This window comes from Platalea leucorodia, assembly GCF_965183815.1.
Source record: "Platalea leucorodia genome assembly, chromosome: 4".
Taxonomy (NCBI): Eukaryota; Metazoa; Chordata; class Aves; order Pelecaniformes; family Threskiornithidae; genus Platalea; species Platalea leucorodia.
In genome coordinates, this window is record NC_138826.1 from 20,540,828 (window position 1) to 20,612,548 (window position 71,721).

The following is a 71,721-nucleotide window of genomic DNA, read 5'->3' on the forward strand; positions in this document are numbered from 1 at the left end:
CTAGATCATTTTGTCAAGCTAAGCAGCTCCAACCCTAACAGAACGCTACTACACATCAACATTGCAGCTCCACCAAAGCCACCCCAAAGATGAGCGGCTTTACTAGTTAATATGTACTGCTTCCTCCACTTCTTGATTGCTTTTATTGAAGTCCAGGTCCATCCTTCAGAGGGAAACACTGGGCAGGTGTACTGAGCTGTTTGTGGCCATACATTGTCCCCTGCTTCCACACCTTTGAACAGACTGCATGCAAAGAGACAACTATGCCTTTAGGGACCTGTGTCTAGGTCTGGGCTGACACGGTGAGATTACGTGTTGTGCTTCCAGATGATACAGCACATGACTCCCATCCCTGGGAAAGGTTGTGGGACAGTGGCTTTAAACCACCTTTGTACCTTCCCAGCCTCAGCCTACTCCAGGAGCTGGAGAGAACCATGCTGCAGCTGAGGCCAGTTAGGGCAGCTTGGCTAAACATGTCTTCTGGACTAATGCATAGCTCAGAAACTCAGAAACTCCTCAGCATCGTAGACAGAATTTGCACACCAGAATATACCAGTCATCCCCAACCTGAAACCCTCCACAGCAGATCCTGGGAGGCAACAGGTGTCCTGGGAAAGCTCCCACCACTAGGAGTTTTGTTGTCCCACCACTGTGATTCTCTGCATAGGGGTTAGTACAAGAAGAAAGGTCTCACTCAGAGTTACTCCTAGATTGAGCAGATGCTGGGAAATATTAGTATGGACTCCACTATCCTGTAACCTGGCTAAAACTAGTATTATTTAATACGATCTCCCCTCTTCCCCCAAGAGAAGCTTTGCTACCTTATTCCATTGAACTCTCATTAGCTCTTTTGATTAGGAGAAAAGGCCATAAACATTAAGATAGGATAGGCCAAGGACATCTGAGGAATTATCAGTGCTTCGCACTCATTTCTAACATCACCAAACTCATCTGGGAGGTCTCTGTTGCAGGAGCAATGAGTTTTGGGGCTCAGCCTGGCTGTATAAGCAAGAACATAATAGAGCTGTGTGTCTGGTAGGACTTCCTGGGCTAGAAAGTGGCTGGATTCTTGTGAATAGCTGAGGGGACTGTAATGCAGCCTATATGGCATAGGATGAAGGAAGCTGTCAGAATTTGAGCATGTTGGGCCGCACCAGCTTTTCCCTAGCAAGCAAGGGCAGGGGATCAGCAGGATGAAGGCTGAGGGGTGCCCAGGGTTCCCTTAGCCCAGCTCATTTAATTTGTGAACAGGATAGAGACGTTGCTTGGTGAACTGGTGTGTAGAAGGGTCATCATTTTTTTGGTGGTTTTGAGGGACGGACTAATCAGGAGAGAAATTGCTAATAAGAGGCAAAGTCCTGCATTCATGGACAGTTTCAGCTGGTGATGCTGGTAGGTAGTCATTTTATGCCTTTGCATTTTTTCAGCTTTTAACTGATACAGTCACAGTCTGATCCATGTATACGGACACACATTTACATATAGATTAATCATCTCTGCCTATGCAAACTGCATGCCTGATGACTGTGATCTAACATCAGAAAGAAAATGCTATCATGTTCTCATTGCATATTTGCAGAGGAGAAGCTGGTTGCATTACACAGACCTATGGGATCAGACTCCTTGGAACATGAGATGTGTGTGGGTGAACTTAGCCAATGAGGCAGCCAAGAAGACAATTTACTAGCCCACCCCTGAAGTCCCTAATGGGACTCAAGAGGATAGAATTGGGGGCCCATACAAGTACTTAGAGAAGTTATTAACTTTTTTGTATTTCGCTGCTAGAATTTTAAGCCTCATATCTATTATCCTTCAGCAAAGAGTGTTTTACTATGGAAAAACAATTACATGTATAGTGGGAGCTCTCTCAACTCTAAACTGAAGCAGCAAGGGTGTTGAAATTTTAATGAAGACCTTCTTTTCATGCAGGGTTTTGCAGGTGTTGAGTTAAACCACTACTAATAAAAAGTAAACAAAACCAAACACAAATATATGCCAAAACCTAAGTCCACCCTAATTTCAGCATGAGTCTAAAGGTCATTGTCTTCCGATATAATGCCACCAGTTCTGAAATATCCACGACGTTCTAAGATGGAAAAGGGGCAACATTTTCAAAGGTAGTAGAACAGGGATAGCTTTTCTCAAACCAGGCAGGTAACAGTCAAGCTCCTACTCATTGAGTTGTCTTAATCCTCACTTGAACATAGAGGGAGACTGACAGGGCCAAGAGGCAACCTAAGTCAAGTGAAATAAATCACTTTCTAGAGCAGTGCCAGCCTCCATCAACTGCTGCCATGAAGATACAGGCAACTTAGGAAAACATGCTTCTACTGGATGCCTCATTTTTAGACATCTAAGTTTTGACTGGTTGAATCTCAGGCTAAGTGGGGTGTAGGTCTTTCATTCACCAACAGTTAACTTACATTGGAGCTTTGACTCTCATTGTTTTCAGAAGAGTTTAGGAAATGTTGACTGCCCACATTACCTCAGTACCACTCAGGATCTAAGACTGTGGCACTTGCAAAAATGTGCATTAGGCCTTACAGTGTCTAGTGGAGTCTTTCAGCATCTGGGCTGGTGCTCTCTGCTTGCATGGTCTTGAAATTTTTATCCCAAATTCATATTTCTGGTGTACAATCCTGGTCCTCTGGAAGAAAAGAGGGATTTTCCCTTTAGCTCCAGTGAGGTGCGTGTGTCATTCCCTACATAGAAACAAAATGAAGAAATATCTTTTTTTTTTAAGTCAGAAAACCTTTCAGGTCTACTGTATCCATAATAAAGAATCAAAAAAAGAATATAAATCATATGGGTTTTTTTCCTCAGGTTATTCCTAAGCAATGGGATTCATTAGCGTGCTTTAAAGATGTTACCTGCTTCTGATAGAAGAGTTGGGTTCCAGGACACTGAAAGCTGGTGTGCTTTTATCATATACTCTTAGGCATTGGATCATTGAAGTGCCAAGGGAAAGAGCAGCTGCTTTAAAAGGGTAATGCAGAAATAACTCAAGGAAACCAGTGCTGAACTCACACACTTCTGTAGGATTCAAACAAAGCATTTCCCTTTCTGTTTCCTCTCTAATCCTAAATGATGATTCATGTAAAAGTGAGGCTAGGGCTGACGGTGGTATTTGTCAAACAAATCTCTGCACTCTTCTCCAGCCTCTGTGTGCTCAATATTTTTAAGTTTTGCCATACCCAAAGAATATTGGGCCATTAAATCTAATTATGCACCTCTGGGAAATAGTCTATACCTTGAGGCTTTTGAGGAAGGGAAAATTCCACAGTTGCACCTGGTCAAATGGTTACACGTGAAGGAAATGACCCCTTGACCCTTTTAGGTGCTCTGAACATAAAACTTGTTTAACCCTCTCTTACCTGCATGGCTCTAAACAGTATTACTGCTCACAAACCTATGCAGCCCATTTAAAAAAAAAAAAAAAAAAAAAGACAATATTTGACTGACCTTCAGCAGTGGGGAGTCTTCTGGATGGCATGAGAAAGAGCTACAGAAATTAAAATTGTCTTACTCTTGAAAGTCCTACAGGATTAGGAACTGCCTACTCTGTGTGTGGGTGCAGACCTTAGCATAGTAGTACCCAGGTCCGTTCTGGAAGTCTCTGGGGTGAATGCAATGCAAACAGTGCAAAATCAGCAATGCTACAGCCATGCCAGTTGTCATGAGGAGAGGGCTGTCTTACTACTTTTTCCTATATGATGATGCCTTATTGTCAGGATATTTTGTCTTTATGTGACTGAAGGCAGCAAATCAAACGATTATTCTATTTTGAATAATTTCATCAATAGTTTATGGCAGAAGTATAATTATTGCAAAGCCTTTGTATAAGAAAGTATTGTCTTGATTTGTCTATTAGGAAGTTTTACAAAGATATATTGGTAAAGGAAGGTCATAGAGAGAGTTCAGATTTGTATGTGTCACACCTTCCTTCAGGCTCCTGACAGTGCGTGATGTGGGAGACGGTCGCTCCAGACTCTTCCATTATTACTTCCACTTTGACTCCTTCGTATCACCTTTGAATTTGACCTGAATTATCTGTGAAGTTAAGGGTAAGAGTGATATTATTCATAGTTTGGTGTAATTCATCACCTGAATGGCTCAGAGAAGTAAAGAGTAAAAAGAAAAAATAAGAGAAGCATGCAAAAAGATGCCAGTCAGAGACAAGTTTTCTAATTGAAACGATGCTTGTTTTTGTCCTAGGTATATAATTAGAGTGTTTTACATATCTGCCTGGGGCTGTAGATAGGCAATAAGAAAAGTATAAGAAGTCCATCTTACGCTGTCTTGTATGTCAGTCTTTGAATTTGGCCTACAGGAGGAATAGGAACTCTGATCACTGATTACTAGAAAGAAAAAATCGTAAAGAAAAAACTGTATTCTCCCACCCAGCCAAAACATATACCTCAGAATAAACATGAATAATGAGGTATGAAAGGGCAGCAGTCAGGAGAGAAGCTGTGAAGCTGTGTCAGCCCGTCACAACCCATTCGTAAGGCCAGGCACTCGCACATCAGGGTTACAGGTCTGCAGTTTCCCATGAGACATGCCGTGTTCTCATGCTGCAAGGGAAGAGCCCGCCGCTCTGTCCGCATCAGTCCTGCCTGCTAGATGAAGGTGCTGTCACTGTTTCCATTATTTCTATTTCAGGGCACTCTGTCTGCTGAGATGACTTGTCCAGGCACAGAGGATCTTGAGCCAAAGGCAAAACTTCCTTTCTGGGGGAGTCTTTTGTAGAATGGATTTTTAAAGAAAGCAGCATCCATTCCCACTGCAGCTCTCCCCCTCCAACCTGCGGTGACACTGGTTGCCATATCTGAGAAGACCACTGGTGTATATAAAGAGCATCAAAACTGATGGGGACCAAAGTGGCTTTTTTTGAAGGGTCACAGGACTTGCCACAGCAGATGGCCCCTGCTGAGAGCTTGAGGCTCTAGCAGATAATTACCAAATCCCTTTGGTGCTCTCTGCTAGCTGGGTGTGAGTTTGCTGAGTGAATCCAGAGTGGCCACCATGTTACGGGCACAATGACACAGGCTGCTGCTGAGCACCAGGGAGGGTGTGACCTGGCTGATCCTCACCAAGTACAGTCTTCTCAATGCTGTAAAGAGGTATAGCCAGCACTTTTCTTCTTGAATCATCTACATGAATAAGAGCTACTCCCTTGGATACATACCTAGCTTTCAGTTGCATCAGGACACTTCAGACAATGTGTGAGGGAAGATGTGGTAGAAATTGTTGCATCTGTCAGGTGAGAACCAGCACCTTTACCTGTCCCAGGGCTGAACAGCGTCAAATGTTTTTACAAAATCCTTCTGTGCCTTGGCACAACATTAAACATTGTGTAATAAAGTCCATGAAGACAGCCAATTAGCCGGAGAAATCAAGAGCTATGCCATGAAGTGAGTACCTTTATGGAGTGGTAACTTCATGGGTGCCTTCATGGGTCTCCAGTTAGACCAAAGGCTCCCATTCATTACTAGAGGCAGCTGGGGGTCACTGCCAGGGCCGCTTCAACTCACATGCACTATCGGGCAGTGGAGAAATGGTATGAGCTGAATGGACTGTGATGCAGCAACAGTGTTGAGAACCCAGGCTCTGCACAGCCCTCATTCGTACAGCATTTCTAAGTCCAATATTGAAGACTTGGAGTGGTTTGGAAGATTTGGAAGGGTTTGTGAGGTGCTTTCCCAGAATTAATTCCTCACTCACACTCCTGGTGGGAGGGAGGAAGCTTGAACTCTGTCTCCTGTTTGCTGTTATTATACACCTCTTCCCTTTGATATGCAGTTTCAGTTCAGAGGTGAGGGAGTACCTTTCTTGTGATAATAAAAAAGAGCCCAAAAAGAGAGAAAAAGAGAAATCTGAAGATTGGCATTTTGTGCTTAAGTGAGCCCAAAGCATCTCAGCTCTCATACTCTCCTCTCTTAGTGCAAGGAAAACAAAGCAACAGAGTATTATATCCCTCAAACCCATACCAGGTTTTGCTGTCATAAAAGCAAAATTTAAAACCAAACCCTCACATTTTCACCAGGAGACACTAACTATAACAGAGACAAACAGCCAGGCTTCTTCATAGCCCCAGTTCCAGTATCCTCATCTTTTGCTGATCAGGAATCTTTCCCAGCCTGGAACACAGACACACCAGCTGGCTGGACTACCACCGTGAGTAAATGCATTTGGAAATGACTGTGCTATTGCAATGCCTTACGAATACATCAAAGCGTGCTACATGCACAGCTGGGGTTTGTCTTCCTGCCTGCTGCCAGGAGCATGTACAGGTTCCAGATTCTTCCCCTTAGTCTTTTAGTCCATGTATTCTCAGTCCTTCCTCCACCCCTCAAAAACAAGCTAAGTGGTGTATTATTAATCATCTTTTAGTTTAATAGCCATGCTATTACAGAAAGTCTGAAAAGAGATCGTTCCACATGCCAATAATCTGTCCACCAATTCTTCTCTCTTACTGTCAGATGAGCATGCAAAGTATCTTTATTACTATTTCGGTTAAATTTAGTTCTCAGGCAAATAAGAGGCCCTGACTAGAGCTGAGGGATAGTGCTGGCAAGCAAAATGAGAAAGAACAAGGCATTTCAATCCCAAACTTCATACTTAGCAAGTGATATCACCTTGGGCTGCTGGCTATGTTAGGACTGGTCCAGCAGCCAGGCCTGGGGAGCAACAGGATAGCCAAGCACCAGGGGATTCCGTTCTGGACCAGGCATGGAAATTTTCAGGTCTCCTGTAAAAAATATTAACACTACATTGCAGATGACTTCCTCTAATCTTTGTGACAGGGTTTGTGCACCAGGCCCTTGAGAATCTTTATGTCCAAAAAGCTTCCCTTGGTGGATTTCCAGTGATGCAGCTGGGAGGCAAACTGGGTCCATCTCATTTGTAGCAAGGATTATTGCAGTCTCTGTTAATTCTTGTATCCTGTGTTAATGATTTTTTTCCGACAAAGTGCTCCGAGAACTTTTTCTTGCAGTATTAAGGGATAAAAACCCACCCCCCACTGCCTTGGATCTGCTGCCCATTTCTGCTGAGCCAGAGCAAAGATGGAAGTAGGAGGTTTTTGTCATTCTGAGTTTCTTGGACAGTGGTGTTTTTTGTTTTGTTTTGCTTTCGTCCATATAGTTTTTGGATACCTTTTACCCATTTGGAATTCAAGTCTCCCTGTTTCCTATGCTGGTGATCCTGTTACCTCCAGATGGGATTCTGCAACACAAAGTTCTTACAGAATTAAATACTGGAACCAAGAGTCTTTAACTACCTCAAGAAGGATCTTCACCCACTCAGCAGTGTTAGATAAATGCCTGAACTATGGAAGCTGGTGCAAACTGTAGATTTATCTTAGGTGCCCACACAGACCTCCCTGACGCTAATTTTTGGCTGGTTTCAAACTAGTGAGAATGGTTCTCTGCCCTCAGACATCCCGTGTCTGCATTAGCCGTGGAGAATTCTGGTGCAGGCAAGCCCTGGAGTAGAGGAGCATTTCTTAGGAACTGGAGGGGGAAGATCCCCACCTCCCCCAGCATACACAGCTATTTTGACACTCATAAGGAGCATTTGCCATCAATAACTGGGGGCCTTTCTGGCCCAAATCAAGTTATCTTATAAGTTTGATTATAACCACAGTCATTAAGGGAAGTGTTCATATGTTTCCTATCCTGTAACCAAGGCTGGCACCAATGTGAAAGCCCCAGGGCTTCCAGATCAGGGCTGCCTTCAGAGCACTCTGTGAGTAAATAAAGAGATGTCAGCACTGGAAATGCTGCAGTAACTTTTCCGTGGGTTGTTCAGAAACATCGTAAAGTTCATATTTCACAATCATTAGCCTCAGCAGTGCCCATCTGTTAAGCACTGGTAACAACTGAAGTGTTTCATAGCAGATGTTCTCCTCCCTGAACAAGTGCCCGCACAGGGTTTGCTGATTTCCTGGTTCACAACTGTTTATCCCAAATAACTCTACAAATAATTGCCTGAGGTCAGTTCAGAGTGAATGCCCTGTCTTCTGGATTTACACTAGTACGAGCAGTGAGGAATTGCACCCGCTATGCTTTAGCCCTGTTCTCAAACACTGGTACAAATCAAGAGGGGAGTCAGTGGAGTGTAAAACAGATGGAAGTGAGATCAAAATAAATCTTTCCACTTTTTCCTTGTAACACTTCAGATCACAGATGGGAGAGCTAGGATGTAGACAAAATATGACAGGAGGTTACTTGCACATCTGGAGTTCAAACAAATGCTTCTTTATGTGAAATAATGTTTAGTAAAGAATGCCTAGGAAATGTGAAAACTGGACCCAATCCTGGTCCCATGGAAGTCACTGCCAACACTCTTGTTCACGTCAGCAGTCCTGCTCTGATGACATTACAAATGTCGTGTCTGAGCTACATCTGATGGTAAATGGAATTGTAAAAGCTTTCTCTCAATCTTTCTGGTAGAATTGGCTTTGCCAAAAAAAACTTCACAAGGCTATTTCAGGCAAGACCCAAATGACCGGTATTTGGATTCTCTCTTCAAAGCCACAAATATCTATGAGGTGTCCAGCTCCTCATGAGAGCCACTGAGAAACAGGCACTTAATTCTGCTTTGTGCCTCTAGAAATGTCCCATCTGATTTAGATTTTGATGTAGCTGTTAAAATGGCATGGCAATTTAAGATAACAGTGTTGTCCAACCATTTGTCATTGAACCTCTTTCAGTGAGATTATCTCACAACTATCCAGCTGTGAAACAGATTTAGATGAGTGCTCTTCATGTCTTTCAGTGCAATACCAAGCTGCTGCTCAGAGGTGGCATAAGCTAATCTGTCTGGCTTTGCACTGGAGCTGATGAAGAGCGTTCACATGGGCTGTTGTAGCAGTAGCGTAGAAGGGGATGTCACATCTAGCAGAGGCAGCAGTGCAGACCCATGGAGTAAGAATTTCTTAAATCATTGCAGCTTTTCTGCAGTGATTGATGGCAAAATTTTGCTCTACTACTCTAAAACAAAAATGTGTTTCTCCTAGAAACTATTCCTAGGTAATTCTGTGTGTAATGAGATGAATCTAAATGATATGGTTAACTCCCTCATGGGCTCTCAGGGTAAGGACCTTCCTTCCAGTGTGATCATGCCCCTGGATCACAAAAGGCCTGCTTGAGACATAGATCATTTAGCTCAGGCAGTTGATACCTTTGTTTAAGAGCAAGAGGATACAGATTCAACACTTTCTGTCAAAGAACCACTGAGTGCATAGCGTTATTCATGTTCTTATGTTCAAATCCACCATCAGACCTTGAAGGGGCATAAAATAAACTTTTCCATTTTGGCTGGGGCTCAGAATCAAGCCCACTGAATAGTAAAAGTCTCTGTAAGTTATACTGCTGTACTTATCCAGATGAGAACATCTACATGGAGCCTCAAAACCAGCTTCCTTAGGAACTTGATCTTTTCAGTTCAGTTGGGAAAAGATGAGAATAGGATGGGAACAGAAGTTAGTTTGTATACATTTGTTGGAAAGGATGTGATAATAAAGAAGGTCTTTGGATTGCAGAGAAGGAATCTGGAATTCTTGATAGATGATTAGAGTGGACGAGCTCTGCATATCTGAGTGTGTGTTTATGGTTTATATAATGAAGGACAAATAGGCAGCCCAGCCTCTACCCAACTGGAAATCTTTGTGTGATTAAGGAAGGGAGATGTGCTCCCTTCACTACCATTAAGCGGGGTTCTCCCTTGTATCACTGTCATGGACCAGGTCTGATTTAAACCACGTGCTGTAGCCAGTAACCTCAGATAAATCAATGCTTTGTGCCTTTCTAAGGTATTGTCTGCCATTGAAGGACACTTAACAAACTGCCTGTGTGGGAATTGCTTGTTTAATCTAAAGCAGAAATACAACCACCTTGGGGTGGGAAGGCAAAAGCAAGACCAACTGGACTCCTAACAAATATGTGGAAAGTACTAAAGTGGCTGAGACCCTTCACTGCAGGTGGTGTTCTGCATGCACGTGGAGGAGGGAAGTCCTCTGCACTGACGGTCAGATACACAGTGCAGATACACACAGCCAAATAACATCAACTGAGCTCAGTCCTTTCTGCTGGGTAAGCGACATGGTGACAGAGCTTCTTGTAGGTTTACAACACTGTGTGGCACCTTGCTGACCCAGCTGGAAACTGGAGCCTAATCAGAAGAACTACCCCAGTTATGATGCTAGTCATTGCTCTTTTGGGTGCTCTTGGTATGTTAGTAAGACTGTGCTGATCTTGTAGACCTCTCAGGCTTGGGTGGTTGTTTGATCTTTTGGTGGGATTGTTTGGGGGTTTATATACTCAAAATTCACAGTTCTCCTCATTTTGCTGCAGACTTTTAAATGAGGACATTAGATGAGATACAGATGTCAGGCAGCTCTGAATGAACAGTATTCCTAGCTGGAATGCTCATTCAGCTCCTGAGAATGGCAAGGATGGGGAATCAGTATAGAGAACTTATTTTTTTTTTTCTATTGCCTCTTTAAATGTAAAATCCTCAGCTGTGATCTAAAGGGGACTATCTGTTTCATGTTCAGATGCAGCCCAGGGGAGACATGTGCCTGCACCTCAGGTAGTTCCTTGGTTGTTCATTCAGATTCAGATGTAACTGCATCTGTATTTTGCATTTCAGCTGCTGACTATTTAAAGCAACCCAACTTAAATGTGCCAAAGCCAAAGAGAGTGTCACTAGAATAGACATGTTATGTACAGTATGTGCCTGTCGTTAAATGCTGTTAATTGCCTTGGCTGGGCAGCCTGCTGTTCCCTGGTCGGTTTCTGCTGTGATCCCAGCCTTTGTTCCTCTTCTGCAATGGAAACATTTCTCCCTTATTTATTTTTGCGTGAGAAAACATGTTTCCATTCTGAGCCTCTAGATACCACTCAGGTTGCCCCCCTGACCTCTCCTCGTGGGCCCGGCCTATGTAAATGACCAGACGAAGGAATGTGGACGAAGGAAGTGCCATAAAATAGAAATATTGCTGGCTCGTAAATTCCCTCCACCACACCAAGATTTCAAAATAAACAGAGCTACAGTCACATAGGACAGCATAACTCAGCAGTGCAAAATTCATCACCGGCTCTTGCAAAGGAGAGCAGCCTGACATCAAAATGAAACTCCTCCAAGAGTCCCTTCGCCGCACAGTCATCTGCCTCAAAGCCCTGGCAACAGACCTGCATTACGTTTCCATACAGACTTCACCTGGCATTGTTCTCCAGATTATTCCTCTCTTCACAACCCATATCAAACTGAATCCAAGGTGGGAAGCTGAACTACAGTTCTTATTCAAGTCACTGGGATTTGGTGGCCGTCATATCCTCTGGGTGGCTTTTATAAAAATACCCAACTTTTGATTTAACTGTGCTCCTCTAGTGTGCAGCATGAATGTATCTGTGTCTCCAGTATCTGGGAGTCCAACCATGAGTAGTGCTGGCTGCTGGATGCCAGGATTGCTTAGGCAGGTTGAAGCGTCTTCTTGATGTCAGATCTGCTCAGCTGCAGATCAGTCTTGCTTCTGCCTCAGCGATATTTCTGTCTGTTTATAAGGGCTCAAGACCCCTTATTTCTGAAAACAGATTATCCAGACACCAGATAATTCCTAGGTGCTTGAAGAAGAGGCAGGCTTATGCACCATACGGGCTCTCAGCTTCTGGGTGCAATATTCTGCTGTCAGCCATCCGTGAGAAGGGGGAGGCTTCTCCTTGGATTGGGAGCTTTTTGAAGAGAAGGGAGCTTTCTCCTAATGCTGCATGTGCCTGCTCTGACAGGTAATGAGCAAATGGCCATCCAGCATTTTCCCAAAACCCCATATGATGTCAAGAAGCGGATCAAATTGGGATTCCTTGAAACAAAATTTTAACTCTGGAACACAAGTAAAAGCATGTATCTCAACTTTAGACACAGACACAAGTCCCCACTCAGAAGCCTGTCTTACAAGTAAGAGCAATGGAGTGAACAGACTGGCAAGCAGGCACCAATTGTTATTTTTCAACACTTTTTTGGGTTGACATTAGAGATTTTCAGAAGTTGAAATTAAGGAACATTTGATGAGTTTGTACACCTTGTTGAAAAATACTCCATTTTGACACAAAACATACTGCCTTTCCACTGAGACCCAATATCTTCCTGCTCTTCTCCCCTGACTCTGCTGTTCTTATCTAAAAATAATTTGGTTTGTTTACTCAGTGAAAAATTGAATGTTTCCAAGGGCACTGAGCCCTTTTTTTCTCTTCATCAAGAGCTCAAATGTCCACTGAAAAAGCTTTGATGAGAAATTTTCAATCAGATCCAATGAAAAAAGAGAAGAGATGGGGGAGGAAACAATGACTTTTTTTTGTTGAAGCACACAACAGAGTTCCTTAACATCAGTTGTGGGAATGAAGAAAGTGTCTGCCTTTGATCTGAAGGGAATCCTATAGTTTTCCTGAATTCTGCCAGCTGCTCCAATTCTGCACTTCCACTCAGACAAAACCCTACATTATGATTGAGCCTGAAACCAACATAAACAATCCTGTGCCCTTTTACCCCTGCCGTTAGAAGATGGAGTATCCGTGGAGCTGAGAATTTACTCAATACATCTAAATGAAGTGTAACCTTCCAGAGTTAGATGGCACCAGCTAGATAACCCCATTCAAGTGGAAGTAGGTGAAGGATGACACTGAAGATTGCATGGTGGGGCCATAGCTGATAGTCCTGCTTGTGACTTCTGTACTAACTGCACTGGACATACAAACACCAAAAAGTTTGTTGTTACTAAACCTGCAAAAAATCCCAGAAAGAATGGCTAAAAGTTTTATCTGTAAGTGGTGGAGAAGAGATTTTTTTATGCCAGAGACTGTATCATGCAAGAACAAATTAGGGATAAATGGATGAAGAATAAATTCAGGCAACAATTAGAAGAAAGTCCTTAACTATTCAAGCACCCAGACTTTGGAAGAGTCTGCCAGCAGACTGAATGAAAGAAGTGCAGAATCGGAGGATTATTTGTGTGATAACGGAGTCTGCACTCAGCCCAGAAGATCCTTCTCTGGACTGTGTAACCTTAGAGTCCACAAACTTTGATGTACTTTCTAACCTCCGCAGCTTTATAGCTCATATAAATTAAATGTTTTCTAAGAGAGTGTGAGAGAGGAGCTAGATTTGTCTGAAGGCTGTGCAGGGATGCTGAAAGAACTGTCTGATGGCACAGAGACACCCTCATAGAACAGAGGACGTGGACGGCAGATATTTCTCAGCCCTCCTTCCTGAATGCAGGGCCATTGCTCAGGAAGGACCTCATGGGACATTTTGGGCAGCATCTTGTAAGGGTGCAGGTTCTACTTCCAAGGGCAATGCCAATGCTTATACATCTCTAACAGGCCATGTGGGACCCACTCTTTTAGTAGGTGCTTCCAATGGAGAGGAGCACCTGGGAAGGGTAGGCTACAGATGAGAAAAAGGAAAGTAGAAGAGAAGCAGAGCAGGACAATGAAGAGAGAAAAGGAGGGAAAAGGCAGAGAGAAGTGGAAAGCTGAAGGGGAAAAAAAAAAAAAAAAACAAACCAGAAAACAACAGATTATAAATGTGTGAGGCAGGCTAAGGGGAAGGAAGGAGGATGAGAAGATGACAGTGATAAGAAATGGGTAAGAAATGGGGGACACTGGACAGAAAGGCCAGCTGCTGAACATGTCCTAAGCAACTTCTGGCCTTGCAGGCAAAGGAAATTAAGGAAGCTGACATCTCTGAGTCAGGCCCCAATGCAAGTACCAGGTAGCTATTGCTCACCTTTCTGTGCCTCTGCTTCACAGCAGTGTCCTGCCTTGCTGCTCTGGGTTCTTTTCCCTGATGACCATGATGCTCCCCCTTTCTCTTCCAGCTTCACAACCCTGGTAAAGTAAACGTTTGGGAAATTCCTGTTCCTCTTGTTTTGTAGCATCTGGAGTTAGGGCTAAATAAAGCCCTTCAGGCTGGGAGGTTTTGGAAGGAAGCCCCACACTCACTGGGCCCTTCGCCAGCAAGTTAATCCTTTCTGTATTGACCCTTCTAGAGGCAGCAGTTCCAGGCCACCAAGGATCTGATAGCCTTGAACTCTCCATGCCTGGAACTGTGCTTGCTGCTTTTTAGTGCTGATCTCTTCCCAGCAATTTCCTCCTGAGGCCCCAGGCGGCAAAGCAGGGGCAACACAGATCAGCCATATCATTCCTCATTTTCTCAATCAATGCCCCGATGCAACAGTCATTGTGCCCGTCAAGACAGAAGATGCTATGCCATGCACTTCAGCTGCTTTTGTTTATGTTGCTGCTGCCTTGTATATGTACATGCCAGAAACTCTATGCTTCCCCATGGACACCCAAGATACTTTCCCAGGGCCATTGGCTGTAAGCTGCATAGATCATTGCAACATCCCTTACCCACTTGCCCTGAGCATGGAACTAAAACCAAATTGGGCTTAGGCAGAGCTGAAGGTATAGAGCAGTTAAATGGTTCTTGCTGAGCTGTATGTGTAAGTGTGTATGTGTTCATGGGGGTTAAAGGCAGCACAGACATGTCCAGGGCAATTCAGTGCAGTGTGCAAGAGCGTGCATATGCTGTATGGATGTTTGTCCTGTGTCCCATGGGGGCCTTAGGGTCAGTTCCATGACTTGGAGTAGGTAAATGGAAGACAGAGTATTAATTATATCTGGCAACATCTGCAAGTCTCTCAGCTTTCACAAGGAGCCATTGTAGCTGAGGATCACTGCAGCTATGGCAGTAAACTGCACCGCTTGAGAGGCCAGGCTTAGCCTTGTCTTTAATACAGACTTTCTGTGTAATCCCAAATTCCATAAATAACTCTCAGTGCCATAGCGCTCCTTCAGCAGCTGTTTTCCAAAGGCCAGAACACTCACACCAGGCGCTGAGGTCAGCTGGAGCTGGCAGCACTCAGCATCTTCAGCAAGCAAGGTTTGGCCTCACAGACACCCAGAACAAGGGGACGCCCTTGCAGCCGTTGTCCAGAATAACACTCCACCTTGGTTCTTCCATCCTTAAAACAGGAAAAGCCCGGACAGAATCCTTTGGGTGGGATGTGGGTACCTAGATATAGGCTCCTACTGTCATTTGGACCAGCTTAGGTATGCAGCCTGCCTGCTAGGTAATGATAAGAAGCTTATAGACCCATGTATTTCAGAGATGGCAGCTGGAGGATAGGTACCCCACAGACCCACAATGACCAGATGTCTACATTCAGGGAACTGATCCCCCTTTCTTAAGGTCTATGAGGTGCTAACACATCCCCGTAAAGAACTCCACAGCAATGTCTACATAAGGATATATTTTATACAGGCAACCCAGCTGATTTCTTCTTCACCTGTAGTGAGGACAACTCACAGACAGGTTTGCTCTTACTGGCACATGTTAGGAGGAGTGCAGAGAAGCATCTACCACCTGGGTTTTTCTTCCACAAATAAAAGTTAGGCCCAAGGGTTTTTATGACCTTTAAACAACTTACTCTTGCTCCTGCATCCCAGCTGCAGGCAGTCCACCTGGTCAGGGTGTTTGCTTGGGAGGAAAAAGCTACCTTCTGTGCGAGATCTGAAAGGCGCTTGTTTCCACATCAGATCTCCTGTTTGAGAGTGCATGCAACACCTCCAAGAAATGTAAATGGGATGATGAGGCTGTAAATCCAGAGAAAATCTTCCTGTGTCATTTACGAGCCAGGACATCAGATTCTGGCCCCTCATGCAGAGTGGCTTGGTCCTTCCCCTCCTTCCCCCAGTTACAGGAGCAGGGGACATTTGCTGTGTTGTTCTGGGAAAGGGGATTGCAAGAAACAATGTTTATGCCCTTAGATGGGCACACTACAGAAATTCATTTTGTTCTTCACAAGAAAAACCTAGTTAGCTATAATCTGCCAGCTGGACATATGGAGAAACTCCATTATAACCTCCTGGATTTAGCATTGTAGGACCAATCCTGCAAGCCTAAAGCCCTTCTTTGCTCTGAATTCCCTGGCTTTCTGGTGCATGCTGTCCTGGCAACTCTACCTTGGCTTTCCCCATGAGGTTATTGACAGGTATTTTATTGCACAGGGATACAGCAGTCAGCTCCTGCTGGAAGAAGAAGGTTCAATATTACTCTTATTTCCAGGTGTTTCTGACTTTATCTTCAGGGCAGACATTTACTATTCCATAAATTCCGTCTGCAGTTTTTCAGATATTACAGGAGCTAGAAAAAGCTCTTTATAATCAGGGGTGGGGCAGGGAACGAAGCTGTGTTTTGTTTTTCAGGGAGAGTGGTACAAAATTTTTAAAAGTAGAGTCTATATCCTATAGTTTTTTATTTCTACTGTAGTTTCTGATTCTAAAATCAAATGATGTGAGATCTGCTTGGAACCGCTGAAATCAGTGGGAAGTTAGGAGCTCCACATCCTTGTTGGAGCTGAGCCCAGACTTTTGGCCACGTGCTGAGAGGGCAGGCTGCAGGAAGCTTCAGCCATGCTTGCCCTCCACCCTTGAGCATCTGCTCTTGACCATGGCTGGAGAGAGGATTCTGGGCTACATAGACCTTTGATCTGAAATAGTACGGCCTTTGTACTGCTCTCATGCATTTTCCTCTGGATTCTTTGCATCTACAAATGTCATAGTGCATGTTAGCTGGTCGTGCTCTATCAGTGACGTCCCCCTCCCTCTGTAACACACCAAGCTTGTGCCCAGCACCAGTCCTGCCCCCAAACACCACCAAGGGAGCTGCACCAGGCACGATGAGATCTAATGCACCGGGTGGACTTGTGTTGGGCACTTCATCACACGTGGGGAATTTCCAGCTGCAAAGCTCTAACAAATGTCGATGCCTCTGTGCTGTGTTTGCTCTACGGAGTGGGAGCAGGGCCAAGGGTAGGGTCCTCAGCCTGGAATATGCTGTCAGAGCTTCAGGTACATGCTAAATTAACACACACCAAAAAAGCTCTAAGTCTACTGTGCTACAGATGCTGGGGAATTGATTGTATGCATGTGTGAAGCGGGTGACTATGCCAAATTGAAACACCTACTTTATTTCCGTGTGGGAGGTTGATGTTCTTAGAGCTTAGCTTAATGTATATGTCACGAAACAAGATGACTCTCACATTTCTCATGAGAGAGAAGGTGCAGGGGTTTACATACATACAAGCATTTTGAGCTAGGTCTCTTTCCTGAAAACGTGGGCAATCACTGTAAATGAGGAGAAATGCAAAACTGTTTGACAAATTTTCTTCTAAATCACCTTGTTGTTTTTAGATCTCAGCGTTTTTTACTAAATGAAGCAAATCTTGAGGAACCAATTCCTGCAGTCATATAGTCTTGAATATACTGATGTTTCTAAGGTCAGTAATTTTGAATTGACTGCAAGCCCTGAAATTGAGATTACAAGATCTTCTCACATGTTCTTGTCAAATGTTTACCATTTGCACAACTGTGTTCCAGTCTGGTTAATTAAAATCATGGCTGAACTTCTTGACATGAAATTCAGTCTGGATGAGTCCCTTATCTGCATGCTCTTTGTCAGGTTGAAAATAGCATGCCAAACTGCCTTTGATGAGCTAACAAAGCCACAAATGCTGAAAAATATAAACCCACCTGCACATCAGCAAATGTCAGTCCCTATTTGTGAGCTGAGATACAAGAGCAGCAACATTTTTGGGACTCATGATATAGGATAATGAAAGAACATGGGCATTTATTATTTGGTTGTGTGGGTCAAAGAGGAAATAGAAACCATCTCCAGAGAGGAATATTGTAAAGTAGTAAATGAGTATAAGTAGAATTTTTACACTCCAGAAGGGAGGACTTAAAAATAAAGACATTAGGAAAAAAAGATTTCTGATGGTAAGACGTATTGGTCTGTAGAAAGGCCTCCCGAGGGAAGAAATAGAAGCTGAATCTCCAAAAACTTTTAAGCACAGATTGAACACAGTGGCAATAAATCTTCAATCAGAAACAACCCTGCACTGTGAGAAAAAAAGGTTAGATGGCTTTACTGTACTTCTCCAGGTCTTGTAACCAAGTGACTCTTTGATGCTCTTTGTAGACGGTTGAAGTTTTATAAGCAGCTGGGGATCCATTAGGTTGAAAGATACTGTGGGAGTACCAACTGGTCTCATTCCCTCTGTGTTTCAGTATGTATGGTGATAATCTCCTGAAACATATATTCAGGCCTGAATTCTGAAGCAGAAGTTAGGAAGAGTAGCTACAGCCACAAGACCAGACCTACTCAAAAGAGGAGAAATGAGGAGCTGGTATTTCTGCTGACATACTGGGGGAGTGGCAGGTCATGGGTGTGTAGTTAAAGGACTCATTTCTGGCTGAATATTTCCCTCTAAGTGAGCAAAGTTTTAGGAGCTGGCTTTGAAAACCTCGGTTTACACAATCAGCTTTTGGTTATAAGATCCAGTAAGGCTCCGAGTAAAACACAACTCCAGCAAGTAAGCAAATGATAGAATCTGGCACGTCCCAATCTCCCACATCCCAGTTAGGTCCGGTCCTGTAAGACACATGTCCTTGTTGTGTGAGTGACATGTATGTTAAGTGATGTTAATGATTGTTTATTGCAAACTAAACATTTTTACCATCTGGCAACTTTAGATGATGAATGTCAGAACAGTTCCAGCAAATGAAATGTTTCCATCACCATAAACAAGATGTTTGCTGGATCTTGCTTCAATGTGAGATTAATACAGCTGCCTGTAGCCCAGAGAAAAAATCTCTAAATACAAACTAGATTTGGTTTACATTAGCTGCCTCGTCAGCCCTCTGTGTATTCAGTGTACATGCTGCCCACGCACTAATGCCTGGCTGTGGGCACACCGCAAGCTGTCCTTTCCCTCCCACCTGATTCTTTTTTTTCTTGCTCATTTTTATCTTATGTATTACTCTGGGCTTTTATGTGATGTAGCTCTGTGGTTACTCTTTCCTAAAATGGTTTTAATTGACAATAGGACTTTTTCAAAACAAAACTAAAGTAATAGACTTCATAAATTATAAAAACGCATGTAAAAAAAAAACCAATTTTCAGAAACTTCCTGAATATTCACAGAAAGGGGAGGTAAAAAAAAAAAAAAAAAAAAAGACTTTTCAAAACCAAAAGCGAAATACAAAGACAGTTTGAGGACAGGCTGTTCGTGGTGTTTGGTTTTCAGCTAGTGCCCGGTCTCCAGTCACTAGAGGGCACCCCAATACACCGAAACCGGCTGCTGCGTCCCCCCTCGCCTTCAGCCCGGGGAGCTGCGGGCCGGTACTCCGGGTTGCGGAGGAGCTACGGACCTGGCTTGTGTAGCTCTGAGGTGGCACCTACGTTCGGTTTTAACTGGGATTGGGAATGTGCTTCTTGAAGCCCTATCCCTGTTTACTTTGCATCGCAGAGCTGTCTCTCAATGTGTGAATTAGATTGCTTTAGGATGAAACAAAATCATAAAATGAACTCCAGAAGGGCATGTATTCCAGTTGCTAAATAGGAATTCAGTCCTTAGGACAAGACTATAGCCAGGCTAAAGAAACCCCCTAAAACGGGACAGAATGACTGCTTTGCTTTATAGATCTGTTCTTACCGCACCACGCATGTTGCTAATGCAGACAAAACCATGAGGCCCCCAAACTTTGCTGAGGGAGAAGACAGCTGGAAAGTTTGCTTCAGAGCCTGAAAATCCCCAAAGTGTATAGATATTTGGGTTACAGTGTTTCATTCATGCCTATTTTAAATTAAAAGCAAATAATTAAAAAAATCCCAAGAGACACGTGGCTCATATTCAATTAGTCAAAGGAAAGGCTGAAAGGAATGAGATGGGTGCTGTAAGGACCTCTGACCATTTTGACCTGGCCATCGGGCCAGATCTTTTCCCTGCAGACTCAAGTCTGTTCAGTTCTGTTGCTCTGGTCTTCTGTGCATCAGCTTCCCATGGAGAGGATACAAAGTCAAAGTTGAGCTTGGCCCTGGCCAAGCCTCTCAGGTGCCTCTTCTTGCTGGGAATAGTGAACCTTTATTGTTGAGGTCTAGGTTCCTTGAAGTAGCCTGCAAGCTCAATGAACCTGAACACTCCAAGCGAAACCCAAGCAAAGCCACACAGTTTTAAACACTCTTGGAATAAAATCCCCTCCACGGCATCGGCTTGGTGCTCAGGGGGAGAGGCAGAACAGGCCAAACTTGGCTCTGCTTTACCCCAAGCTTTCAGGAAACTCCTCACAGTGAGGCCAAGAGCTATGTTCATAACAAAACTTAGACCCAAGCAAAATTTATCACGTTTTGAGTTTCTTCATGAAAGGTTAGACCAACTTGGGATGTGCTCTGCTGGGATATGAGGAGGGATGGATTCTGCCCTTGAGGGCCAATTTCACATCCATTGAAATCACATGCAAAACTCCCAGGGAAGCAAGCTTAAACGTTTAAACACTGTTAGAAAAGCAGCTACCACAGTTCTCTGTCACTCTAGTTAACTATCTATAAACAGTTACTCACTTGACCTCTATTTGATCTCTCCTTCTGCCCTCCAAGGAATCTTTCTGGGCCAACACACATTATGGATATCTCTGTGCACATGAATGTTTGAGGCTATTTTACTGCAATGAGAACAGACTTCTTGCAATTCTATCTGAAACCTGGTTATTTGGGGCGATTATTTTTTTCCTTCTGCAAAGCAGACAAATCCAACAAGTCACTTCTCTTAGTTTATACTGCTTTGTTGCAAATACTTAATACTAAAAGTGCTGTTCACATGTGAAGGATGAGCTTGGAACCATGACATGGCAATAAGAAGGGAAAATAGTCTTAGTACTTGAAACAAGAAGGTCAAAGACAGGAGTCAAGAAAGATCTTCAAAGATCTTCTTAAGCAAAACAAGAATGACAGTAAGTTGGAGGTAAATCTAAGGGCATATAGTCAGTAACTGAAGAAAGAAGAAATTTATATGGATGCCTTGATTATTTTTTTTTTGAAAGTATGATAAATCAAAGAATTTCAGACAAGTTACAAAAGAACATAAATACATAAAAATATTGGAACACTCAAAATCTCCAAGCACTCTTGACCCTGCACCCTAAGGATACTATGCAATAGTTAATGTCGATTTTAACATTTTAGCTTCTTTCATTTCCTTCCCATCACAGCATTATACTACATAGAAATCAGCAGTTTAAGCATGCTTTAAAAAAGATATCTTGAAAAAAAAGAGCTGCATCTAGACACAGAGATACTAAACTGCTGTAGTCATTATCATGTGGTCTAGCGGATGATGTTACAGCAAGGCAGAGATAAGGTCGATTTGGTATCTTAATTGTGCAGTCCCACAGCCTAATACATATAGATTTCTAAATGTAATTATCCTTAACTGTAGATCACTGAATTTTCTGGCATTAACATGCTTGGTTTGTAATATATTTTACTCCAGATTGCTGAGATGCACTGCGAATCTTAACTCCACTTAAACATAGACTCTGCGTGAACACTATGGCCATCCAAAAAATGATGCATTTAGTTACAGATAAGTAGTCCAGGAAATATTAAGGAAGATCACCGTCAAATAGTATTAGTGAGAACATGATTAAACAGGGGTACTATTTTCCCAAGCTGAGGACATTTAATCTAATTCTTAACTCACAAGAAAAGTTTCTTAATAATAATGAGTTGTGTTGTACTGGCCAGAAATGGCTTACTTTAGTCATAATCTGTGGGGAGTTAAAACAACTTCAGATAATAATGATTTCATTGCTGGGTTATGCCAGTCTAAAATTCTAAGCAACAGAAATGTTGCCATCTCCCCGTTTAAGAGGACATGTAATTTGATACAAACACACTAAAAATTTGGAATATTGTATTATTAAAAAAGTCTGTCTCAAGCTGTGTTGAAATCAACAGTAGGTCTACTTAAGGTTTCTGAATTCATCCTTTCTTTGTTAGCATTCAGATAAAAGATTAAATTTACTGGCTATTAAGGAGCTCTGGCTGCAGCTGGTTTGGGCAGGGGGGGATTCAGCCACCCAGCTCATCGAGGAGTGCAGACTGGATTTTTTGAGCATGCAGATAAACACTGGTCAATTCTGTGGGAGTTAACATTAAGTTGAAACGAACTTTTCAGGGAATTTAACACTTGCCCATTCATTCGACTTTTCTTTAAATGTACAGTTAGTTCAGATTTCCATGAGTTCATAATTCTAGATTTGGGGGGGCAAACCATAAGACCCCCGTTGAGGGTTTTTCCCATGTTTTGATTTGTTCTGTTGTTTTGTTGCTGTTTAAATCTTAAACTCAGAATCGCTGTACCGTAGGCAGCAAGTTGTTCGTGATGGGAAAAAAAAAAAAATCTCAGTTCATAAAAATTGCTCGGTGTTCAGATGAGCTCGGTTATTGTATGAAGATCTCTTCTTCATCCCAGTAGCAGGAACATACCAGTGAAGTCGTGAAGGCAGCCCCACGGTACCGGGCTCTACGTCGGCCAGGTCTCCCCTCCCTTACTCGCCCCGCAGTCCCTTTCAGCATTTGGGTTTGCTCCGACCCGAAACAAAACTCGTCCCCTTGAGGATACCCACCGGGGGAAGGAGATTCTGGGCACGGAGCAGGCTAGGCTGGTCCGGTAAAATTGCCCTGACAAAATAACCCCGAAGCTTGCTTTGATTTCTGATTTGCATACCTATGGGTGTGTGCCGCTGCGTGCGAGCGTGGGGACGAAGGACGCGGAACGCGCAATGCAAGGGGTTCGCCCGGCAGCCGTCGGAGCGGGGCGGTCCGGCACCGCGGGGTCGCCTCTCCTCCGATGCGAGGCTCCCCGGGGACTTTGCCCAGCACCCGGGTGCTGAGGCGGCGGCATCCCGCTGCCAGCCGGGCCCCGGGACCCCCCCCCCGCCCCGCCCCGCCGGGGTCCCCCTGGGCCGGGAGGCAGCTCCGCGCTGCCGGGACGCAGCGGAGCCGGCCCCGGCGCTGGCTGCCGGGGGGGCCGGGGAGGCGATGGAGGGACGCTGCCGGGTGCGGTGTCCCGGGTACTCCCGCTCCCTTCTCCTCGGGAGACTTGGTCTCCCACGCAGAGGCGGCTCTGGCAGAGGGGAAGGACAGCCGAGGCGCATGGGGAGCCGAGGCAGCCTCCTGCCGTAAGGAGGGTGTGAGCCCCATTTGAAGCTGGCTGCACTCAGTTATCCAGAGGTGTAGGGAGAGCCTTTGTATCTGCGTGCTGCATCTCTTCGAGTCAGCTCGTGCAGACATTTCCTGGGATCCGACCAGTTTTCCCCTTCAGTTACAACACGTGTGCATGTCTGAGGATGCCGAAGGGGAGACTGCTACTCAGATTTAACTCTGATCTCATTCTGCATCCATCCAGTCTCTTTGATTAGATCCTTGGACTGTTTTTCTCTGTGCCTGTAACAACAGCAAAGACACACTATTACTCTTTTATGTGAAGGGCAGTGTGGACATCCCCATGTGCCAGCCGCAGCACTGGTGGGACAACAGCACTCCTAGCAGTGTTTGCAGTGGGATTAAGATTCACTTCTCCCGTCCCTGCAGGGTGTCACAACTGTCACAGCAGTTGTAGCCAGGCTCACAGCACTAGTTACGATTATTGGCCCTTTCAGTGCATCAAGCTCCTGTGCTACTGGTTAGTTTACCTAAAAGAAAGGGGGGAGAGCAAGATCAGCCTAAACAAATTGATAAACAGGAACAAAGAAAGGCAAATAACTAGATTGGGGGGGGGGGGGGACGGGGGGACACGACACGACGACTGGATGTGAGAATCAGCTTTGCTGGCATGTGTCAGGGAGGGAGCCAATTCATGGCCCGGTGTCGGTGTAAGCATTTTCCCCAGCATTAGAAACAAGCTCCTCTAAGTGAAACAGCCACAGGTGTGCATAGGTGCAGGATTTGGGCCTTTGTTTCCAACTGCACGAGCTGTGGCTGGGAGAGTTTGAAGTTACCCAGGGTATAAACGGACCGTGCTGTTGTCCTTGGTGGCATGGCAGACCTGTCCTTTAAACACCTCCAGACCAGGATTAGCTTTACCCACTCGCCCCGCCTCTGTCCCAACCTTACCGAGGGCGCCTGTTTTAAATGCAGCCGAGGGATACAAATTAAATCAAAACCTCGATGTTTATTTAAAGTATTGAATGGCAACAAACAGGGCCCCGTGGGCTTGGACTGCAGACAGCGAGGACATGCTTAAGTCAATTACACTTGACAATGCTGGCATAGCTCAGGGTAAGCGGCACCCCTTAGACCTCCGGGCTCTGCAGCGCTATCGGGGCTTTCAGCCGAGGTGCCAGGGAGCCCAGCAGCATCTGCAACACAAAGGGGGCGAAATGCGGCAGCAAATGTACAACTGGGTTCACCTAATACGGGGAAAAGGTGGTGTTTCGAGCCAAGCATGCCGCGGCAAAAACTGAAAGCCTCCCTCTCTCTGTTTTTTCCCCTCAAATCCCCAGATAAACTTCTGGGATGATGCTTCGTATGATGCCCAGGGCGCCAGTGTTAATCTAAGTTCATGCCCACGGGAGCGAAGGGGGATTTTTCTCCTCTTCCCGGTGTGAGCGCTGAGACGCTGCAGGATGCGTCCCCACAGCGGTCCCAGCCCTAGCAGCCCTGGTTCAAGAGCAGCGGGGCCGGGATGCCCAGAAGGGACCGGGGCTGGCATAGTTTGGCGAGGAAACTTCCCCCCCCGGCCCGGGCGGGATGGAGTGACCGTGACCCCGGCTCCCCGCCGCGCCGCAGCCCCGTGCGGGCGGGACTCCCGTGGGGAGCGCACCGCCGCTGCCGTCCCACGGGGGGCTCGGGTCGCGGGGCTGCTGGGGCAAAGCGTTTTGCCTGGGGGAAGACTGCCGGGCTGACGGAGCGAAGAGGGGAGCCCTCGCTCTTTTGGTTCCTTTCCAAGTATTTTTAACAGAGGAAGGATGTAATAACATGCCACGGGCAATAAATCATAGGCTAGCTACTCCCCCTGCCTCCCCTCCCCCAGCCCCGGCGGTCCCGGCCCCTCTATAGAGGGAGGGGAGGAGGGGACTCCAGCAGACCGCCGCAGCAGCCGGGACGAGCGGTCCAGCGCCTGCCCCGCGCCCCGCCAGCCGCCCAGCATGGACCTCCGAGCCCTGGCTCTGCTCGCCTTCGCCCTGGCGGTCATCTCCCTCTCGGAGGGTAAGTCAGCTGCCGGGGCCGGGGGCCGCCGCTCTCCCTGCCCGCTGCCCGCTGGCACCGCTCCTGCCTGCGGGCGCCGGGCAGCCCGGGAGGGAGTTGCAGTCCCGCGGAAATCCCCGCTCTTTCCCCCGCTCCCGTGGCTCGGCCGCGCTCCCGGCTCTGGCTCCTGCCGCGGCTCCGATGTGCGCGCCTGGCGAGCCCCGAGCCATAGCTGCTGTGAGCTGGAAGCGGGCAGGCTCTCCCTCCCTCCCACCCCCCTCGCTTTTTTGAAAAGAAGGCTGGTCAAAGCGGTCCTCTTTGCCAAACTTATCCCAGATTGAAATCGGCTGGGGGAAGACTTTCAACAGCGCTCGGGCTGCAGGGAGGTGGTTTGGTTGCAAAATATGCATATCGATTTCCCCTTTAAAAAAACAACGCTAAAAGTTACAAGAAATGAGAAACAGGCGGTTGTTCGGTTCCTTTTCTGCCCTCTTTCGTGATCTATCTTCCCTCGATCAGGGCAGAGCTGAGCCGAAGCGGTGGCTCAGCAGGAATTCACCGCCCCCCTGCGAGGCTGCGCGGGGAGGTTTCGGGGGCGCGGAGCGGTGCGCTGGCCGCCGGGCTGGGGGAAGGCGGGCTGGCAGCCGGCAGCGCTGCCGCGGCCGCCTTGTCGCCGAGGCGAACCACGGCGGCCGGCCGCGCCGCAGCCCCGTCTCGCAGCCCGCTCGCCCACGCCGGGTCCCGCGTGTCCGCCCGGAGCCCGGCCGCGGCGGCGGCTGGCCGGCTTGCTCGCCGGGGGCCCGCCGGGGGAGCCGCCGGTGCGGACAGCCCCGGAGAGCCCGGCAACCTGCGCCTCTCGCTCCGCATCCCGCGGGGCAGCCCCATCCCCACGCGTGGCGGGGCATCTCCCGGGCGCTCCTCCCGCGGCTGGCTCCTCGCCCGGCAGAGATTTGCCACCTTTTGTCCCCTCATCGAAAGCTTGCTGGCGAGGTAACGAGCGCCCTTTCAATCCTCCGCTCCCGTCTCGTTCTCCCATTCGGGCGACCGAAACTTGGGTGTTCCCCACCCAGGGCGGCAGAGGATGCCCTCCGGTGCCCTCATTGTTTAGCCTGAGGTAGTTAATTGCTCCCGATAATTTCGCCGATGCCTTTGAACACTACCGTCCCGACAGCAGCCCCGTCCCGGTGAAGCACACAGAAAGCCAGCACGGAGCGAGCACTGCCCCAGAGAGAAGGCAAAGCCCGGGGGGCCGCAGGTGGCAGGGCCAGCCCCGGCCCCTCGCCCCCTGCCGCCGCCGGCACCCGGGTAGCCAAGCAGGCTCCCGAGCAGGCTCCCCTCGCCTCTGCAAGCCAGTGCGGGTCTGGAGCGAGGTGGGGAAGCGCTGCCGGTCCTCACCGGGGCTGCAGCCCGGACAGGAGGTGCGGGACTGGGGGGCCGCCGGGGGCTCAGGGGCTCTCCCTCTCCTCGCCTCGCCTCTGGCACCACATAGCACAGGGCTGGGGGGCTGGCAGAGCTGCCCGGCTGCACTGCGCTTTGCTCCCTGCCTGGCAGCACTCAAGCGGCAGCAGGCTTCTTTACGGCAGGGTAAGCGTGTCCGGGACCTGGCTACCTGAGTAAGGAAAGGGCTTTAAAAGCTTGAAGAAAACATAGTGTAAGGAGAGAGGCCCCACCGGCTTGCAGTGATAAGAGTGAAGGTTTTTTGCCTACTTCTTTGCACGTCATGTAGTGCTCTCAACCCTGATCCAGATGAAGGCTTGCAGAGCTACCTTGTCCTGGAGGGCAGGTGAGCTCTGAATTCTTCCTAGCCACTCTGGTGAGGATGTATCTGCCTATCACAGCCTCACTCCCCAGGGAAATGGAGCTGTTCTAGTCTTAAAAAGTTGCCAACCCTCTCCTGATATTGACAAATGTACCTTTGGATGAACAGGAGTAAAATGATGCTTCCATCAAATGTTTTGTCTGTTCATGCCCAACCTGCTTGCCTGGATATAGCTTCCCTCTCCATTCAAGTGCCCAGGGCTTCCCAGCCTGCACAGCAAGTTACAGATGGTAACTTTGCATCAGAACTGGCAACTCACTTCTTCCCTTAGAGTCCAGTTCCAGTGCAGGTGAGTCAAGGCAGATCCCTAGGGGCTGAAATAGGTACTGTCCAACCTTGATAAGTGGCCACTCTGTGAGGGAGATTCTTGTGAGCGCTTTGTCTCTGGAGAGAATTTGCAGCAGAAGTGGGTGTTCAGAGCCAGCAAAACTCAGCTTTGAGTTAGAAAACAGTAAAACTATTTAAAACAAACAAACAAACAAACAAACAAACACCCAAACCCAAGAACCCTTCTAGTGGAGACCAAAAGAGGTGTTCTCCTTTTCTTTTTGTCTAAGGAAATAAGGCTGAAGGAATGACATTGAGATGTCTGAATAGCATCTGGCTCTTCTGTAATTTTTGACTGTATTCACCCATTTTTTACCAAATGTGCCAAACAGATACAGGTCTCAAAAGCTTTATGTACCATCAGTTTAATGAAAACTGCTGTTTTCATCTAACAGTACAATTAACAGACGGTACTAATTTGTCCTACGGAGAGAATGGCCTCAGCTTGTGCTCAGTGTTTATTAGACATCAGAGAACCCACAGAGCATTAACTCCTGCAGTACAAACCTGTAGAATAATTGGCTTAATCAGCTCTACTGTGCACGGAACAAAATGTTTCAAATTTTGAAATGAGATAAGGAAGGTATTTGTCAGCCACAGGGTAAGACCAGAAATGTCCCCTTCCCAAATTATGTCCCCCAAATGGCCCCTTCCCCCTCCTACTTTAGGATGATAGGGGCTCATGTGTTGGGAAAGGCCACATACACTAGTTTTCCCTGGTTTTCAGCCTTGCTGAGAGCAGAGTGAGCCACAGCCAAGCTCTCAGAGTCAGAGTGCTGGAGGGGCACTGGCAGGAGATACTGGTTCCCTGTTAGTGATGCTGAGAGCTGACCTGGTGCCTGTGCTGCTGTTCCCTGGCACTCAGTGCCTGTTTCTGGTCACCAAGCAAGGGGCACAGAAATGCCAAAGGGCTTCTTGTGCTGGGAGGGGAGTTATCATTCCATCTTGCATTGGGGTGACAGAACACCGAATGCTGGGGCTTCCCCTCTTCCTTGCTCTGCTGGATGCCCTTTCTTGGGCAGGAAACAACTTTGGGGCTCACGGACATGTTAGTCATGGTTAAACTTTCTCTGCTCCTGATTTTAAGTGGGATGGGATCGAAAATCCCTCTCCCAGTCTCAGAGAGGGCAGGATTGCAGTCTCAGATCATAGATCTGAAGAGTTCATCTCTTGCATGTTGTTTAGGGCAAAACTTGCTTAAACTTCGTTGGTACGAGCTTGCAGAGACACTTCCACTGCAGCTGTGCTGAGTGTTGTTGTATAACTGCATTCAATTTCAGCCTCCCTTTCCAATACAAACTCACTGATGCGTAGCTATCAGGCACAGATTTGCGGTGGGAAATCCTAGCACCTTTCTCCCTCCCTTCCACATTAGCAGTAGTCAGGCTATTGCATGTTCCCGAGGCTCACCCTGCAGCCCTCCTTCCTCCTCCTCCTGCAGACGGGAGCTTCTCCTCCCATTTATTAACCCATAGATGATACCACTATTCGGACTGACTGATTGCTGTAAAACTGATGGGAAAAACTCCTCCAATTTTGTTAACTTCTAGTCCAGATCCTGGTGTGAGTCTGGAGGAACTCTGCTCCCACTGACGAATTCCTCTCTGTTTGTGCCTCTGCTTGTGGGACCTGATTCTGTCTCATCTCTTGGTAGAGGCACTTCGAAAAAAGGGGCTTCCCTGCTTAGGACAGGGTAATTTCACCGTGTTGTCTGTGGTTATGTGTGCTAGAGACAGGCATTGGTAAATGTGCAATATATACAGATCAGCTGCACTGTGAGAAGCTGTCTCTTTTCTCACCTTCCTAGATGGCAGTTTAGGGATTCCAAGCCTTTCCCGGCTCTTTAGCTCTCCATCTGCCTTTAAGGGAGCTGGGTTTGGATGCTGTGAGTGCTCCTGTGTGGCTAAATAAACAGGGCAGCAGATTGCCATGTGGGATCTAAAGCCCTGTCAGATACAGATCTGGGCATCTACAGCATGAGCCAGACCTTATGGGTTAGGTGTATGAATTTAATTCCTCCCAGAGGCTGAAAACTGTTCCACTGGGAAATTGTTTAAAATCTTAGGCAGCTCATTCTAGACTTCCAGGCAAGTTTGTATTTTAGTGTGCATGGGGCTTTGAAGTTTACACACAGAGTGAGGACCTTATCTATGTGCACTTGGTTGCCAGTAATTAAGTTCTTCCATGGAGAAACCAGGTAGCAGGAGTGCATCAGAGGCTGTGTTGAGCGCCAGGCTGCTTTTCTCAGTTCTGCATGCATATTCATTGCTGATTTTTAGCCTAGGGGGCTAAACTTAATTCTGTCCCTAGTGATGCCAGTGACAAGACTCTCACCCAGTCTGGTGGTCCCTGATTAGTATATGGGGAGCACGCTGCCTGATAACTCTCTCCTTGGATGTGGTTACTTTGCCGCAGGCTGGGAGTTCAAAAGACCCCCAAATCTTTCCTGTGAAACCGCTGTCATCCCGCATCTCCGAGTCGCACTTCCCCGTGCGAATACCGCGGCTGGGAGTAAAGGTTGGCTGTGGTGGGGAAAGGTCAGCCGCTGGGCCTGGGAAAGCCTGAAAGACTCAGGGCTTTTCTGTAGCTACTAAGTCCCCCGTGAAAAGCCTGCACCTGAGCCGAGCCATTTTGATCTGAACTCTTTGGAATTCATCGCTTTCTTCTGGCTACCTTCTAATTTGGCCTCGGGTCAAAATCATTTGGCAAGAACAACACGGAGGACAAGTGCCCCCTCTTTTGGCCTTTATCTTGTCTAATTACCAGGAGCATCCCTGCACAATGGAGCGGCTCCTAATTCTAATCTCTTCTTCTTTACTTATCTCCATTTTCTCTCCCTCCTCTTTTGTCTTCCAAAATCCCACGCACTGGGATTGAAAGGCTGGGTACTGGGGTAAAAGGATTGTGCTGTGAGCTGTGGGCAAATGCTCTGCCAAAGCTGAAGCTTTTCTATTGCTTTTTTTCACCTACCTATTTGGAGGGAGTTTCTGTCAGCCCTGGTCTGTGTATCCGTGCTGCTGACCGGGAGCAAGAGGGAGTAACCTGTCCTTTTTCTCCCTGTGCCCTGCAGAGAAGCCCGTCAGCCTGACTTACCGATGCCCCTGTCGGTTCTACGAGAGCAACGTGGCAAGAGCAAACATTAAGCACCTCAAAATCCTCTCCACACCCAACTGCTCACTTCAGATTGTGTAAGTCTCTTACTCTTTTCAGCTGGGTGCCACTCTCAGGTGTCAAAAGGGAGAGTCACAGAGCTGGTTCCTGCTTTGGTGGCTGCAATTAGGTCTGTGTGTCGTGCCATGATTTCCAATTCATCTCTTCACCCTGTGTGTCAGATACAGCTGGACCCTGCTTTACCCCATAGAAAGGAGGGCAGCTAGGTGTTTCCCAGCTGTGTTCCACCTCTGTGGTCTCCCTGTGACTATGTGATCCCATGTTCTGTTACCCCCATGGGTATGTCAGCAGGAATGTCAGGCAGGCTGTGCATTGCCTGGGATGTGGAACTTCACACCTTGGAGAAAAGACTTTACAGTGGTCTGAGTCTTCTAATGCTCCACTTCTCCATAGAGAGGAGCTAAACAAGCAAAAGTAATTCCTGGATTTCATGTAGCCTCCACAGGAGGTACAGACCCTAAACATGTGCTGGCCTGATCTAGGGACACGCTTACCAGGCAGTGACTCACTCCAGTAAATCACAGATCACAGCAGGACGGAAATGATGGGTTCCCAATGGAAAATAACCTCTTTGGTTTTGCTGAAAATGAAACGCTGATTTTAATGAAAAATAAGGTTGTAGATTTGTGTGTGTGTGTGTTTAGGAAGGTCTTTTTGGCTCATTTGCTCATGGGTGACCCCTTCCCTCCTCTCCCAAAATTCAAAATCTTCAGAAGGAAAAAGATCAGCATTCTTCTTTTCATTGAAGGGAAGCCCCACTAATCATCAACCTCTGTAAGAGGGTCTCAGTGACTAGATTGGGTTTCTGTGCAGTGCTTCCATCACTAGTCCTGTCTTCTATCCATGTTGAGCTCTTCCAGTTGCAACTTGAATGCTGTAAAAATCCATTCTTTGTCATCCAAAACATTTCTGCATTCAGAAAGCTGATGTGGTTTCATGAGATTTCTCAGGAATGTACAGATATATTGAAGAGCATGTCTGCATTCATGAACCAGTTTTTATTTGTATGATTTTTTTATTTTTTAAACCACTCTGGGTAGATCATACACATTTTCTCCTATGTGCTTCTACCTTCGGATTTGATGGAGGACAGTGAGAAAAATGTAAGCCTCAGCTGAGAAATAATTTCCTTTCACAAAAATGACAAAACCAGCTGTGACTAACTCTGATCTCTACCTATAAACAATTTTGGAGGCAAGCATCCAAAATGCAGTAGTGTACGGATTTGTGCTCTGGGACTGTCAATGGATGTCATAAGGGTCCCAGTGCTAAGGCTTTGTAGAGGATTTGGAATTTTCTGGCGTAGTTTCAAGAAAATGACAGGCAGTTAAGGCAGGATGGAGTATACATTTATCTCTTAATTAACGTGGGATCATAGTCATAGAGATGGATAAGAGCACGAAATGCAGAAACACGAACAATTCATGTTCTTGTCCATTCCTGACCCAAATGCATTAGTTCGCAATGTGATTTAGTGGCACACAGAACACATGAACCTATAGTTCACCATCTTTTTGTTACTTTAAAAAGTAAAGTACTTAAAAACCTACATCCAAATATCCCTGAAACGTCGTGAGTTCGAACTACGTCTTTATCAAAACAGAAGCTGAAATGGAATCAAAAATAACACATAAATTTCTCATCTTGATGGTTTTAGCTACACTCTGAATTTAATGGATATGCATTATACAATGAAGGTGTGAGTAACTTAAAAGCCACCACTTTCAGGAATAGAGAATGTCAGTGAAATCATGTAGCTTCAAGGAAAGATCTTGTATTTTTTTTGCACAAGTACATTCCCCTTTATGGTTGAGGGGAATTGTACCTGACAAAAAGCCTAAGAGCAGGCTTTTGTCTTTAGTTCTATGGGAAGTCATCTCTAAATCCAGAAATCTCCTCTGTATATATCTACTTCTACAAAGCTCACCCTAAATTCCCTGCTTTTCAGTACAGGGAAATAGGCATTTTTAGCATGCAATTAATTGCGTGCTAAAGTAGACACCTAAATCCGTTCAGATTAACACTCCGTATAGTTGCCAAGGTCTCTGCCATGACTGTACAAGGAGCAGGGGCTGACAGGCTCAGAAATAAATGTCTAAAAAAATCAGTGTCTTAATATTAGATGAGAGGAATTGCATTGCATGTGGCTGGAGGCTGGTTACATGTGCTTTTGGTTCTGTACCCTGTGAGGCCAGCTCAAGAGTTCCTAGGCATTGCTAACATCAGCAAATCCATTCTTACTCTCTATTGGTATCACTTCATTGGAAATACTCCAGCTTGGCACTGCACTAAGGGAAATATGAATTAGGCCCATTCATCTCCTTATTGGCACAGGGCTTGAAGACTGGATCTTCGATGTGTTTATGCTACAACTGTGTTGTTGCATAACTTCAGACGAAGGAGCATTTTTGACCTGTTATTTCTTACGCCATACTTTTATATCCTGCAGATTTCATTTTATAAAGCTGGGAACATTTTGGCTTCCATCCAGCAAAATGCTTAAACAAGTACTGAACTTATTCCTATGGGCATTTCCATGAAATTGCTGTTCTTGGCACTTTTGCATGGCAGGCAGGCTGCTTAAGGGGAAGTTTGTGAGCAGCTGGGGCAGAGGCAGGGTGCTTCAGGGGACTTGGGAGATCACAGCACTCTCAAGAGGCCCTCCCTGGAGGGCGAGACCTGCTGATGCAGGTGAAAAGCTATTTGTACTGCTTCTGTATGAAAGATGAGGATAGCCCAAATGCCAAATTCACAGGGAATTCAAATTGGCTAAACAGTCTGGTTGGAAGGTGCAGCTTGGACATCTGGGAGAAAACCTCGGGAGGTTTCTGCTTTTGTTTCCAGTGCTGAGTGAATACATGAGGGAAAACTTGCCTCTGGCACTATGGTACTTCCAGTTGTCTTCCTGCCTGCAACCTCTTAGTTCAGTCTTGTATAAAACAAAAAGCTAACCAGATTCTTTCAGAACATCCAAGAGGTATGGTCTGGTGTCTGTCCTCAAAACATGTGAAACTTCAATTTTGGGTTGAATCTGAAAGCTGTTCTTAATTAATTCCTTGCAAAAAATGACCTATATTTACCATGTCAGTATTTCCAAATGAAATTTAGCTGTTCCTGGCACTGAACTCATAACAGCCCAGGTATGAGTTGGAAAACTTAGGTTTAAATTCTGTATCTGACTCACCCCCATATGCGTACCAGTACAGACCACAAGAATCAGCATCAGAGGAGACAAATCGTACCAAAGCTTTGAACCCAGGGATATTTATAATAGGTGCCTTGAGGATGGCAGGGATAACCCATCCTCTTTTTGTGGGTTATCTGAGAGCAGCACTGACACCCAAGGAAGTCGGACACAGCTCTACTGTCCAGATGTGGCTCTACTGACCAATAGAATTGCAAACCTGTGTGCAAAATAAGGCATCTGGGGGGGGGGTGGGCTGCAGAGCATCACACACTAGACTCACTCTGACTTTTCTCCTTTGGCAGTGCAAGGCTCAAGAGCAACAGCAAGCAAGTGTGCATTGATCCCAAGTTAAAGTGGATCCAGGAATATCTGGAGAAAGCTTTAAACAAGTAAGACAAGAGACAAATGGACTTAACAGCTAACATCCTGAGTTATTAAAGGGTAGAACATTAAGGGCTGGCTTTTACCATGTGGACAAAGTACTCGTGGAATCAGATATTGTTTTGAAGATGGGTTTGGAGTTGACCTAGTCTGTATGAAAACAACAGCTTCTAGTATATCCTAAATGTTAAACTAAGACTTTTGCCAGGGTTTGAGGCAAAATCTATCCTAATGAATCTGTTCTGGGGTCCCCAACTCATCCTCTTTTTAAAAAAGCCGTTCTCCCAAGGAAAATGCTTCCTTTATGCCCCCTCTTCCCCAAGCCAAACAGCAATTACTTCAAAATTTGTATTGTTCCAGTTTCTTTGGAGCCCCTTCTCCATGTTACACTGGGCGTCTGTTTGCACAGGCAGCTGAGGCCTGGGGGGTCTTTCTCTGCTGGCCAGTGTGGAGTGCTATTAATATTGGCCAAGGCGAGATGTGCTGCCATGAATAAGGCTCTCCCACAAGGCCAGGGCAAAACCAGCCATACTTGGCAAATTCAGACTTTTAAAATCTATTTGTATTCCCCTTGAGAGCGGGTGATCATGGCTACCCTCAGGTGGACCCAGCGTATCTCAGTTCAATTTTACAGTGAGCAAGAGCAGCACAGAGAACGTTTCTGTGCTGAGTTGCAGGGGAGGGCTCCAGCCTTCCTGGGATGGAAGATAAGACAAGTGATGGTACAAAGCATTTTCTTGCTTGCCCAGAGCCCTGGGCTGTGGTTGATCCAGCAGTGGCATTTTGGCCAGCAAGCCTACCTGTGCACTCAGTATCCCTCCCACCCTTGCCACCACATTCCCACCCCTCAGTAACTGCGCTGTAACCGTGCTGAACCTTGCGCCCCCTGCATCTGTAGGGTAAAGGCAGGGCTGGAATCCAGTCATTTATAAAAGCAATGCATTCTTGGAGAAATGTGGGGAAGGGTATGGCCCCAGGGCAGATGTGAGGCAGTACAGGTAGCTGAATGCCCTCCACTGTTTGCTTTGCAAAAACATCTGCCAAACAAGGGGTAGAGTTAAAAAAAAAAAGTCTTTGTTCCCCTGTGTTTTTACAATAAGCAAGGGGAGAAATGCTACCAGAGGTAGAGAGGACCCTCCACGTGGCCCTTTTGGGACCACACTGGGGCCAAGAGTGAGGAGGAGGAGGGAAGGAAGCCAGCTAACAAACTGACTGTGATTCCAGCCCTGACAGCTCTTCCCATCTCATCTGATGCTCAGTGCCTTCTTTGCTGCCAGCACTCCTTTGGGCAAATTCTCTGCAGAGGTAATCCAGGTTAATGCTGCCAGGATGGCTTTGGATTTAGGCATAACTGAACCAAAGAGCAGGATGTGGCCCATACTGACTATCCTAGGGGCTTGGGCTACTTTGTTTTCCAACTTGGGAAAATTCTCAAGCCCCTGCCTAAGTTTCTGTTTGCCATCTGCCCCAGTGAAGCCCTTGGTGCTGTTCGTAAGACCTGAAACTTAAGGGGCACTTAAGAAATTTGTAGGGTTGGGCAAATGTGATTATGTGCTCAGATCCTGCCTGCCTGACTTAGACGAGCAGCTCAGCTGGAACACATTCTGCTCTCATTTCCACTGGTGAAGATCTGGGGCCAGCTCTACTGAAATCAGTGAGCCTGTGCCTGATCTCCAGCCAGATTCTGGGTTTTGTTCACCTAACTCTAATCCAGAAGCAATTCTGCTAATTTGGTGGATTTCATCCTGGTTTACATTGAGTAACAGAAGAGAATTTGGTCCCAGCTCTATGACATAAGATGACAGAAAGCATATATCTCCATCACCTAATCCTGTAATCATGGCATTATTTTCATTTTCCAACTAGTAATGCTAGCACTAGTGGCATTTTCATGCTCCACAGACAGGCAGGGCTTTGTCTGTGGCATTTTCACAAGGCATGTTTTTGATATATTTTAGTGCACAGCTTTGACTTCTTCAATGAAATGTACTTTGGAATATATTTATAGCGCATCAAACAATTCATATATTTGAATTGGAGCCATATGAATGTTGGTAGTTTAAAACACCGATATCCCTCTAAACTACTAACAGCTTGTAAAATAAATCTATATAGATCTATAAATGTTAATGTAGCTATCAATTTCAATCAGCCATATATTATATTTTTTCACTTGTACTGAAATTGTATGAAATGTGACATTACCCTATATGCACTAGCAATAAAATGGCTAATTGTTTCATGTTATGAAAACCCAATTGTACATGGGAATTTATTTTTCTGGAATAAAAGCAATACATTTTGTAGAAAGGGCTCTTGTAATTGCTTAAGTAAAATCCAAAGTGTCAAGACATCTTAATCTATACCAGTGCTTCGATATAAGAGTATCTTCTGTGTTACAATCTGCAGCTAAGGGCAAGGAAAAGTTCATAGACTATAGTAGTCCAATATGGTTGATTGTGAAACCAGAGATGGTTTTTAGTAGGGAATTATTTTCCTCACTAATGCTGCTTAGCCTTTATTATTGCTTTATGGTCATCACATCTCCATGTAATATACATACTTTTGAGACATCAGTAAAATACATTCAGGCTGTCAGGAAACCAGATTCCTTAACTGGCTTTAAAAATCATTGTGCAGCTGCTGTGGCCAACATCATTCACCATTCATCCATTTTATAGGCAAGGGGCAAATCAGTCCTTTCTTGAAATAGCTAACAAATTCTTTATCACTTGCAGGCAATCCCAGTCATCATTTACAGTACATTGACTGCATTTCCCTTCTCCCTTCATGCCAGGATATGAAAAATCAGGCTCTTGCAGAGTAAACAGAGACCAAAGAATGATACTTGCTTGTCCGTTGTCACATTAATATAGTCCCACCTCAGAACTTCCCCTCAGCCTGAGATGCTGGAGTCCATTAAGCTCAGCAGCTACTGCTGGCACAGACGAGAGAGTGGATGGATCTGGAGACGATAACAAAGTCAAATAGGAAAAACCTTTCCCTTGAACGCTCTGGGAGAAAGGAAAGGAAACTTCCAACTTCTAGGGGCTGGCTGTAATGGGAGCCAAGCCCTGCTGCCACCTTCCTTCACAGTACTTGTAAATCCCGGTGTGGCAGCTCTTCCTAATTTCTGACCTCATTTGTAAATAAGAGCGGAAGTACAAGACGCCAAAACATCTACCTCCCAGAACTCCACTAAAAGTCTGCTGGGTGAATGCCCCACACGGTGGGGGACAATGTAGGTGACTAACTTTACAGCCTTGTTTTAAGGCACTGACTGCCCACAAATCCCATAGAGTAGCCACTGGTCCTTGTTGATGTCAGTGGAAATGCTGGGTGGGAAGCCAGAAATCCAGCCCCCCTCTGCTTTCATTGTACCTTGGCGGGTACTGTGCAGATGGTGAGGTGCCTGGCTGACAAGTTCTGGCATGCATTTGGGGAGGATTCGGTGTTTTGGGGAAAAGAGTTGTTCTGGCCTCAGAATTTGCAAATGTCCTGTCACCGGGGCACTTTCATTTGCCTAATGTTCCTCTGAGGCCGAGGGCATGTGAAAGAGGATGTTATCTTCATTTGCACCCTGCCAGCAAGATGTGAAGGGACCATAGGATAAATGTGAATAAGGCCTTTGTATATGGATAATTTATGGCAGTCTTTTTGTATTTTTCTTTTAATTTAGACCACGTCATCGCACTCATAAAAAAAAGCAACAGAAGAAACGGGGCCCACTCTGCCCTTCCCGTGCAACACCACTAAAGTCTCCAGGGAGAAAGAATGGTAGGAGGCATTAGTTTCTGAGCTGGGATACCTCAGGTTCAAATCCCTGCTCTTCCACTGACCATCCTATGTGACCTTGGGCAAATATATTAGCCTATCCAGACCTCCTTTTTTCCCCATATTTGCTGAGGATAACAGCTGTACCCTCCCTGCAAAGGGGTATTATATAGATAAAACTCTTAAAACGGGGGAAGTTCAGCCACAATAGAGGTGCAAAAATTTTCCCATTTTTACAGATGGGAAAATGGATGCCCAAAGAGGCCAAAATAACCCTGAAGCAAAGGCAAAGTCAAAAAAAGGGTAAAGATTTGGAAGCCCTGTGTCTTTTAGCTGGCCAGATTCCTCCAATACCAAACTGACAGAGTTACACTATAAATAACAGCTGGGAATTTGTCACTGGTATTTTTTAATGACAAATGCAGCACTGGGTGGTGACAACATGATTTGGTGCATTGGTGACTGGTTGACACCTCTCCTATGGGAGATGCTAGGCTAGTCCCAGAGAATGGTGTTATATATGCCAATACTCTGGATGTCCCAGTTGGTTTTTTCCCACCAGGGTGGTGTGCCCTGCCTTTCTGCACCAAAAGAAGTAGGGTAACTGGTGTGGGATATTGGAAAAGATATCTTCAAAGAGGAAAATTTTGCTCATGGCTTAGTCATCCTCTTTATGAGGATCCAGGAGCCTGGATGAGTTTTCCAAGGCTACTTTCACTGAGAGTAGCCACAACTGTCTCTGGCTGTGGTCATACAGTCTTAGTTGTCCAGCAGGCATTGAAAGGGATGTTTGTTCTTATCCTGTAGGCTAGACAAGACATGCTTGGACATCAGGGTTTTTGAATACCTGGTGTTTACCCTCTGACACTTGTAACTCAGCCTTAGTGACCTCATGTAAATTGCAAAATGCCGATCAGCCTGGAGCAGGAGCAGGGGTCACTTCAGACAAAACCTTTGACTAGGCCAGCAGCACAGACTGGCTCCTTGTTCTGAGTGAACCCTTCACAGAACACACTTGCACTTTGCTGTGATCCCTAACCCACCACTCTTCCTGGGTACCATGCTCACACTGAGCATGGGAGACTCAATTTGTCTGCCTCCTACCCTGAGCTCCCTACCTCTGCACTTCACGCCTCACACATTTACTGTGCAGCACGTGGCTGCTCACCCTCCCTGTCACCCCACCTTCACTGGGCAGCTGGTCACCACGAGCTGTGACGTGCTGCCCAGCTGCTCACAGCAGGTGAGGTCCCAGAGCAGGGAGGCCATGGGGTTGGCTCCCAGCTGGGCAGCAGACTCGGGGGCCTCTGCTCTCCAGCCGCCCCATGGTGGGAGCTGAACACCAAGACAGCAGATGGGCTGTCCTCTGTGTTCCTCCATCCTCACAGAGACCTGGCACCCTGTGGAGCTTCAGTCCATGATCTCCAGCATAGCTGTGGGGTAGGGGCAGGTAGAGGAGGCATTCCCAGTGCCACTTGCTCCACTACTGGGGCTGCTCACAAATTATTAATCCCTCCTTTCCCTGCTGTTTTTTTTTTTTTCTGAGTCTCTGCCCACCGATAATTCCCTGCTCTGGCTTTCCAGTCCAGAATAAGCTTCCTAGCCAGCCTTCCTCCTATGTTAGTTCTGAACACCCTACTAACTGTGATGAGCACAACCTGCCCAAAGTAACTCCAATTGCTGGGTTTGCCCTGCTGGGTCCCAGTAGCTCCTTGTGGAGAACTTCCCCCAAAATGTTTGGCAAATACTGGTTGGAGGGGCTGCAAAAGAAATGCCTTTGGGTTAGTCCAGACACAGATTTGCTGTTTGACTAGGCCTGATATCAAAGCTTTTGCAACTGAAATAAACCTTAATAGTGTTTCACTCTGTTCTTCGTCAACAGGAGGTTCAAGATGTAAGAGGCAAGCATTGTAAGCCGTCTACAGGATTTCTTACTGTAGGACCCAGAGAGCAGATAACCAGTATTAGGGAATGAATACATTTCACTATTATCATGCAGCACAAAAGCAACGCTTCATACGTTTCCAAAGGTTTTTTTTGTTTGTTTGGTTGGTTTTTTTTCACAAATTGGCTTGCTTTCACAGTGCTATTTTTATATAGTAAGATGTAACTATTTGAGTAAAATATGTTTTGATACAGGTTGGTTTATTACCTAGCACTGAGGGCAGATATGAATTTAAACTAACCCTATGTTATTATATAATATTTTATTTCCTTTGCTATGTAGAGGTCCTGCTTTATTTAACTTTCTCTTGGTTCATGCAAGTCTCCTGGAGTTTTAAACCTAGAAGGACATGAACTGTACAGTGCAATGATGTTGTATAAGTAGTGGAGGATTTCCTTGCCTCCCGAAGTCATCGAGGCCAAGAACATAGGAAGGCTAAAAAGCATCAGACATTGATGAAAGTGCACAGCATTACGATGGGTGGCATTTATAGGTATTTTGGGTGAGGGATTAAACTCAGGCCTACAGGGCTAAAGCCCTTCTCTGAAGATCAGAAACCTGGGTGACAGCTATGAGCAGCTGGGTCAATGCACATCTGGTATTGCAAGGTGTTAGTATTTGGTTTGTAGTAGTCGTGTGTGTTTTAGGAGCCACAACACTGATCTGACGTCACCTGGCATTTCCTATGTTCCTGTGTTTCTGATGACAAATTTTAGCACAAAAAGGAATGGGTTATTAAAGTTCTAACCACATGATCATGTTGCAAGTTGCTGGAGGAGTCAGATATGTTGCCATGCACCAGGTGTCTCTTCCCACCCATCCACGGGAGGTGGCTTCAGCTCTTCTGACTGGCTTTGCACTGAAGTAGGCGGAGATGCATTCACATGACCCTTCACCAACGATGCTGTAGCCTTGCAGTCACACGTACCTGAGGGCAGTAACATCTTTGATTGCTCCGGAGATACCTAAAAGAGGATATCTGGCCATATCTTTGGAGAAAAGAGATGCCTGGGGCAAATGAGGGTCTGCCCAGTTTGTGGAAGGAGTGGTGTGGAGTGATGTTTTCTGGGTGTGGAAATGAAGGCCAGCACTCACTGTTCTCCAGTGGTCATGGCTCTGTTTGCTGGTGAACAGGATAGCCTCTGCAATTTCCTTTGCAAAGTACACCCCGGGACAGGTACCACTTCTTGCGCCAATCCCATCTCTCAGCCAGATATTTCTTTCTCCTGATTCCTACCTGTATACACAATATCTTTGCTATATAGTGTATGGAAAGACACCTGCAGTACTGCGATAATCATGTTACACTGTGCACTGGGGTCCAGGGGGATGCACATTTGTGCAGCACAGTGCTTATGTTTGTATGTATCTGTGTGTGTATTGTAAACAAAAAATGTTGTAAGATTGTATTTTTTTTGAGTGGGTTGCTTCAGAAGGAGTCTTCCCTCTTCCCTGCAGCCTGTGTTGGGAACACTGAGAGGGGTGTTTCACTGAGCACTCCTTTTTGTGGCAGGCATCTTTTAGTGCCAAAGAGGCACTTTGGCTAGCCAGGGATTACTTTATTTCCACACGGGTTCAGGTAAAAATCTTGTAAGTATTTTCTTCTCTGCAAAACAGTGCTATTACAGAGAGTGCTTCAGCTGGGACTACATCACCTCATTTGCTTTATAGCAGAAACCAACTGCTGTGCCTAAAATGTATGTGTGTGTGATTTTGACATTCCTTCTATTGTTATCATTACCAACCTAGTGCTTTAAGTATATTGTGTCTCTGTTTTGAAAGGTCTGGTACCACTGTACCTGATGAGAATTGGACTGTTGATTTAATGTGAGTAGGCTCAGAACCTCTGTTGTAAGGCTAAAGACAGAAAGAACTTTTATGAGAAAACTAGAGTTTCTTGTGTCTTCCTTGGACTGTACTTTATATCCTAGGGTCCATCTCCTGTCCCCACTCGTGCACCTGCAATTGCTAGTGGTTTGCCAGAGGCAAACACATGTGAGTGTCAAAGCCAAGAATGACTTTGGGGAAAGTGTGGAAGAATCTTGGTTCTGCCACAGACATGGAGCTTGTCCTCACCCAGGAAGGTGCATTCTTCACACATGCTTCCCATCCAAGGACAGCTTGAGGTCTGCTCTGTTCCCATGGGAATAAATGGAGAATTAAATAATCCTCTGATTTTGATTCAACAGCATACCTTGAAATGATGATAGGGGCCATGAAGATTTTTTTTCTAGGGGAAACATTGGCTTTCCAGTGAAAAGATGGGGTGGGTAGATGTGATTGTACAGCCTTGCCAGCGCTCTGCTGCAGTCCTCGTTAACAGGGAGTGCATCTGGGGTCAGCACCAATAGGGAAAGGTCTCTGGGCACATGCCAAACCTGCATAACAGCCTGGGCAAACAGACTACTTCGACAGAAGCGTTGAGATGGGCAGTGCTGGAGCACCCCAGCCAAACCCCAGGTTGCTAGCTCTGGACAGTATAGCCAGGTAGTGGGGGTACTGCAGGAAATGAGGTCACCTGTCAACCTTCTCTTCTAGGGGCAACTAGTGAGCATTGCAGGGGTAGACTATGCTAAAGGAAGGGCATTTGCCCCTGGGAGAAATGCATGAGTAGCAGCAGGAAGGAAAGGGACTCCCTACAAGACTAAGTAATGTGTACAGCCAGGTGGTGGTTGTCTGGGTGCCTTGTGGGCTGCCTGCCTCTGGCATTTCTTGAGACTCACACTGTGACCTGGGCCCTGACACTGCCAGCACCAGGTCCCTGCCTCACCTGGGCAAGGTTGAGCACAGCCCAAATGCAGGCATGGCGCAGACCTGGCCAGGAGTAGCTGAAGACTGAAATGAGAAACTGATAAAAGCTTCCTCTTGCTTTAGACCAAAATTCAACCTTAAGCAGGAAGCTTTGCTTTTCGCCTGACTTTACTTGCATGAGGCATCAGGAAGAGCAGCCATGTCCTTCACACTAGAGAAATCAGTCACTCGTCTGTCCCAAGCTCCTTGCGCTATCTGTGCATTGCACACTGTTCCTCCTGTGCACACTGTGGTCTTAGCAAGCTGAGAAGCAGCACTAGCAGAAACCCGCTCGGGGAGGGCACTAGATTTTCCTTTCTGCCTTTAACTGTTGACCAAAGACCAAACCAGAGAAAGCAAGCATGGGGAGATGAGAGTAATGTAGAGCCCACATGTGAAGAGCGAAAAGAGGTAACACTGAACTGGAGCTGAAAAAGCAGCTTCCATAAATGTGAAATCATCACATGTGGTATTTTCAAAGTGCAGCTGTTGAATCCTAAAGTTGGATTTTTATTTTTTTTTTAAATAGATGGTATTTATTGCTGTGCCAATTTTTTATTTATACTAGCTTTATACTTGTATGTATGAATATCTTATCTGAATTCTGCCTGAGGAATGATGAAGGGTGACTTTCTGATGTGTTTTTAACTAAGGTGTTTGAGCAAAGGTGACTGTTCATTTTGCAATGAAGGCTATATTCAAAGTTAAATATACACATTTCATTGAAAATGCAGTTCCTACAGAAGTTTTTGTTGCTATTTTCCCTTTGTTAGCATCTAGAGGGTCCTTCTTTTCTCTGGCAACTTGTTTTGAGTGGTGTGATTTATAGTAACCAGGGGTTTCTGAGAACTCATCACCTAAAATCTGAATTTTTTTCTATACCAACATCCCACCAAGACAAGCCTTGTCTGCAAACATGAAACTCTGGTGGCCACAGAGAAGAAAACATGTATCATGATGAAAGGGCTGCATGAACCTCCCATCTTCCACTTCTTAAGAACTCAGTGTTGTCAGAATGTGGTAAATACTGTACTTTCTATTTTTATTAAGTAAAAAGAACTATCTTCCCAAATAATGTGAAAAGTGTTTTGTATTTGTGTTCCTGTAAGGCAGCTTTTATGGAGGAGTCATATTATGCTTTTGAAATTACTCCTTTCATAGAATATTTTGAAAACAAACACTTTTATATTGTTGTAATTTCTCCCATAAATGTGTACGCACTTAAAATTTTCTTAATAAAAATGTCTATCTATCTAAATGAAATTATTATTTGCTTCTAGTTTTTTTTCCTCACATACAAACAGCTGAAAGCTTCACATCAGAAAGAACATTCAGATGTAGTTTAAGTGTCCAGTTTCAAGGATGCTTCCAGGGAGCTCCACGGGCTCGGACTCTCTACAGGGAACCTGAGGCAAAGCGCCCACTTTTGGGTTTGGCAGGGAGCAGCAGCCTAGCAGATTAAAATGTGTCATGTTCAAAAGGAAAGGCTTAACCATTTGCTCCCTAAACAGAAGCCCAAACTTTTTTTTTTTTTGTACTTTCCCCCAACTTGTCTCCTGCAGCAGGTTGACTTCAGTGGAACCGAAAACCGTGAGCTGTTTTTGCTCCAGCAACAGGGATGCCATCATGCCATCATCATCTGTGCGGGGGAAGGGATAAGGGTTTCTTTGAAGAGCCTGAGGGGTGTCAGGGCATGCGTTTTACAAAAGACCAGATGTTGTGAACAACACCCTCCTTGGGGCTGGTTTTCCCAGGGCAAAGCAGGGTCAGCTTTCAGTTTGGAGGTGGGGAATGGTTTTAGAGGCTTGCAGGGCTGGCCTGAGATCCTGGAGGTATAAATCTAACTTGGATGATGTCGTAGGGAATTTGCTGTGAGTTTCAAAACCATGAGTTGAAAACCGGCTTTTGTCAGTGCCTTCCTCCATCTCCAAGTCCCCATGGCAGGGGGAAAATGTTTCCTCAGGTCACCCTGCTCCCTCCACAGCTGCCCTGCTCCAACTTGCCAGTCCTCCTCCATTTATCCGCTGCAACAATACAGGTGAATCCCAGCACTATGAACAGCTATGGCTGGAGGAAAGGTTAGGGATAATTTAATACCTCATAACAGTGAAACAGTGCTTGAGCTTTACCAAGCTTCTTGTTCAATAAATATTTCTTGGCCAAATTGATGCAAGGCAAAAGACATGCAAAAAATGGAAAAAGGAAACTCAGATGACTGATGATCCCTTTGCAAATCCAGCAATGATTTAGTAACAGATTATGAAAAACTGAGCAGGTAATTGTGAGTGCAGATGGTCAGTGAGAGATTGCCAGGCCACTGGGAAATGCATTGGGAGTAATTAGCTACAAAATTACACATTAATGGAAATTACACATTAAGAAATGGCCCCGTGTTCTGTGCAGCACTTTGCTGTGCCTTTCATCAGTTGTTTTCTCTTGAATGTGATAGGTTTGGTTCTTACTTCCTCAGCAAAGCATCATGGCAATGTATCCACGAACTGCCTAGGAATTAGAGGTGAACCCACCTTATTAGCACATCTGGCTCTCTTCATAGGCAGCTTTCCAATATCAGCAAGCTGAAGGAAATCAGCTGCATTCATGGCTTCAGCCATCCTGATACTGATTATGGGCTGGATTTATTAGGCCCTGGTGTGGTATAGGTCAGAAGACAGCAAGGGAAATGCCCCTGCTTCTTGGGACCAGCTGGGGATGTTACCACTGAGGATATTACCTAGGAGCTGCTGTGATGCTACATGACGAGGGTCCATCCTAGCTTCTGGTGAGCATCTCCCTGTTTTATAAAGCTACTTGCTCTCAAGTCATCCTGAGAGTTCCTCAGACAAAACAAATATGTAGCTTTGAGACTAGTAAAGGCAAAATGAAAAAACAAAACCAAAAAACCCCAAGGTTTAGCAGCTGAAGCCAGAGAAATTCAAACTGGAAACAGATTTCTAAGTGTGGAACTGATTAGCCTTTGGAACACGTTCCCCAGGAGAGGGGGAGGAAAGCCCCTATTCTTCCTATGTCTTCAGAGTGGGGCTGAACACCGTTGTGGTGTTAGCCACTTACAGCTTGCTGGGCTCTCAGGGGACATGGGGGTGAAGTTCTCTTCCCTCTGTTACCAATAGGGTCAGATGAGATGAGCTAATGATCCCTCTGGCCTCAGAAATCCATATGCAGAAAGCGTGGTTCCAAGGGAGCATTCCTCAGCCTCTCTGTGATTAATAACACCAGTACATCATCAGCCATCCCAGCTCTGCTTGGACCAAGGCTGAAGATGGCTCCTGCTGTTACACAGGAGATAGATTTGGGGTAAAAGGCCTCTACTTCTGTTCAAGAAGGTTGCCCTCCAGCTGGAGAGGCAGAGGCATGGCAGCAAGAGAAGGCTGCAGCCCTGTCCCTGGTTCATGCACCCCCCGACTCTGGGAGGGGGGTCTGTTCACATAGGTCCCTCTAGCAGGAGTGCTCATGCTGGTGATCTTTTCTTGCAGGAACTCCCTGAGTTTCTTCCTTTGTCCCTTTTTGCCCCTGACCCTTATTTGTCCTTCATTCTCCCCTCTGGCTCTTTGAGGACCTCCTCTTTCCTCTCAATCCCAGTTGCCACAGCTCAAGTGACAGATCTTGGTGATTTAAAGCCATCTGGCAGTCTCTGCCAGTCATCAGCACCTTCCTGCTTTCTCATCCTTGTTGGTGCTCTCTGGCTAGGGCCAGTCATCCATTTCCAGTCTTTGAAAGAGGTGGTAGGACATTTGCTTTCTGTCCTTTCCAGCCACTGTATCAGAGCAGGATCCAGGATCCTTTCAGAGAGGAGCTGCCTGACTGCTGCTGCAGAGCTGTTTGGCTTATGCTCTTGGGCTCATTCCTGTCTGTGAAGTCTGATCTGTCTTCCCCTGCCTGCCACAGCACCACCCTTCGGCACATCAGCATGTCCTCAGCTCACATGCCTTCCAGCACCTCCCTCTACAGCCAGACGTTCCTCATGGTAGCTGCCGAGGAAAAACAGTGACCTATTATTGCTTCTTTCCCACTACCAGCAAATAGAGAGCTGAATCCTGATGCACTGGCTTTGTGAGCTGGCAGAACCAAGGGAGTGCTTCAGGCTTTCAGAAAACCCAAGCCAGACCACTGTGACTTGAACAGAGGGCAAAGTCTAGAACAGTCTGTTAAGAGGTGGAAGAATACAACCTAAGAGCAGAAGGACAGAGGTTTAAAATGCTGCTGTAGCTGACTGAAACCTCCAAAACCTGTGTGATTCTTCCACCCCAAAGATCTGCAATCACTTGCAGCTGCCTAGCGTGCCGTGTGATTTATTGCAGTGCCTGGAAGAAGATTTTGGCTGTGGTTAAACATGTTTGTATGTTGCCTGTAAAAACAGCAAATCTGAAGAAAGGACTCTCTGGATGTGGTTCAGAGTGTGTAACAAAACCCAAACTGCCAAGTCCTTCCATACACAGTACCACAGCAATACATAAAACTGATATAAGTTTAATATCTAGCACACGCTGTCTGTTTGCCTCTGAACACCAGAGAGACACTTAAAATACTTCAGACTACACTGTACAATTCTTACGCAAAGGGAGGACTACTTACGTGAGCAAATGCCAAGCCCCATTGGATAGCCTGGCCCATGTTTTCTAAATTAGAGTCTTCCCACAGGGCAGAGTACTAGTAAAATAGTTCTGCACAAAATATTTGGAAAAGAAGGAGGAAAAAGAGAAGAAATACTTCTTTCTTTCAAAATATAAATACTATGAATGTAAACAGCAATCAAACCCTGTATGCCAGATCTACAGCCACAAAAGCAGCTGGATGACTACCATCATGCTAAGTGTCCACATTCAAAATTAAGGTCCTCATAGTAACTCGCAATGCTTTCCTCAGCCTAGTTGTTCCAGTCTCTCTCCTACCTGCATTATTGCCTGCTAAGCAATCTACCCCAGCCCTGTTACTGAGGGATTGGTACCCCTCCCTGGCCCTTGGGGTCTCCAGAGTGGACATCTGATCTTGCCAAGAAAGAAGGGAGATTTCAGGGGCATTTCCAGAATGTATCTATTGTACATCCAGAATGTATCTATTGTACAAGCCTGCACTCCCCTACTCTTGCATCCCATCTCCCAGTCTGATTTTCTCTCTGTCCATCATTATAATCGGGACAAAGCCCCACTGTGCAGGAATTGCACAAACACAGAATGATAAAGACAGTCCCTACCTGATAGATTTCATGGTCGAAGATCTGCTCTGCTGGGCTCTTAATCGAACATACATGTTGCAAGGAATGCAAGTCTCTATCTCTTCGTTGGGTGTTGGAGAAGCATCACACCAGACGCGGGATGGCTTGTCAAGCAAGTAAAGAAGTACGGATCATCTAATTTCACATTCACCTCTGTCACAATATGCAAGATTTGGTTAACAGAAAGTATTTCAGTTCCTTGGAGGGGTGGAGTAATGTAAAAAGATAATGGAGAAGTGATAAGGAGAAGCAAGGCTTCCCAGTCATTCAGTTACAAGAGATAAAGCCCAGAGAGGGATGCTCTGTGGGTGAGATGAGTAGGTCTGAGCTGTGCAGCTCGCTCTGCGCAGTTCCCATGTGGCTTGCTCCCATGTGAGTCTTAGCAGTGCTCACCCAGTGTATCACTCTTTTGGGCACCCAGCCATCCTGGCTCCTCCCCTTCCCCTCCCTCCTTCCTCACTTTTAACTACTTTAAGATTTCTCTTTCCTGCTGCCATATTATTTGTTGCTGACTTTGGACTTTTCTTTATTGCTTTTCTTCAGGCTTCCCAGTGCTCACACAGTCTGTGTTGGTTTGGCCTGCTCTGCCTTTTGTCTGTGCAAAAACAAAAGCTGTTGCCCAGAGACCATAGTGACTTCAGGACTTTCCCAGTGCCAGCACCTAATTGCAAACAAATGGAAGTCCCCAGCAATACTGTGTCTTGGGTGGGAGGGCCTGATTCTGCTCGCTCTGCGCTGCGGGACTGGTGAAATGCTTTTGATTTACAGCAGTGTATCTCAGAATGCCTTGTGGCCTTCAGCAATCTAGCTGCCTTGGAAGCGAAGGCATAAAAGCCACACGATGCTCGTGTCATGAATATCTCAAATCTCTGGTTTCCCTTAATGTCAACGACTAAAGGGTAGTTGATTGCAATGAGAAATCTGGACACTTCAGAAAATCCTCACAGGGCACAGAAGCAAATGGCACAACGTTTCCACTCCATTTCTGCCTCTCTTTGAAACCCACAAAGATCATCACTCTGTGATGAGGACTGTCAGAGAGAGGCATACGGAGCAGAGCATCAGGCTGGAAGTGCGTGGCTCACATGCTGTACACAGACACTCCTCTGCCCAGCACGCAGCACTGCTTGAAAATTAGGCTTTCACCCAGGAGAAAGAGGGACAGATTCCCAATAGCCTGACATTTGTTTTTACTCCAAAGCAGGACAGAAGAAGTCTGAATATCATATTTTCTTCTGGAATGGACCGTTTGGAAAGGATTCAATCAGGAAATGACAAAATCATTTGTTCTGCTCAAATTGACAGAGAGTTGGATCTGCCTATGTGTCATAGTGACTCACAGGAGTTGTAGTTCCAGCAAAGCACCACATCCTGGGTTTCACAGGCTGGACTACATCTCCTGTGCTTCATTGCTGTTGTGGCCCATTGACGATTTATTGGAACATATCAGCCAAAGGTGCTTCATGGGGTTTATTTTTTCTCCACAGCACCTAGCTCATAAAAGATAGTGAGAGCATGAGGAATCTGGAAGCTTGGACAGGCACTGAGCAGGCTGATTTAATCTGAAATCTTTTCATTATGATTTTTACCCCCAGCAGATAATACAAAAATTTCTCCAACCTTCCCCTGAAAAACTTCAATTTCATGAAAACTATTTTTAATTGCATAAATACTCTGGCAGAAAATTCTCACTCACCTCTAAAATTTCTGGCAAGTTATCACTTATCTGCTATTCTTTATTTTATTTGCCACTCTTCAGCTTATTCAGCTTCGCTGGGGAATCATTCTCAGATATTGATCGGCAGATAAACGACCCCAAGTCCTGCCAGCATTATTTCTTCCTTTGTTGCTCTCAAGCACCTCCTTCCCCCTGAAGGGTTTCCCAGCCTTCATGTGAAGTGCAGACTCCACATGAAGAAATCACTCCTGGGGCCCGTCCCACTCTTCCATCTCTGCCTCACAGTACCTGCATGTGCTTATTCTCGAGGTCTGCACAGGCCCATCCCAAACAGCAATCCCACCTTCCCGTGTAAGGGCAGGCAGCAGAAAGAGGAGAGGGAGGATTATTCTTGCCTGCTCTCTAGCAAACAGATCTGAATAAAATTTTTTTTTGTTAGACTGATTTTCTTGGAATCCAAACATTCAGTGGGAACATGGCCATGATGGTTAAACTTTAGTGGAAAAGTCCAAATGCTCTGAGGTGACTTTTTCAGTCTCCCTCAATAGTGCTCAATTGCTTCATTTTCATAATATTGAAACCTGTAGTTCTGATGGTAAGGTAAAATGTCTTGTTTTGACTTCACCATTTCAAATATGATCTAATAATACAACACAGCAGAGCAACATCAAAAGTAGATGTTTTTATCTTTTTGAAATTAAATATATTCCCAAATCAAATAATTTTTGTGGAAATAGTCTTCCTGCAAGAAGTTATGATATTCTGACTTCCCCTGAGCCAATTAGTAATGGAAACAACTGGCAAAGCATCAGCAGTTCTCAGGAAAAAGAGATTTCTTTTTTTGATCAATTCTAACAGCCTCTCAAGACCATGGTTTGGGAGAGAGGAACTTAAAAGGAACAGAAGACCAATTTTTCCATCCAGCCATACCAAAGCACTGTGGGCAAGTCCCCACAGTGCTGCTGGGATCTGTCCCTAGCAGCAGGGAGCCTTAGCGATTAGAAGGTGAAGGTATAAGGGTGCCCAACAACGATGCTCTGGCAACATCAGTGCCTGAAAACCGTGGAAATAAATATGTGCAGCAGCCAACCTGGACAAGTCTTTTATGTACATTTCCCTTCGGGGGCTATTTTGTGATAGATTTGAATTAGGCTCAAGATATGAATCTATAAATGTGGTATTTTTGGTCATGCTGCCTGTTTTGTATTAAACCTCTGCAGCTTGTTTCTTTCATTTTTTTTTCATTTTAGCAGCTGTGCAGCATGCAGAGCACTGCCTTGACAGCATCAGGAATAAAGGTAGGAGAGTCAGGGGAGTCGGGGAAAGGTGTGATGTTCTCCTACCAGTACAATATTTGTGGTCTCAGCGGTGGGTGAACTTAAAGAGTGGAGAGATGTTAATCAGAGGAAAAAGGCAAAGTCTCAGATTCCAAGTCTTGTCCATGTTAGAAAAAAGGTAGAGCATCTACAGGCAAAAAATAACGGAGAAAGTTTCTGCTTTTCTGTGGGTCTGAGAAGGAGCCCCTGTTCAGATGTGCATAATACATCCATGACCTCTACTCCTTCTTGGTCTGTAAAGTCAGGACCCAGACCACCAGACAAGCAAGTACTGTGCAAGATGGGTATGCTAGCCGCTGGTGGGTGGGTTTTTTTTATTCCCCATCTCTGGCATAAAATTTCACCACAACCAAAGGTGAATAAATAGTTTTTAATGCAATTTTATTCCAAACTGAGAAAAATATTTTATTTTATCTTACCTGTCTCCTGAATCAGATACATCTGTGAAACCACTCCAAAACTATCATATCTGTATAAGAAATGGATCTAATGCTTGATTTTTTTAACACAGAGATCTTGTCTGTAGTAAAACTGCATGCTTTTGCTCATCATACATACCAGGTTCTGTAAAAGCAGAATCAGGTCCAAATGACTGCAAGTCATTTTGTCCATCTAGAAAAAAAGTTTAAAAAAAAAAAAGAGCCTAAATAGTTTCAGGTATGTGGATTTAACGACATGGAGCACAAAGTTTGTGGACTTATTTTGGATTTGTACTGTATAACCAATACTAGAACTTGGTCAAGTATCCTCCCCTTGGACTTCTCATTGCTTTGTTTTACTAGTTACTTAGGATCTGTGGATCCTAACTCTTTGAACATTTGCCTTCAGAGGAATTAAATTAGATTATCAGTAGCTTTCATCCTGCAGTCCCAGTTGCTCAGACTTTGGCAAATGTCCTTCCACAGAGGAGCAAACTTTGGGACCTTCAGAGTAAAATGCAGAGAAGGCTGAGACAAAACCCACGCTAATGCACCATGACGAGTAACAAAACAAACCATTAGAGCTGGAAGGCTTGGTGTTTCCCAAACATAGAGATGTGCCTGGTCTCCGTGGGTAAGATAGGTGCTGCCACGCTCCACCACAGCATTAGGAGCAGTGCTCCGCGCTGAATCTTTCTCAGTAGACTGTGCAGCAAAATATCCCAATGCATGGAAGATTGTGAGGGGAGAGGTTGTGGCTTTTGATTTTGTTGGTTTTGTTTTTTTAATAAGGGAGAGTTTTGACATAGAAAGGAGGAATTTCTAGGTAGGTGCTGATGGATTGCAGTTAGGGAAAGCTTTCACTTTTGAGAGGATTTGATTTGCTTAGGTGGATAGCACAAGCCATCGAGGATGTATAAGAGCAGTTTGCTCTCACTCTGTTTCTCTGAGGGGCTGCATCTTCAGCAAAATGGTGAGTCAGGTGCTAAATGTCTCTCTGCATTGCCTCCTCACTTCTAATTACCCTCACTTACTCTGCTCACAGGAGTTTCTAGACAAGATGGGATCTGCTTTTCTAATGCATTGTCCAAACTTGCATGAGCAAATCACTTTAAAGAATTGTTTAAGGAAGCCATTTAGGAAAATACCTATAGAAATGAAGTGTTGGGTGACCCTTTCAGTTATCAGTGCTCCCCAGTGCCGCAGGGCAGTGGAACCCTGTGCTCCTCTCAGAGACGTCTTCTCCTGGAAGCTGGCCCAGAACCAGGTAGGAGCAACCAGGGCCTTCTGGCAAGGTTTCTCCCAATCCTTGACAGCTCTGCAGAGATAAATGACCAAAGCCCGCTTTGGTAGAGCCCAAATCACTCTGCTTCAGAGGGGGCAGTTTGCAGCTATGATGCGAGTGATGTCTCCCACAGCAGCCTTACCCATCACTTCTTCTGGACCACTCCCTGCCACCGGGAGGTGAAGCTTGCAAATCTGTGATGCTGCAGGAGCAGCAGTCAGTTCAGCTAGCTGGCAGGGCAAGGTGAGCTGATCAGACTCTTTTCTTTGCAGAGCCACCACACAGTTATTAAGGTCTTAAAATCTCCTTTACTTATTTCCAGTGGCCTAGAACAACACTTTTCTTTCCCTTTAAAGAACTACTCAAATGCTTATGTTATGAAGTGGCTGTTGAGCTCGAAATGAGTCAGGAACTGACACACTCAGCACAACCCATCAGCTGGGGACAGTCCATTTCCTGCTTGCTGAAAGCCAGGGAATATTTACAACTTATTCTTTTTTCAAGCAGCAAAAAAAGAATAACATTACAACAATGTGCTTGGTTGTTCTGCTAAAATTTATTTGTAATGTCATCTGCTCACAAGTGTTGCCATGCCAGAAAGGGCCAGATGGAAACCAGTAGGCAAATAAAAGGCATAGGATTTGGTCCTGGGAACAAAAATGGGGACCAGTCTTTCTCTTTTTTTCACAAGTGCAAGTGTCCCTTCAGGGAGACTGAACTAAGTACTGCAGAGCAAAGGACACAGCAGCCCAAGGAGAGTAGCATTTTAGATATGCAAAAAAACCAAAACAAAGCAACAAACCAGAAGGTGAGGAATTCCTACAGCTTGAACTCTCATGAGAGGAACAAGGACCAGTGAAAGTGGAGAAGCCTCCCACTGCAATGGGCAGAGGCCTGGGGACTACGAACCTCCTCTTCTGTTGCGCTGTCTGTGGGGACCAACAGCTGCAAGACTTGCATCTAGCTTCCAAGTGCTGGTGATTGTGCCTGGTTAGATCCAGGTACTTGTGCAGATTTCAGCACAGGCCCAGGTGTCTCAGTTTCTTGCAACAGGCATCTCCCTCCAAGCACCCAACCTGGGATGAGGAGCCACCCAAAACAGAATGAAGCTGGCTACACATTGGCCACAGGCAAAGTGACCCTTAGCTCTCCCCCGGTAAAGTATCTTGTGGTCTTTCTGGATGAACCACCTCTCCAGAGGAGTGTAAAACACCTCAGACCCATGTAAAGGTATTGGGCCCTTCCATCTCCCCCCGTTGCATAGCCACAACCCATGCAGCAGTGAGATTGTGACAGCTCTAGCAAATGCAGAGGGGGGTAGCAGTTAGAAGGTGCTGCACCATGAGTGGGAGATGATGAGAAAGAAGTGGGAGAGCAAAGAGTTGAGCAGGTTGCAGATAGCACATGAACTGAACTTATCTGCCTTTTTGTTTGACTCTTTGGTTTTCAAGTCACCCTGTAGCTTCAGTTCATTTTTTTCTTGTTTCAGCCAGCTGGCATGCTATGAATGTTAAGAAAACAAACCAAATCAAGAAGCAGGTCTGAGTTTATTGCTCTGAAATTTGCACATATGTGTGTAAATTTAAGCAAAGCCACTGCCTGCTTCAACACTTGCTGCCCACTCAGTTGTAAAGAAACAGAAAGCCATAATTATGCTAAACATTTTTCCTAAGCAAAACTTGTGTATAAGCATCATATGTGTATCGATACATACATAAATGGGCATGTATACCTATATTTGTATGTATATATAGTCATACATATAACCCATTTTACATGTGTATAAAAGGTGTGTGTAAAAGGCAGCCAGCAACCTAACAGGCCAATAAAATCTCACCCCAGGTGCTCCAGCTAGAAAGCATAGAGAATTTTATTAAATCTGCTATTGAGCTTGGCATGTGAATCAAACCTTACCTAGTGTGACCCATAATATTAATCAAGAAACAGCACCGCAGAGAAATTTGAGAGTGTTCAGTCCTTGGAAGGGACACATGAGATGTATATTAGCCCTTCCAGTGGGAGCATAGAGGAGACTGAAAATGCCCAGGCAGAGCTGTGCTAGGGATCTGCTGGAAATTAACGCTTTTTCTCATTGGAAAATGGAGTTGTGTGAAGCCTGAAGCCTTTTTGAGGAAACAGATTGATTTTGGCAGCATCTTCCCTTTGGGAAAAGTGAAGTGAAATGGCTTGCTTGGAATTGGCAGTTCTGTCTCATCCATGCCAGTCATTCAGTGCCTCACATAGTTTTCTTTCTCAAGAGACGTTGCACCGGGGCTGTGACGGGGGGATTACACTGCAAACCAGGAGGTTGAGACTGAATTCAGTAAGCTGAGACTGAATTCAGTAAGAGCAGGGCCGGGGAACTGCAAACCCCACCAGGTCTTGCTGCAGAACAGGCAGAGAGCATCATGTCAGCCAACAGCAAATAGCTCCTCATTGCCAAAAAGGGCTCTTCAGTTGACCTCTCATTCTCCATCATTGCTTTTCCTCACAGTTCTGGATGAAACAGTGTAGAAAATACCAGAATTGCCTGAGGTAGATTGCATTTCTCAGTTAGGCTCTAGCTGATAGGGCATTTGAAGAATTGTGTTATCCATGCAAGAATATTTTTGTAGAAAGGTTCACTTAGTTTAGAAGTAAACAGATGTTATAGGAGACCATTGTGTTGCAAACCCTTATGCACTGAATTGCTAGCAAATGGACTAATAAGGTTCTGAGATAGTTTATTTGTGTATAAGGAGCAAGCACCATCTACTAGGAGGACCCTGTGTGGACAGAGAACTACTGAGTTACTGCAATATTTTGGCTAAGCTGCACTCAGCTGTTGTTTCTCAGGTTAGCCTGATCATGAAGTTCACACCAGCAGAACTGGATTCAGGCACAATCTCAGTATGGCCAGGCCAAAGGGATGCTCAGCAGCCTATATTCTACTTCCAGCTCTGGTCTGCCCTGCTTATGTGCTAAACAGCATTGCTTCCCCTCTCTTTCTACCCTTCCTTTATCCTTCCTCCATTACAGGATCACTGCGACTGCTCTGAAGGCCCTTCATCTCCCTGACATCCTCCTTCCATTTTGAACTGTAGACTGATCTGCAGAGAAAGGAGGAGAAAAGAAGCTGGAAAGTTATAGCATAAAACACATACAAACCTGCTCTCGTATAGATGCTGCCAAGTGGGCTGGGACATGATATGTAACAGCCAGGACTCTGCTGTGTCCCCCAGTGTCTCTGCTGTGTCCTGCCTGTCCTCCAGTCACTGTCCGTGATTTCTTCTCCTCTGGGGTGACTACATAGATGTTGGCAACAGCCACTCCACATCTGTCCCTCAGTGCTGCAGGGTGACAGTTGCCTTTTTTTTAATGAACACTACCAAAGCACAGGGGGATTGAAATTAGCCACACGCTTGGCTGAATCCAGTCAACAGTTTCAGATGGAAAAAAATGAAGCAAGCTTCAAAAGTACTTCAGCACTTCAGTTTGCCATTTAAAAATTAAAATGCTTTGATTTTTCCTTTTAAAGGAACCTTCCTTGTCTAAAAGTTAATTGAATCAGTAAGATAATTTGAGACAAAACAAATGGTTCTGTGTTGATAACCCATTTTTTTCTTTTTTGTTATTGTTTCATTAAAGAAGTTCAGCTCAGTCCAAATCAATCATCTCATTCCTTCTCTAAGTTTCCTAACTCAACTACCAAAAAGTCAGTCTCTTTCCAGCTTCTCTCCATCCATACTCTCAGTCAATATATTCTTCCTGATCTCACCACTTACTGTTTATCAAGGCTGAACGACTAGAAGGCTTTGTTCCTCCGATGAATGTGTCCCTTCACTACCAACCTCCTTGGTTTCCTCCAATGACTGATTTTAAGGCTCAAGTCCCTTTAGTATCCCTGTTCTAATTTGGACATCAAGCATCTGTAACTGCTCACATGAGAGCAGAGAGTGGCTTCAGGACTGGTCATTCACAGAAGGTCCTTTTACTTGTGAGTATGATAATGGCCAGCTCCTCAACTGCTGTAAACTGAAACAGCCCAATACCTTCACATGGGTCTGAGGTGTTTTACACTCATCTGAAGAGATGGTTCATCCAGAAAGACCACAAGATACTTTACCGGGGGAGAGCTAAGGGTCACTTTGCCTGTGGCCGACATGTAGCCAGCTTCATTATATTATGTCTATCACTTTTATTAGATTTGCTTTCCTTACAGGAAAACCCCTTGCAAGCCTCCTATTTGGGTAACCTGCTCTTCATCACCATGTATGTTTCAATCCACATATTTACATGACTGGGGCTACGTGAGAAATAAGATCCACATCACCCCACATCTGTACTCCCACTCTGGAAAATATTTCACTGCTGGGCTGTCAGGAATCATTACAAACCTGAGGAGCCAATGCCCTCATGTGAATGCCTTCAACTTGCCTCCAGGACCAGAGATGATGTATGAGCTGTGTTAGGCTCTCTGCTTTCCCTGGTGCTCAGAAACAGAACTCCTCTCTGGAAAGGAGGATGCTTATTGCTGCAGAAGTCTAAACACCTCTGCACTCAAGGAGCAGAGAGAGATAAAGCCCTGAGCTTTATCACTGCGAGATGCTCCACGGGCTGTGCAATCCAAAGCACTCCAACAGAGGTATAACCATGCAAACGGTACTCCCAGTTAGGGAGGCAATAGACACTGGTGAGATACCGTAACAGTAAGTCATGACTCTGTTACAGCTTGACAAATGGCATCTCACTTGCAGTGTGGCCCTGTGGGCCGGGGAGGACTGTGCTCATCCTCCTGCCGGCAGCTGCACTCTGCCTGCTGAGTTTATATGGCAAGTTGTGATGGTGTCACCCACCGGTGCCAAGAAGTGTCCGACACTCACTCACTCCACAGCTACTGGTACACATCAGGATGCCTCCCAGGGCCTTTCTGCAGGCCTTCTCTTTCCCTGCTGGATAAAATAGGGATGACAGCATGTCCTCACCTCACAAAGGTATTAGGAGGAGAAATGTCTTAATGTGAGAATGCTAAAGCCCATATGACTGCTTCAAACAGATGCCGCTTCTGTCAACACCCAGTTAAGCAAGGCACGAAAATTCTGTGGGTGTCTTTTAAATGGACAAAAACAGTGTTTAAATTTTTGCTTTTGTTTTTCCTGTTCATTTTGATGGGTAAAATCCATCTCAACAATTTTTTCTTCTGGTAATTGTGTTTAAAAAAGAAGATAGAAAAGGGTAAATAGCAGTGAGAGAAGACGGAATATTTCCCTGCTTGGTTAGTCCTCAGTATCCTTTTCTTCACCAGGAAGAAACTGTAGAGAGGAAGTTTCAAAGCAAATAGTATTTTTAATAGAATTGGGATAATTATTTTCTTGGGAGAAGGGGACAAATCCATAAAAGCAAAAAAAAAACAAACACCATAGAAGTGCTTTATCAGAAAATGAGCATTAGCCACAGGAACACTTCAGGGATCCCTGTTATTGGTAGCCCAGGGCTGCAGTGGCTGCAGGCTCTCCCTCGGCCTCAGTGGCCTTGGCAGCTCCCTGGCAGGCGCTGCGCTGGGACGCCTCCGGCTGGGTGGCTGCACGTGCTCCCTCGGCAGCGAGGCTGTCCAAGCGAGAGCTCTTCCCTGCCAAGCCTCGCCTGAGCCCCTGCAGCCAGCAGCACACCTCCGCCTGGACTCACACCTCCTCCTTCTCACCACACACCACTTCAAGGGGTGAAAGAAAATAAAAAAGGGTCTTAGGAGTGACCTGAGAGGGGTTTGGATACAGTGACCCTCAGTTTTCTATCAGCACATGAAATCCAAGCCCTCTTTTCTCTGTGTTTACTGCCCATTTAAAAGGGTTTCCCTGTTTTATGTCAGCTCACGGATGACACAATGTCACATTCAGAATTAATGAGGCCAGTGAGGCTGGGAGAATGTTATTAGACTAAATGCAAATGCAGTACTCAGAACTGGCCCAGACCTTTGCCCCGATGACGAATGAATTCAAGGCTAAATCTTGGATGCAAATAGCCCAGGCCATGACCCAGTTGTGGTTCAGACTAAATCCAGACCTTGAACTTGAGAAAACGTTGTTAGTTTTTTACTTTTAATTTTCATGCACTACTTACTTTCTGTCTGTATGCCAGATATGAAAGAAGAAATGCAGAAATACTGCAAAGGAGGTCATTCTTCAGCTCCCACCAGTCAGACCAGGAGGCAAAGCAGCTAAAAAGTCTGGATGTGTTTGAAAGATTTCCAGCATTCATTTGCAGACTTCCCAAATCTGGATCAATTCCCAGTGATCATCCAATCTGCTAGGTCTTTCACGCAAATTGATCTCAGCAAGGTCTACTCCATCACAGAAAAAGACACCCTATCTCTTCTGTCTGAATTATGTCTCCTAGGGCTGAAACAAAAAAGGAATGGAAATAAATATTCTCAGGGAACCTGTATATGGCGTTTTTACCTGCCATATTGCCTCTGAAATGAACTCAGAGTGGCCATAGCCTCCACTCAGTCCACAGCTTCTCTTATGGTGTAGGTGGGCAGAAGCCAGATTTTCTAGGTTACACATAATTCACTTTTTTTTCATCCATTCTGAAATCGAGCAAAAGCCAAAATAAACATGCAGAAGAAAAGAAATACTGAAAAGCAAAGCTGAAATGAAAGGACAGTCCAATGCAGTTTTTCTAGACATGAAAGTTCCTGATGATCCATTTTGGCTAAAAGTTTCACTTTCAAAAATGCCAATTTTCAAAAAGGAAAATAACTACAATGCATTTTCTCTGACTTTTTATTTGCTATACAATTATGAGGGTTAAGCTTACTTTTTCCTTCCAGTTGCTGATTTCATTTGATGTCTTTCTTTTCCTCTTCTTAGGCAGCCTGAGTATTTTCTATATTGAAAACCTTGTCTTTGCTTTCCCAATATAATTTCTTTCCTTCCCTACACAGAGATTTCCATTGCTAGCCCAGAGATGAGCATATGATCCCAATGTTCCCAGAGCATCCACAATTCCTACTGACCTCAGCATCTTCACTGAAACTGAACTGCAAAATTCAGACTTAAACTGAGGTTCAGATTTCAGCTATACTCTTTGGAAGCTGGGCCGACTTTTAAAAGTTGCAAAATGAAGGATGGGGCATAGGGCTCTCAGCTGCTAGATACCAGGCTGTACTACCTTTGCCTAACACTGCCCTCCATAGAGAAATCCTGTATCCAGGGACCTATTAAATGAATAACTCACTGCACAAGGAAGCAGGTTCTCTCTGAAAGCTCTGCATAAAGCTTGCATCTGTACATATCCTTCTTTTTCTCGAGTCTGCTTTTATTCCTGATGGCTTGTTGCCAGGGCAGGGTTTACTAGTGAAATTCACCTGGGAGCAGTTTTGAAAGCCTAAAAATCAATTATGACTTTAAGCTTTTTTCCCCCCTTTTCTGTAGGAGTAACACCCCTCCATCACCCTCCTTTCTCCCTAGTTTGCATTGCTCTGGTAAGTTATTTATCAATAAAAATTCCACAGCCAACACATAATTGGATTTCTATAAAAGCTTTCAAAACTGAGCTGCATTGAGTTGCAAGAGGCTGACAATTAACTTGACAGAGGAGTTAGCACTTCCAGCTTTGCATCTGTTTTCACTGCCTGTTTCTTTCAGAGCAATCCTTTTCTCATTTTATTCTGGTTGTGGAATGAGCAGGTGAAAACAAGCCACAGTTTCTTTAGTGGCCAGCTCTGGTGGTTGGCTGATACTCATTGGATTACCAGCAAAATAATGCACTGGGAACTGCTGCTGGCAAAGGCTTTCAAACTGGTGCTTAATAAGAAAGGGTTTGGGGTAAGAGAAGCACAAGCAACAGGCTGCAGATTAATTTAAAGGATTCTCTAATTAAAGATACACCTCATCTGGATAATCCAGTGTCACAGGTGAGATGGGCTGTGGAAGCGGGGAGGCACAAATGGTTTGAGTTTTACCCCCAGCGGTAACATTGATTTAGACAAGAGCAGCTTCCTTCTGATGAATGGTGGGTGAATTCTGATGAACCGCAGAGCACTGTATCCTCACATCTGCCACCATAGATATTCCCACAGCACAGGACAGACATCCAAACCGCTCAAGCCAACTAGCCAGTGAAACTAGCTCAAGGAGCAACAAATATCAGCCCTTTCCAGGTTGCTTCCTCCTTACCTTCACTCCATCTTTTCAAGCCTGTGTATTAGAGGGGCAGAGGAGGCTACACTCTTCCCTGCGGCAGGTAAGTGATGGAGATGCAGATGGAGATGCAGATGGAGATGCAGATGGATGGCACCGGAGTCTGACTGTTCTCTCCTCCCTCATGGTCCCTTCCCACACCATTGTCCTGCCTCCAGTGGGGCTGTGCATAGCCCCAGGGCAGAGGTTTCCAAGCAGGGGGATTTGTACCACTAAGGTACACAGACAATTCAGGCTGCTGCATGGCCTAGTGAAAGGCAGGGTAACACCTGTGTCACTGGCAGTGCTTGTCATCAGTGTTGCAGCCAGCAGTGTAACCAGACACTAATGTTACCACACCACAGTGCCCAGCAAAAGATGACTGGGGAGCTGCTCTGCTAAGCTGTGCAATGAGCTTTCAGACTTTATTACATGCTTGCAAGAGAGCAGAAGCAAAGCTGGGAGTTATTTTGTGCCACTGGATAAATCCCTCTAAGCTCACAGAGTGATCTTTCCCTCTCCTCCCAAGCATGGCTCTCCTGTGGGAAGTGGTTCCTTGTCCCACTGGGGCTGGGCTGGGCTCCCTTGCAAGGAAGCACCAGCAGTGTCTTCTTTTCTTTGCAGCTGGCTCTACCGCTTCCCCACAGTGGCCATCAGCTGCTCCCCTCTCCATCACCTGTTCCAATAATTTTTCTTTCTCGATCCAGGAATGAAGGTGACAGAGCTCTTCCTGTTAGCAAGGGCCCTTCCCACATCCTCCAGGCATTCGCTCTGCTCTGCCTGTCAGCCTCCATGATCCCAGATCCTTCTCTTTTTCACGTTTCACATAGCAAGCCCATTCATCATCTCTGAAGCCCTGACAAGGGCTGAGTCTGAGTTTGATTTCCTAGCTGGCACCAGAAAGGAGCGGACTGCCTTGGGGCTGCAGGAACGTGCAGGCATTTCTGATGAAGCAGGCAGAGGTTACAAATTAGATTCAGGTCTAAACCAAACTTTCAACTCCAAACACTTCTGAAATGAAACTCGGGACTGAATCTGGGCTTGAAGTTTAGTTTGGTTCCTATTGTGAAAAGGAGGCAGAGCTAAGCACCTGAGCATTTTGGAGCTGGGCTGTCTTGAACCCTCTAAATGAAACACACTGCATTTCTTAGCTTGTCTGTCTGAGGCCTAAGAGATATAGGCCAGAGGAGGGAAGAGGAGTGCCTCAACAGAGCGTGAGGTGGAGGGTCTTCTTAGAGTCACTGTCTTGGCCTGGGCCACCCACCTCCATGTCCAGTTGTGGCCAAGAGAGACTGGTTCTGTTGCAGTAAACTTAATTGCTTTACAATTTGCTTCCTGTTTGAACAAAACCAGAAGACCAAATTACTAAACCATTTTAAAGGCAAAGAATTTCAGGAGAATTGAATTAGGAGTATGGAAACAGCATTTTTTGAGGCATTCTCAACAAAGATTAAAAAAGTAACAGCAAAATTGATGAGAGCAGCTTTTTCCATCTCAAATGAATGTTTTGAAACAAAATAACTTTATTTTGCTCCAAAGCTCAAGTGGAGGCAAGTTTTCTTTTTGCTTCATTTCATCTCCCTGGAATACTGAAAAACATCTGTCATGATGGCCAGGTCCCTCTTGCCTCCCCGCAAATATTGCTTTCACTTGAAACCACATTTTCTGATAGGAAAAACTTTTTGGGCAAAAAAGCAGTCTTTATGAGAATGGACATGGAGCTGTCTGGGAACAAGCTGTAACTCAATGCAGCGTCTCCATTCATGCAGAACTTCTGCAGCCACTTGGTTCCCCCGCCAGTACACAGGCTTGTAAATAAAACATAAAGGCCTCCTGCAGCCCCAGCAGATGGAAATAATCTGTGCTGCTTGCATATCATTTTACACCCTGGGGAAATCAAGCAGGTGGTGACACAGTTACCTTTAACCAGGACTTTAAAGCAGTTGCAGTCCCCGCGGTGCCCAAGGGCAGCCTTCCCCTCCAGCCAGCAGAGTTAGATGAAGGTAACAGAGTGAAGGGGTGGGTGATACACACATTTTTTGCAACCCCCTTCTCTCATCTGGCATGTTGACTCTGTACCCCACTGGCTGTGGCTGCCTGTGTGGGGACCCCTGGCTTGCTGTGCCACCTGAAAGGAGTCAGTTGCCTACAGCAGGGAAACCTCTGCCCTTGACATGTGCTTCGCCCGCCTTGCAGCCGGCTGGGAACAGATTTTGGAGGGCTTTCACCATCCACAGCAAAAGCTGCAGCCAAGGCTGAATGCAAATGCTGCTTCCAGTCTCTAACCTAATCTTTTTTCCCTGATTTCAGCACATCAATTCCCAGTCTAGAAGTGCTATTTTTCCTTACTGCAAAATTCTGCTTGGATTTAAGACTGTTCCTTCTTCTCCTGCAAATAGTTTTGTTTTACTTATTCATGTATTTCTGGCAGGTCACCCCAGAAGGCAAGTGTTAAGTTATGCAGTGATTTGCAAGTGAGACCACTCAGCTTTGGCAGGGTCTGTGCTCTCCACCCTTGCTCCCTGTGTTTGATAAGGTTCAGGTCAGGGATAACTGGTGCAGAGATGGTGTAAGGATGAGGCAATCTGGGACCTGCTCATTCCTTTGCTGAACGATTAGAAAAGATTTCAGAGCTCCCCCGTCTCTGCCCCGCCTGTTGTCTTTGAAATATTCCATGGGATCTGGAGGGAAAAGTCAATTATGTTTCATAAAAATATCAGTTGTTTTTGTAAAAAAATTTTGCAGTCTCCTTCCCCTATTCAGTTTTTCAAGGAAATTCATGGAAAGGGAAATAAAAAAATAAGTGTGCTTTTTAAAAAGTGTTTTAATAAAAAGTTTCAGGTTTTATATTTCACTTTTCAAATAAAACCCCCTAAAGCAGTAAAATAAAAAAAAGAAAGAAATATGGGGGAGAGAGGATGCAGGGGAGGAAGAAACTCACATTCATCTTTGTTTGAAGTCAAAATCTAGTTTAAACAGCAAACATAATGCAACCAATCCCTCTGCCCGTCATTTCCTTCCCAAACACAGAAACAAACCAAACCTTTATTAACATAGGATTTGTCTACATACAACTGTACAGCTCTGGGAGAGCATGGAAGTAGTACGTATCTCACACAATTTCTGTACATTGTTTCCCTTGCAGAAATGCACCTTCTAGGTGGATCATTCATTCCAGTAGACAGCTGGGGATACACTGGGCCAAAGTCAGTCATCTTTATTTTGATATAATCTCATTCACATTGAAGGCCACACATCTCATCCATAGGTGGAAAAAACACATTCCTGACCAAAGCTGTTGTGGGGATACAGAGCTGGCCTTAAAGCAAGTTACCCTTGCTACAGAAATGTAGTAGTCTCTGGGGTCTTCTCCAAGCCCTTCAAACCACTTCTGAATGGAGCAAGGCTACCAAAGGGGAAAGCACACTTTTAGTTTATAATTTTTATCTGTGCCAGGGGTTTTGCTACACTGGCTTCACACTCCTATCTCACATAGTTACAGCAGAAAAGCTTTAGGGCAAAGTGTATTTCTTATGGTGAAAGGAAAGCTATCAGGCAGATAGTACCAGCGCAGTGCCAAGAAAGGGCTGCTTGATTTGCACAGCCTGTTGGATTGCTCCTTTCAGCACTGTTGATAGGATGGAGAATAATCCAGTCAATAGCATAATGCTATTACATATATCAGTGGGGACCCTATCCCAAAAGGAAGCTCTGGAATCAGAAGTGTGATTAGAGGCAGGAAGAGAGATTACAGCCTAGGAAAACATGTTGGGCAAGAAGATACTGAAAATAGTGGGACTCGCTTTACAGCAGAGATAAAAAACTAGGGACGTTATGGAAGTAGACAGGACTATCAGGGCTGTATAGAAGCCAGATCATCACAGAGCTTCTGTTGCTGCATCTCCTAACACAGAAATATCCTGGATGTGGACAGATACTCCGTGAAGTTGAGTCATAACATTTGAATGTAGCTAGAAGAATGGCTTCTCCACATGTTGCAAATAAATACGAGGCTTTTGATGCCTGGAGATTAGAGAGGTTCAGAGTAAGATAGGATGTTCCTCAAAGCTATGGGAATATTCACAATGCAGTTTCATAAACAAGAGTTTGGGGAAAGTTATAAAACATATTGGCAGACAACTGCTAATAAAGTAAATTAGTAAGCAACTTCCCCAGCGGGCAGTTTCTGTCTTCCTTAGGAGCACCTGGTTCTGAATATAACTGGAGTCGGGATATTGGCCCAGATGTCTCAGGCAATTTGGCAAGCCTGAGGTTCTTCCCTTCTGAATTTACTCCTATAAGTCAGCTAAGGTTCAAAATGCTCAGTTTTCTGTCTTCCCTCCTCTGTATTTTCTCAATATATATTGCTGTTTTCCTTATTCACATAAGACTAGTGTTAGCACACCGGGGTCCTCTAACCAGCATCCACACTCCTATGAACTGTCGAGTCTGAGTTTGGTAGAAAGATGAAGAATATTTTTATACAGATTTTTGGGCTTAGCCAAGACTGGGTTCTTGCAGCATTTCCAGACCAATCACAAACCTCTGGAGGAAGTCAGGGCTTGAGAGATTTGCAGCTTCATTTTGCTCACTGTAGAAGTTGGAATAACTTGGATAAACATTGGTTAATCAGTACAACTCCTCATGCTTATCTGCAACAAACCCAGACTGCCTACTCCTTACTATTCCCCCAGCACTAGTTTTCGCCAGACATAATCACAAACATTCCTGTTTCCTGATAACACAGAGAGGAGCAAAGTTGATTCAGAAAAATTTTCTTGTGTGTGAGAGCACAGGCAGCTGGGGCTGCTGCTCATGCCCAGGCTGATGCTTGAAGGGGCTCGCCAGAGCCAGCCTGACTTCCAGCCCAGATGCGGCTGGGAAGATAGGGAGCTGAGGAAGCGTGACTTCTGAAGAGCATAGATAGCCTGGGATAATCACTTCTTGTAAGCCACTGAAGTAGGTCTCTTGAATTTCACTTCCTGATAGCACTGTGAAGTGTGTGTGTGAGATGGTGACACTTACAAGAGAAATGAAGAAATGACTGGAGGAGTTAGATGCTTCTGAATGGATGCTGGAGTGTAGTGGATTTTTGGTGAGGCTGGTAAATTCAGCAAATTTTAAGCTTACAGAGGCAACAAAACTATATCAGAAGTTTTCTTCAACTGAGGAAAAGCTTCCAATTAAAAAAAATGCATGGGAAATTTTGAAAATGTGGCAACATTCCTTGTTCACTTTTCCAAAATAATGAACTTTTATTTGGAAATATTTTGTTTTAACATTTATCAAATGGGCATTTTTGGTTTGGATTGAATATGAGGTTTAGTATGGGATATTCCCATTCATTTCATCTTTTCACCTAGCTAGAAAAAAGTACGTACTTCATCCTGCCTATATTTTTGGTCTTGATTCCAAAAAGAAAAATGTAAGATGAAGACATAATGTGGACTAAGGCAACAGTCACCATTCAAGGCATCACATAGCTTTTCTGGAGTGCTCTTTAGAAATCATCTTGGGCTAAGGTACAGCTCCTAGCTCAGCCCAGACTTCCCAAGGGAAAACTCGGAGGGCAAGACAGGCATAAACATCTGAAAAAGATTGATCTTCCTCTGCCTGGCAGAGGAAAAAATTGAGTATTTGCCTAGCAGTTTATTTCAAAATAATATTCTGAAATATTACTCACATAATTCAGAACATAATTCAGAATAAAAATCTGAAATCTGAAAGTTCACTTGGCTGTATTCATGCCCAGCTACCTGGCAGCAAGGGACGTGGGAAAGTACTTGATCAATGCAGGGTCTGTCCTCTCCAAACACATGTTGTTGGAGTGGATAGAGAAAGGAAGAGGGCTAATGGGATTAGCTCTGATACACAGCTTGCTGCTAAAACTCTCACAGCAGACGTGCTGCTGTGCTGGGAAAACAAGTGGTACTTCAGCCCTCCCGCTCCCTGGTCTCTGGTCGGCTTTCCCCACGCCATCCTTAGAGCCAGACCTCTGTAGGCATGGCCACCCAGCCCACTCCAGGGTCTGGGACTGCAGATCCAGCTGTCTAACCTTCCCTCTTTGCCTCCTGCTTGCTTCTCTACCTTGAATTGCCTTGCAGTGCTGTCAGTCCACCCCTATTCCCCGCACTCCTGACTTAGGGGCTGGATTTGGGGAGACCTGGGCTCTTGCAGGCACAATTTAGAGCCCCTGGATTTGCAAACTGCAAGGTGAGCATCCTGGGGCACTGCTCAGGCTGGCTTGGTTGCACTAGGCATCTGCTGAGGCTTGGACAGCAGACCTGCTGGTTTCACGTCAGATTGTTACCCTTGGACACTGAGAACACTGGAGTATAAATCCTGGACTGCGGGAGATGAGATTACATCTTCACACACATTAATTTACATCCATGTCTATAGTTCTCCTAGATTTTTGAGGACATTTCTATTTATTTATTTTCTCATGTTACCAGTGACATTAATAGCTCAGCAGCAGCTGCTGCCCAAAGAATGATCCAGTTTATAGGCCCAGTGGAGAACAACTTTTTACATTATTTGAGATAAATAAATCTTCATTCCCCAAGCAGAAGAAATTATTTCATTCAGTAAGGTAACTCAGCAGAGAAATGTTTTCCCTCAAAAGGGTTCAAGAAGTGCTAGTAATATGGAATGCAATCACCACAACAGATTTATTTAGCCGTTTTCTCTCCATCACTTGTCATATACTTTTAAAACCAAATGGACTCCCAAAGGGACCAATTCACAAGACATTTATAGTAAAAGTTATGTCCAGCCAAAGCAGATGGAATGCAGATAGTGCAGGATGCGACAGGGGAGCAGATGTTTTCTAATCATTCCTGCATCATTCCTGGTCACTAGCCAGTTGTATTGGGATTACCCAGTCCCCACACACGAGCAGCATGGCTTTGCATTCTGCAGACACACATGCTAATCCAGATGCCTGCTTGGGAGAAAAATAAGGAGACTCAGCACTGGTATTTTTATGATGCCTTGCTGTTGCACCTCATTTAATTTTTGTGCTGATGGTGAACAAAGGGAATATCAGAACTTAAATCACACTTTTCACAGCCATCTCCAGCACTGGTGTGGCTGCTCTGGAGCCCTTTCCATCTCCACGAGAGGTGCAGCAGCCCTGCAAGGCTGTGCATAGCTCCTTGCTGGCTCCCGGCTGTTGTCCCTCAATCCTGGCCTAGGACAACATCATTCATTTTTGCATGATCACTGTCATCTCTAAGTCACCCTTTGAATTCTATTAAATTTCACATTTTTTTTTAACCTAAGGACTGAATACGTCTTCTATCTGAATTCTGAGAAGAAATCACTTTTGTGTTCATTTAGACAGCTGATAAGATCCAAATGGTTCCTGAAAGAGAAAGATTTATTCCAGACAGACCTGCTGTGAAATCTCCCCATTCATTTACATATATGTACATACATTTGTAGAGACAGACACGCATAGATGCCCATATATAGCAGCTATCTCTATCTCTATCTCATCTATATCTACATACATTCACACACAATGCACTGCAAAGATATGTAGAGACAGCTCCATGATGTTTTAGCCCATACTGTCCTGGAACTGAACCAGAATGACATTTCCTGAGTTAAGGCAGAGCTGCTTTTATTCAAGAGGTCATATGGATTAGACAAACATTTTTTTCTTTTCTTGGGAAGCTGGGATTTTCTCAGGAGATCCCATTCACATGTCCATGACCTGCGTTTTATTGTATGATGGTTACTGTGTATTTACAGTGAAGTGGCACCTGAAGTGGGGAAATAGAGTTGTTTTTTTTTTTTTTACAAGGTCCTGGGTAGGTTTGTGCCTCCTGGGCTTAAGGCCATGTGTGGTGCCTGCCTTACCATCAGTCCCTCATCTAGCTGGTCCGAACTGTGCCTGCAGATATTGCACTCAAACCTCAAGGTTGCAGAGCTGGTACAGGCTTAGGGTTGTAACCGGTTTAGGCACATCTGAAAATAGTCCTGATTTCTCTATAGTGCACTCCATTTGTATACATCCCTGTATATATGCACAAATACTTGGGTAGCTGGTCTACGTAGAAACAACCTTTCCTTTCAAGGAGCAGCCACATAAATTTTTGCTTCTAAAATAAATCTAGAAATTTCATAACACTTCATGAGTGAAGGACTGGGATTTTGGTGCAGACAAGGACCAGTCTAAGAAACATCACTGAAAGTGGTGTCTATATTAAGGATATTAGATGCTGGAGAGAAATGAGCTGATGGACCTGTGAATGCTTTCATATTGACAGGTAACAGAGTGCAATTATTTTCTTCTTTGGCTTTCCTGCCTTCATCAGCCAGGGAGGGGCCTAAGCACTGAACCTACTTTGTAGAAGACTCTTTGCCACCTCCGGGTAGATGAGGATTACAGGGCAAATAGAGGTGATGGAAAGTCCATCAGCCAGCTTGAGAACAGAGAGATATCGGGCTGCTTGGGAAAAGGCAGGAAGGCAAAATCCTAATGCTCAGGAGTCCAGTAATATTTACACTGCTGATAGTGACACACAGATGAAGGGCTAAGACCAGCTGGACTTAGTCTGTGAGATCTCATGCTAGGGCTGCATAGGTCTAACAGTTTCCATCCCTTAGCTGGATTCATTTGGGACTCGGCTCTCAGTCAGCCATGGTCAACACATGACCCTTTCCACTGCCCTTCTAGGAAGGAGTGTGGCTGGCATGCTCCATTACCTTGGCCAGTCTTTGTTGGGAAATGCTCCCAGGGAGCAAATAGGTGTTTAATTGTTCTCACATCCCCAGGGGGAGTCTTGAGATGCCTCTTGGCAGGGGCTGAGTATGCCTGGAGGTAGATGGAGAATCAAGTTTTGTTACTGCCTTGCGTCAGGCCCCTCCTGGGGTCCAGAGTGCTTTGCTCTTCAGATCCCCTCAGCCAAGCGTTGCTCATGAGGGTGCAATTTACAGCAGACTTTGTGTGGGTGGGTCTGCTCAGAGAAGAGTGATACTAAGCGAAGAACAGAGCCAAACAGCTTTGCTTTCCCAAGGATGACACGAAGATAAAACAAACTATGGCTAAAAAATGTTTTGCAACATGAAATCTGGAAGCTGTCAGAAACATGGAATTGCAATTACAATTCTGTCCTGCTCTCAGCCACACCATAAAAGAAGGTCACCAGGATCCTTCTGTTGATGACAGCAGGACATGTCTATTGCTCTAGGTATGGCAGCTGCAAGAGGGTCATTAGGCAGAAGAATTTCTTTACAGAGAATCATTTTATTATTCCAACCTGGAAAATGCTGCTTGTCTTGAGAGTAAGGCCAATCAGGAGGCATAAACTCTCCAAGGGCAATAGACCTAGCTTGAAAAATTCATATCCACACCTGACCTTTCTGTTTTCACTGCTGAGAGATCATTTCCAGGGAATAAATAACCTGGTCATTCATGAGTCCTTTGGGCAAATACAGCCCTTTCATGGTCTTCCTGTAAGCTTCAGGCATCCAGAACAGAGGAACATATGCCAGCATCTGAGGCAGGGGTTACAGTGGGTAGAGCAGAGAGCAAATATAAGTGTCTACTAAGTATTGCCTGTGACTTTAATTCAGCAAAACACTAAAGCATGTGCTCAGCCTGAAATTGTAATGCTAGCAATAGTCACTTGTCTACTTAAAGCTAGGCATGTGGTTAAGTACTTTGCTGGATTAAGGCCAGAATGTATAGTATGATGCTACTAGAAGAGCAATCAGCAGTGGGGACTGAATCCACACACATGTGGAGTGAAGACATCACCCTGATCCGTGAGCTGAGCTCTGCAGACAGCCCTTATGAAACAGGGCTGTCACACTGATCCCTAGAAGGAGACAGCATACTCGCTGCCCAAGTTTAGCTTGGCAATGCAACCTGGCACAAGGGTGTAACCATCTGTGTAACTTACACGTGTTGGTAACTTTACTACCAAGGTTGTTATGTCCTCCTGGCCCTCTTAGCTGCGTGGATGTAACATACATGATCATAGAATGAATGAGAGAAGTTGAGAGTGAACAAAACACGGATATATCTCAATACCTGAGCTTTGGGTCGTGGCCTGGAGAACAGCCAAAAAGGCAGGGCCACCTATGCACAGGGCTGCTTGGAAGGGGACTGGAGCTGTGAGCAGAGAGACTCCATCCTGCTGTGTTCAGCAAAAGGAGTTTTGCTTCTTTGCAAACACGCAGATTGCAGGAAAAAAAGTAACTCACAGCAGCACTGGATTTTTTTCCTCCTGCCAGAAGTAAGACTCGAGCACTGCTAAATGCTCAGGGCAGGGAGCGCTACCGTAACTTGAACACTTCACGTTGATTAGCGTGTTATCTTCAGACAGCCTTCTGAGGCGAGGATGTACTTGGAGGTGGACTGCTGCATAGAGGCCGCATTCAGTGCGGTGGAGCACTTCTGGGCTCCCAGAGCCCCCTCCAGCCATGCCCTGGGGAGGTTTGCTGTGCGAAGGGACTCAGGTGCTACTGGCACAGGGCTGTGCTGTGCAAGGATCCATCCAGCAGCAGCCAACCCTTGCAAAGCAGAGCACCTGTCTCTGGGTATGTTTTTTTTTCCTTGTCTGAAGGGATGGCTCCCACTTTGTAATCATGACAAGCAGTCAAATGAGAGGTTTTTTTCATGAAGATTCTATGGTGGTTTTTTAATTGCTCTACCAAAAAACAGATCAAGTGACAAAAAACAGTCTTTTGTTAGTAAGAAAATGAGATGTGTTTTGCCCATTTAAACACATATGAAATTAGACAAAAGTTCATTCCCTTAAAAGAGGTTTTCTTTGAGGAAAATACCTAGTACTAGCAGAGAAAAAAATAGCTTAAGGAAGTAACTTCTAGTATTACACTGTGTCACTCGAGTATTCTTGGTGAATCAGTGCCAAAAGCTAGTTTTCATTCATTAGAAACCATATACTGTTCGATCTAAGTCTGTGAATGAGTTAGGATCTGGCTTTTGTGTCTTATGGGAAATTCAGCATGAGACATCAAAAACATTTCTATTCTAAAATGAAACAAATAAAGACAAATTGGGGATTGCTTAAGCATTGTGTGTGAAAGGATTCAGAATATTTCATTTTGCTTTTGATTTTTTAAAGACTTAAAATGCTTTTATAT

At 45.2% G+C, this 71,721-nt stretch overlaps 1 protein-coding gene across 2 annotated transcripts; it reads left to right on the forward strand.

Annotated features, from left to right (window-relative positions):
• The first annotated feature begins 25,014 nt into the window (after positions 1-25,014).
• On the forward strand, positions 25,015-43,729 carry CXCL12 (C-X-C motif chemokine ligand 12). 2 transcript variants are annotated; one of them, XM_082309136.1, is made up of 5 exons: positions 25,015-25,119; positions 30,315-30,432; positions 33,905-33,991; positions 37,663-37,760; positions 39,640-43,729. In XM_082309136.1, the coding sequence occupies exons 1-5, from the start codon at positions 25,059-25,061 to the stop codon at positions 39,669-39,671; spliced, it is 396 nt and encodes a 131-aa protein (XP_082165262.1). In that variant the 5' UTR covers positions 25,015-25,058; the 3' UTR covers positions 39,672-43,729. The 2 variants fall into 2 exon arrangements, with proteins under 2 accessions (XP_082165262.1, XP_082165263.1); XM_082309137.1 differs by lacking the exon at positions 37,663-37,760.
• Positions 43,730-71,721: the final 27,992 nt, after the last annotated feature.

What these genes read in the sequence shown, in the direction of transcription:
- CXCL12 (XM_082309136.1), top strand. Translation starts at nt 25,059, where the DNA reads ATGGACCTCCGAGCCCTGGCTCTGCTCGCCTTCGCCCTGGCGGTCATC. An exon ending in GGTCATCTCCCTCTCGGAGG is followed by an intron (nt 25,120 to 30,314) that starts GTAAGTCAGCTG and finishes TGTGCCCTGCAG; the next exon opens with AGAAGCCCGTCAGCCTGACT. An exon ending in CTGGAGAAAGCTTTAAACAA is followed by an intron (nt 33,992 to 37,662) that starts GTAAGACAAGAG and finishes CTTTTAATTTAG; the next exon opens with ACCACGTCATCGCACTCATA.